General features: G+C 40.0%; 3 protein-coding genes across 6 annotated transcripts in view; 1 reads left to right on the top strand and 2 right to left on the bottom strand.

Moving 5' to 3' along the window:
• Positions 1-10,797, top strand: part of LOC123758469 (Ankyrin-repeat, SH3-domain, and Proline-rich-region containing Protein) — a 303,178-nt gene extending 292,381 nt beyond the window's left edge. For all 3 annotated transcript variants that reach the window (XM_069322576.1, XM_069322575.1, XM_069322577.1), the window contains 6 exons: positions 1,921-2,162; positions 2,354-2,883; positions 3,449-3,854; positions 5,788-5,954; positions 9,478-9,677; positions 9,907-10,797. In XM_069322576.1, coding sequence (XP_069178677.1) covers positions 1,921-2,162; positions 2,354-2,883; positions 3,449-3,854; positions 5,788-5,954; positions 9,478-9,677; positions 9,907-9,945 — 1,584 coding nt within the window. In that variant the 3' untranslated portion in view covers positions 9,946-10,797. The remainder of the gene's footprint in view (positions 1-1,920; positions 2,163-2,353; positions 2,884-3,448; positions 3,855-5,787; positions 5,955-9,477; positions 9,678-9,906) is intronic.
• Positions 10,798-12,402: 1,605 nt separating this feature from the next.
• Positions 12,403-26,197, bottom strand: mRpS30 (mitochondrial ribosomal protein S30). Its single transcript, XM_045742360.2, is given in 10 exon segments — positions 12,403-12,885; positions 13,546-13,730; positions 14,710-14,766; positions 14,768-14,858; positions 16,712-16,862; positions 18,251-18,418; positions 19,698-19,870; positions 22,585-22,709; positions 24,616-24,736; positions 25,711-26,197. Coding segments are annotated over 10 exon segments (1,659 nt in total). The 5' UTR covers positions 26,166-26,197; the 3' UTR covers positions 12,403-12,752.
• Positions 26,198-37,512: 11,315 nt separating this feature from the next.
• On the bottom strand, positions 37,513-67,753 carry LOC123758234 (hemocyte protein-glutamine gamma-glutamyltransferase). Of its 2 annotated transcripts, none has more exons than XM_045742359.2 (17): positions 67,588-67,753; positions 64,779-64,925; positions 57,036-57,242; positions 55,701-55,831; positions 54,918-55,059; positions 54,273-54,337; positions 52,315-52,476; positions 50,775-50,949; positions 49,450-49,564; positions 47,001-47,152; positions 45,705-45,873; positions 44,959-45,105; positions 44,007-44,130; positions 43,738-43,861; positions 43,440-43,600; positions 42,634-42,770; positions 37,513-39,141 (listed from the first exon to the last, which is right to left on the bottom strand). In XM_045742359.2, exons 2-17 carry the CDS (start codon positions 64,915-64,917, stop codon positions 38,991-38,993), a joined length of 2,301 nt encoding a protein of 766 aa, XP_045598315.1. In that variant the 5' UTR covers positions 64,918-64,925; positions 67,588-67,753; the 3' UTR covers positions 37,513-38,990. The 2 variants fall into 2 exon arrangements, with proteins under 2 accessions (XP_045598315.1, XP_069178674.1); XM_069322573.1 differs by having other exon boundaries at positions 67,567-67,641.
• Between the last annotated feature and the right edge of the window lie 4,336 nt (positions 67,754-72,089).

The raw sequence follows: 72,089 nt of genomic DNA, 5'->3' as shown, positions 1-72,089 counted from the left end.
CTAAAACTATTTCACCACAGCTCGGAAATATTTCTCTCGGCAGCATGTAGGACACTAAGTGGTGTAGACTAAGGGCTGTGAGAAGCACTTCCTTTTTCCCTTTGGAGAGTGCTGTGGTAATCTGAATCTGTGCAAGGGGGTCCTTAGTTCTTCTCTCTGCGTAAGATCCCTCCTTTTGTCAATGCAAGTGGTCAACTTTGACCCTTTCATGCTAACCCCTAGTCTCAATATTGTCAGGAAGATCACTGAACTTTGGCCAAAGATTTCTAAACCTGAAATGTCTTTATGGGATTTGCTTAAATTTTGTCCCCCTCTAACCTTCAAGACTTTTGTTGATCTCTGGTAACTGTTTTGTACTTCTCTCAATATGTTGTGCAAGGGGCAGGTTTGTATGACTCAATTTTTTCAGATGCATTTCCATCACACTCCCCAGGCTAAAATGATTCCATAAAAACGAGCATGAGCCCTTGATTAGTCATGGGTCAAGATTCATATCTCTTGCAGCTGTCTTTGGTTTGTTGTTTGTTGTTTTAGATTCAGCTACTGGGAACAAAAAGTTCCAGGTAGCACAGGCTATGGTGAGCCTGTAGTGGACTTACCTGGCACAGGAACGGGGCTGTAACTTGATGCGTTTCTTTGGCTTAAGTTCTAACTCCTGATTCTAAACTAGTTTCTCTCAATTTGTAGTTAAATATTTGCATTTCAGTTCATCTGGAGTTCAGGGACTTCTTAGGGCTTTGTGTTGAGAAGAGTTAGCACTTGTCGCTCCTCCCTTTGGGTTGAACCTGGCTGAGGCTTTGTGAACATAGATTTTGCATACATCTACAACTGGTTTATATGGGCACCCAATCCCTGCATGGATATATATGCTCATGTTCAACATTTCACAGGTGGACCTCATGTCTGCATTGACCTCACTCCTGATTGTATATTGTCAGGACCTTTCAAACACCACTCTGCATCATAGGGAACTTTTTTGCTTTTTTGAAGTCTCTCTTGTTTGTGTATTGAAGACGTTTACCAAGCAATAGGCTGTAACAAATCGAAAATAGGGCTCAAACCAATATGAAAAACAAATATCTGAACAGTATCATTTGGGTGTTCTTGGCATTTCTCAGTCTTCCATCTGTACAGAGTTGGTGTTTACATTCGGGAGTGTGTGAAGTGACTGGGGAACCCTGGGGCATGCATTGTGCTGCCATATGGTGAGGGGTTAATGCCATTGGCCAGGTAAATAACCCAGTAGTTAGTGAACTCTCCTTTGATGGTCACTTGTGATAATATCAAACTAGGGTTCAAAATTCTTTATTAATGTATCCCCAGTGGTCATTCTGGGTTGGATTAATTTTTTCTCCGGAGCCTTCCTAACATCTTCTCCAGATGTTAGGAGATCCAGATCCATTTTCTCCAGATCCTGAAAAGAAGATTGAAAACTTTCCAGAGTTCCCAGTGTCATTCTGCTGGATTGTACATCAATCTGGTTTATAGGCCCAAGTGTTTGCTTACCTGAAGGAGAAATTATATGATTCTACTCAAAAAGGTTTATTGAAACTGTGTTGTTGTGTTCATAAATCTTAACATTTGACTTTATATACATTATTTAATAGTTACAGTATAATAAAATTCTTGTATTTTTAGTAAATACAATGCAGTCCAATTTGACTTTGGGTCTCAAAGAGGATCCTTGATTAAAATTGGGATTTAGTGATATTGTTTCAATAAATACTGTACAGCATTAGTTCTCTGAAACTCTTACAGAATCGTAACAGAATTAAACTAAATGAGTTTGAGTAGTTATAAATTTATTTTGAACTTGGGTATAATTAATATAAAATTGCATTTTTATCCTATCACATAAAAATATTTAAGGTGTCATAATTGTCATTTCGTGATTCTCTACAAATATACTTGACTTTATAGGATGTGGAGAATCTACGAGCGATAGGAAGTAATGCTGGTACTGATGGAGGTGAAGATGGCACCTCGGGTATTGAGACCAGCCGCAGCAAACCTGCCTTGCCTCCCAAACCAGCCGTACCCTCTAAACCTCTTCCTCCCCCACGCCAGAAAGGAGACCCACTCGCTGCTAGTAATGAGTCACTTAATGCTTCTCAGTCTACAGGCAGGGCAAATGGTCAGGGACGACCGCCACAAGGATATAGGTGAAGATACATGGCTTTATTCATAATCTATCTTGGTGTTATACAACTAAAAAGAAAAAAAATTACCACCAGTTGGTGTTAAAATAATGATTTGTAAGTGCAGTTCTCAGCATCTTGTACACTTTAAATTAGTTGTCTATATAAAAATTTGTGTTCACATTCATCTATATTGATGCATTGCTATTTTTCAGGTATGCAAGTCAGAATGTGATAATGTCAACATATACTCAGCAAAACACTGGTCCAGAAAGCCAACAGGGTGATGGCAGTGAAGATAGCTCTCGACCCAAAATGGTGAATAATACTCTTAATAATAGCACCAGCAGCAATAGTATTGGCATAAAGGCAGATTCCGAGACTGGAGAGAAAATTCATGTTTCAATTAATCGAAGAATTGAAATGCCACCAGATTTTATGTTCCCTGAAGACGAAACTCCACCATCAGATCTTCTTGGTCGGTGTGTAGATGAAATAGAAAATGAAAATTCAGAGTCCCAAGTTAGTTCAAATAAAGAAAATGGAACAGATTCAGCTGATAATCTGACCGTGACACCCATAGTACCGATTAGTGAATTTGAAAAATTGAGAATTGATAATATAAAAGAAGACAGAAATAGCCAAGAAGATTCTACCACTATTATTGCTCACATACCTAGTGACGAGTCTCGACAACCAGATGGTGCAGACACAACTTCTACGCTAAGTGAAGAAGGTCGAACAGGTAAGACTTATCATTATCATTTATTGTTTGCTATTTTATGGAAGATGAAGTGGATACTGTTTAAGGTTAAGGCCTTTTGGTGCCAAGTTTCAAATGTGACTGTGTGTATTGAGATACAGTATACCAAAGTATTGTAATGTGCCAGTATACTGTAGATTCTTTTTATTAGTAGTAGTGGCATGAGGTGACAAAAGAAAACATTATTGATGCACCAAATTTGTTAATTCTTCACAAGATTAATTAATGATAAAATTGCATAGTAAGACCATAATCTAAATATCTTTACATTGAGCATATCTAAACTTTATTTTTTTATCCATACATTCTACTTGCATTATATTATTGATATATTTCCATGACATAACTCTTATACAAGTCACTCCTTAACCTATGATATGAACCTGTGTTGGGTGCTGGAAAATGAATACAGTAGTTGTGTAGGATTGGGAGTGATTGTTCTCAGAGTTAAGTGCTTTACTTTATAGAAATAAATGTATGATTCTTATTTTATTATGGCAGTCTTTCAAAAGTATACATCAATTTTAATCAAACTTTCTTTCAACAGAAGGTGAAGTCGAGAAGGGTAACGATACAGCAATTACGACCACGGTATCCAATTCCATCAACAATAATAATGTTAATAATAATAATAACAACAATAATAATCATAATAATAACTCAAGTGGCGGCGTTGTAGTCAGACGTATAAAAAAGGGTAACCTCAAGACAAAGAACTCGTCAAGAGTACCTCGTAGAGTAAGCTTTGATCCTCTGGCACTTCTCCTGGATGCATCTCTCGAAGGAGAACTTGAACTTGTGCGCCGTACTGCCATGGAAGTGACTAATCCTTCTGCAGCCAATGACGAAGGGATCACAGCACTTCATAATGCTATATGTGCTGGTCACCTTGACATTGTTACGTTTTTGGTAACATTTGGATGTGATGTTAATGCTCAAGACTCCGATGGATGGTAAGGATATTTTCCACCAGTACAGTACCAATGTATTTTTTAAATTTTATTTAAACTGTTTGGAAAAAAATAGTTTAAGTTAGGTTTATATTTGACAGAGCTCATATATTTTTCTTTAATCATTTTTAGCAGCTGGAAAAAATAGACAAAAATTTAGAAAGACGGGGTTAAGGATTCTCTTAAGGCACAATGGGCAGTGCAGAGGATAAAGGCAAAAGTGGAAGTCTTCTTGCAGAAAACTCCTATTTTTACTTGAAGTGCTGAACCAACTGGCCTACAGTAGATATGTGAGCCTGCGGCCACTCCAAGCTGCAGGTTCACATAGGGCCTGTTGGAGCAAGTGCTCAAAAGTTAAGCCTGGCTTGGGGGAGTAAAATAACTCCCAGGAAGCTCATCTAGGTACAAGGTGCTCAACAGATGATGCACGTATCACCTTAAGGCACTTTTAGGTATAGGGAATGATAGTACCTGTGTACTCACGCAGGTACACAAGGCTCATATCCTCTGCCTTAGAACTCCAGTAAATGGGTGCCATTTAAAAAAAAAAAAATGTCTACATCCCTTCTGGCTATGAGAGCCTCAGTATTGTGAGTGCTGCTAAGGCTGTGCATGCAGCAGGAGCTCACAGGCACTCCTGTGCAGCTAGGGACCACAAGACCACTTAATTGCAGTTTCTTATTTTATTAATTTTTGTTTTGCGATGCTAGTGTCATAATTATCCTGATTGTGATAGACTGTGTACAATGTTTGATTATAAAATGTCGTAAATTAGTCAAATAATACGGTTAAAAAACGAGAGAACCCTATTCAGAGACATTGAAGTAAGTAATTAATATTACAATATATTCACAGCAACTGATGCCCTAAGGGTTGCCGAGGCAAGTGTTGTCGAGTGCCTCCTCACTCTGTGCCCATAAATTGCTCAATTTCCCTGCCCCATCATGGCCAAAGTATGGCACATCCAATATATTTTTTAGTTTACCATATCTGGGAATGCATTTTAACAATACTGCTGTAGTAGAGAAAATTAATTGTTGAATAATTTTTGTTGGGTGCACTGGCAACATGTCAAATTTAATTACAGTGCAGTGGTTAATACAATTTTTATTAAGTGTTTTGCAAAATTATTTGGAGCCAAATATTTAGGCCATAATGAAAATATTGAAGGTCAATTGAAGATAGTTGTGCTTAGGCTTAGCACTTTGATAATTATGTCTAGGAGTAAAAAATGCTATGAAATTTTTTCCACTTGAAAATAATCAGTCAAAGATTTACTGTATATGTATTAAAATATATACTAATGCACATATGCCCATAAACATTCTCGTTTTTCAATAAATATATGCAGTGTTAATGTCCAGAAATTATGACAATTTGTAACAACATTGTTGATGTGCCTTTCTGGATTCTGAGTGTTTGTATATACAGTACTAGGATACCTAACAGAGTTGGTCGTCTAATGCAATGACCCTCTTATTGTCATGTCGGCTAGATGAAGGTTTCTTGTACTATTTTGCGTTGTTCAATTTGCTTATAATGAAGAATAGTTTCCTCACATCTCTGGTTCATCTGCAATTTTCTTATGTGCATATTCACTCATTATGTTACTACCCAACTTAACTGCTGCTAAGTCACCTTGGTCTATCTTGGTAGTTCAGTCCCCTCAGTTTCACAATGTGTACACTTAACTAATTCACCACACTACACTACATTAAAGCCACTAAACTAAACTAAAGTCACTAAAGCCTAAAGGAAACTAAAGCCCCGAAATCATCTCAAGATAACCAGTGTACACTTGAATATATCTGTACTGAAAATATAACTCTTAATAATGTAGCGTGTGTGTATAACAAATAGTAGTGTGACGTGTAAATAGCATTAACATTTTGACATTTGAAACATGACAATACATACTATTTCTATAAAATTCCAGGACCCCCCTGCATTGTGCTGCATCCTGTAACAATGTGGCCATGGTGAGATTCCTAGTGGAGCATGGGGCTTGTATCTTGGCCACTACCTTATCTGACCATGAGACTGCTGCTGAGAAGTGTGAGCAGGATGAGGAGGGGTACGATGGATGTTCGCAGTACCTTTATAGTAAGTTCCTTGTTGAAAATTCCTTTTAATACACGTTTTTCAAAATTGTATAATAATGGCAGCCTTCTTATGAAAATATCTAGGCACTGCTACACCTTTATGGCTTGCAAGTATTTTCCACTACTTCTCTATTTGTATGTAATAATTATCTTCAATAGGGTTATATTATGATTTTATCATTTATTACAATACTCGGTAAAGTAAGTATTTACAATTTTCTGTGTTGCCTTAAAATTGCTATTTGAACTGAAACTTGGTAAATACACAAAATTGTAAAGTGTAACCCCCCTTGGTAATCATTTTTAGACTTGGTTTAAATGCTAATTATTAGGAAAGGGAGGATGTAACAATGAACTATGTTGAGCACAGCTACACCAAACTTACTTTATATATCCTGAGGCCAGGGAGACTGAGACCAAGGGAAGGTAGGCAACTGGTGCAATGAGACAATGCAGGTTAGAGAAAAGAAGAAACTAGGAATAGATGAAGCCAATGTGTTGCATGAGCAGTAGTGTCGACTCTGTACAGCTCGAAGATGGTAGCTTGAAAGGTTTAAAATGAGAATTAAGCATTAGGAGTGGAGAATCTGAGGTGTGGTGTCATTTGAATCCAGTAAGGAATTGTCGAGTGTAGAAAGCTCATAAAACTGAAAGATTGAGAAAGCAAGGTAGTTTGAGCACGTAAACACAATGGAGAATGGTAGACTGGTGATGTGTGAATTTGAGATAAGTGGAGAAGATAGGTGAACATGATGTGTTAGAGGAAGAAATGATCGAGTGTGAACAAGCAGCTGGGGGAAAATGGTTCATGATAAACAGATGCTGCTATTAATAACTTGCTAGTGTTGTGGTTCTTGGTGTTGGGCTTAAGGCCAGGCTCAGAAGGGTTTAATAACTTTTTTTTTCCCTTCTGCAGTGTGAAAGTGTATATGTATAAATGTGTATATACATAAACATGAATGCATATGTGTAAGTATAAACACATGTATGCATATGTATAAACGTGTTGACATATGTATAAACTCATGTATACATATTAAATACAAAAAAAAAAGTATTAAAATACTGTTGGAAAATTATTAGTTAGAAACACCCCTTGTAGGGATACAGTAACTATCACTTATAAAATACAGCCAAACATTAGAAATTTCGAATATCATAGCATAAATTTTCTGTAAAAAATTGACGATTATCTAATGCTCTATTCATCTGAAATTTCTTGCCAAATTAATTGGAAGAGTTCTTCGATAACTAATTGTAAAATCATTTTTAAGTAGAAACATTATTGAATCTGCTTTAATACAAGTAACAAAAAAAAACAGTATTAACATTAGTAATGGTTTGTACAATTTGGATTCATTTTTAATTGATTAAAAAAACGAAACCAGTACAATCGTTAATACTTGGCTATCTCATTAGTATTGCTTGCTGGAACTCTCATGTATTGACTGTATTGACTAAACTAAATCATGTATTGACTTGTATTGGGCCTGCTGTAGCAGTCATTGTTTTTCTCCCTGCCTACATTTTACCATGACTGACTTGTGATATCCATCCTTCTTAAGGCGTATTAATATGAAAGTACTTGAGGAACGTCCACACACACACACACACACACACACTTTCCTTCATGGTCATACATTGTCACATTCATGTTGATTTTTGTGTGATTTATATATTTTTTTAATATAAAAATTTTTTTTTTTTTTTTTTTTTTTTTTAAATAATTATAAAAAAAATAATTTTTTAGTGTTCTTTACATTTTTGTAAAGTTACTAACACGTGTAGTGTTTTAGGCAGGTCCTTTATCCTAATTATTCCCGGAATACGGCCTGTCAAATAACAACCAGGTACCCATTCACTACTGGGTGAACAAAGGCTACAGTTTAGGATTGGTGCCCAGTCAATCCTCCCAGGCCAAAGTGCTCGCAAAGCACCATGCGAATGCTTTATCACTGCGCCACGGGACTGCTATTAAGAGCAGTCAAGTTAACAAATGTCCTGGTAAAGAAACCTCCAATTATTGAAAGATTTATTTTCTACAACGTTTCATTCCTCTCTGGAACACCTTCAGGTAAAGAATGAATACTATGTACAGTTTTTAGTTAAATACACATGAAAGAGGCGAAGTGGGTAGGGCCAATCAATGAGTAAAACTCAGGAGAGTGGGGAGACTTCATTACCCAGCGGTATTTGGCGAGATCTGGTACCAATGGTAAAAAAAATAATTATGTTATATATTTAAGGTGTTTTTTTTTCCTTGTGTGTCGTGTTATGTTCATTTTGCGTGATTTCTGGGGGCACCAGCTTGAAGGTGGCAAGTCAGTCAGTCTTCTCGAAAGCTTTGTGATCGTATACAATATAGGTAGATCAAGGGTGACGTCCTTCAATGGGGCTTACATGTCCCAAGATGGCATAGTATACTTATATACAAGTATACTTTGAGCATACTTAGTACAAAATTAGTATACTTCAAGAACATTTTGAGTATGCTTGAAGTATACCCCAAGTAAACTTGAATGTACAGCAGTATATACTTTGAGTATACTTAGAATATATAGAATATATTTCAAATATACTCCCAGAATACTCAAATTTAGTATACATCAAATTTAGCATATGCCAACTATACTTGAAAATACTTTAAAATATACTCAGTATATTTTAGTATACTATGAAGTATACTTGAAGACTACTTTGAGTATACTTTAAAGCATACCTTGAGTATACTTTGAAGTATACCTTGAGTGTACTTCAAAGTATACTCGTAGTGGGCTTCAAAGTTCTCAAACTAAGCTTCAACATATACTTTGAAGTTTATTCAGTATACTTTGAGTATACTACAATTACACTCACAGTATATGCCGAGTATACTCAGTTTACTTCAAGATACTCAAATTGTACTACAATATACATCCAGTATACGTGAATAGTATATATACAATGTAGCATACTGTATTGTACGATGTAGTATACATGCAGAGTGTACATACATATAAATGTAGTGCACACAGACAAATATATACTATGCATGTGTTTAAAATATATAAGACATGTGTATACTATACATACATATTGATACAAACATTTATGCATCTACATAGGTGTATGTATATATAATATACACATTAAATGTACACACATGTATAGAAAATAGTGTACAACTGTGAATTCAGTATCGTATATTTCACACATTATTGCACATGCACAAATATATATAACACAATATAAATGACAGTTTATATAAATGTGTGTAGTGTTCAGCGTTTACAGGAATTTTAAGCATGCATCATTGTGGTGGAATTTTGGTTGGAGGCCCAATACTAGACTTTCATTTGATTGCTTTAAGACGACTATGATACATGTTTATTTATTTATTTATTTATGCATATACAAGAAGGTACATTGGGAATGTGAGGATACATAATATGGTAATTAGTCTTGTAAAGTCACTAGTACGCACAGCGTTTCGGGCAGAAATCGGGAATTTCGGGAATTGTTTAATGTCGTATACTTTCACGCAGGTGTTCAAGAAAAGCTTGGCATAATGAATGGTGGTGTTGTGTACGGTGTATATGATTATGAGAGTCAAGCCAGTGATGAGCTCAGTTTCCATTGTGGCGATGCCGTCACAATACTACGCCGCGGAGACGAGTACGAACGTGAATGGTGGTGGGGACAACTTCAAGACATCCAGGGATACATTCCTAGGAATTTACTTGGGGTAAGAATAGGAATATCTACATTTTCTTTACAATTATTATTTAAAAAAAAAAAAAAAACTTCTCTGCTTAGCTGCATTGAGAATAATTATATTTTTAGGAATTGATGGTACAATACAAAAATTTATCAAAACCTATTTTAAGATTTTGGGATGAAAATTTTTTTTTAATCTTTAAATGTACTATTATTGCACTTATCTGCCATGATTAAATTTGTTGTTTTAATTACAGCTCTATCCGCGTGTGAAGAACCCTCTCCGTGATTCCTGAGAATTTGGAGCAATTATTACACATCCTATTTGTGCTACAATGTCGTAACAGTGTACTAAGCAGCTGCCTGAAAATACTGAATTTGTGCTATACAATTGACAGACTATAAAACTTCAAAGACAGTTTTGATATGGACATTGAAGCTGTACACCTTGACAATATATGGTAGACTTTGATCACTTTTGGTGGTAGAAATGTGGTCTGAATTAAAATAAAATGGTTTTTCACATTTTATATTACAATAGACTGAAAAATTGTAGCATCCAACACTTGTACTACCAAAAATGCCTTAAAATATATAAATTATATACATGTGTATATATACTGTATATAGATGACAAGTAGACCAGTGCCTTAACAAGACAACCAGCAGTTGCTAAGTGGTCTCTGTGATGGAGACTGAACCACAGCCATAATAATTAACACCAAATACATATCTATATACACACACACACATGTACAGTATATACATATATGTGTATATATTACATAAACACAAATGATGCATATTCTGTACGTTTTGACAGCTATTATTGTCAAAGAAATTTAACCTTTAGTGAAGAAAAAGGGTTCATTTACTAAAGGAATGCAAAGTTGGATAAGACTCGTACCAAACCATAAAAGCCAATGTTAAAAACCAAATTAATTGCCATCATCCTCATACCAGCATTAGTGTTACCGAGAAAAATTTGCAGTGATCAGGAAGTTGATACGAATGCCCTTTTTTTCAATGGATAAGGAGCCTTGAAACAAAGCTATTTTTCTAGCATGACGACAAACACAATATTGTTAATATTTTACTATTAATTGTACTGATATACACAATTGAAATAAAAAGTTGCCATACAAAAATATTTTTTCTCCTATTTATAAATGTACTTAAGAACTGATTTAGCTTAAAAAAAATTAAATTTATTCATAACCGAGTAATTATCAAAAGAAGGTGCCAAGACTAAGAGAGAGAGACTGTCACAGAACAGTCAATACATCCTAAATATCATTGACAATGACAATACGAGAGTAAAAATACGTACAAGTAACATCAAAAGTATAACATTCATGAATTATTTTCATTGAATCGTGGCAGAGACATTTGTTAAGCAAGACTTAACTATTCTGAAAACCATGATATTCTATGAAGTGCACAACAGCAAGTGGGACAATGCAGTTCAATTTTAATAATGAAAGAATTAACTGGGAAAAAATAAGCAGGGAATTTACACACATCCAATGCAAAACTATTTTTAAGTACTAAAACTCCCATGCTAGGAATAGAACAACTGACTTCTGAGATATTTAAAGTCTGTCTGAAACATGTTCCTTTGTGGATAGCTAGAAAGAGGACCAATGTTGAAAGAGAACACAGGAAGAACACTACAAAAGGTAAAAATGGAAATGCTTAAGCACACACAACTATCCCTACTGAGGAATAATAATTTAAACAGGGAGATTGAAGAAATTGAGCAGAAACAGAAGCAATCATATCGGATTGAGGAAATACAATTAGAACAGAAAGCAATACAAGAGAAAGAAAAATACAAAATATTTCTTCACATATGAGAAATCAAAATCAATAACCACTGTCAGTGGACCTATTCTTACAAGTGAAGGTTCATATACAGGATGACAAAGAAATTAGTGAAATCCTTAAAACAGTGTGAGAACATGTTTAGCACCCCAGTGAATAGCATGAAAGTGAAAGATCCTTGGCCATGCTTTGGTGGGATTCGGGGAGTTCTTCTACTTCCCAAGTTTGACTTGCGAGAGCTTAGTCCAACAGGTTGTTGCTCAGCGTAGCCTGGTTGGACCACATATCCACCACAGCCTGGTTGGCTCGGCACCACCTTTTCCTTGAAGTCAAAGGTTCATTTGACTATTGCATGGGTTTGGTTGAAATTTTGACTGCAGCTCCCACTTGTGCAACTTTCAATGACTGGTGGATTCTGACTCTTAGGTCCTACATATCCTACTTGCATGAGGAGTGAAGGCATGTTGCCGAGACCTATGAGCAGTGTAGGAGAAAGAGGCTAAAGGTAATACAACTTAACAACTACCACACACGGTTGCATCACAGAACCAGTGCTTCATAAATGTCAAACATTACATTTTTGTATCCAAAACTAAATCTAGTGTATTTATAACACAAACAACATCCTCAACCACTTTTTAGTTGCTGCCAGAAGGTTGCATGCAGTTCTTCCCCAATTACAATACAATACTTCAACTTTATATACTCTAGCTGTCATCGTGGGTTTAGAAATTATTTCCAAATTTATTTCTACGAGATTTTTTACATATATTTCTACGAGAAATAAACACTACACAACAGAACTGGTACACTATGTACCATAAAGAGTTCCACCTTCATCTTTACCTTGCATCTACGTACATTTTTTTAACCCTGATAAATTCAAATTTCTTAGATTTTAAAAATACAGGCAACACATAAAAAAAAAATCAGTTCAAAACATTTATTTACATACAAAAAATTAGTTTATATTACAAATTATCAAGGTTCAAATCAACATTTCAATTCTCGGCACATTTTAAAAGATACAAAAATGTGCCAGCTGATAATGAGCTATTTATATTTTCTTTCTAGAAAATGTCAAAAATTTGTTGAAAATGTTGCTTAATAGCAAATAAAACATACTCTATTGTGGTAATATATAACCCACACAGTACAAAAAAACTAACAGTGCTATTACCAATTCTAATACTGTACAGTGTCTACAGTAATTCGGCTGGACATTAGGCGTTAGCACAGCAGATCATGGAAACAATTCTAATGAAGATACTTACAACATTTAATCGTATGTATATAGATGTTCGGTATTTAGCTTGGGCTTATATCTATAAGACTTTTTCTCTCTCAGAGCTTTTGGAATATAAATTGGATCGTAGTCATCTAGCCGCCGACTGCCGGGATCTTTCTGGTTACTGTGAGCAAGAGGGGGGAAAATATTGCATTAATATTACAGTAATAATAAATTTATCCATTACAAAGATAATTTCGGCTGAAAAAATATACACAATTGTTTTCATATTGTTTTAGGTAAACTATTTTGGCCTTGACACTAACTATACAATATTATCCATGCTTATTACACCACCGACCCATTTCTTGAGGATAAAATAGTGACGACAGGTTGTTTGTATGTGTAAAACATCAAAAGAGGTAAGAGCTGTTTAGAGAGCTAAACATTAAACATTCTTGAAGTTATAAAATATCAGGAAGTGTATATCAGTACAAAGTGGTGGTGTAACCATATGTAATCTTATTAAAGAAATGTACAGCTTGGCCATTTGTAAACAGACCCATTCATCCTACCAATCAATAAATACATCTACTAATTAAATTCACCCTCGCTCAAAGAACATTTTATGTACTGTACTTTAATTCATTAAGGTGACTGAAGACTAATGAAAATACAGATAAAATATAGCAAGAAAGAAACTACTCAAAAGTGTCAACAAAATTAAGCTACTCGACCTGGTAGCATCCAAAAAAAATATAAAATGCTTTAAGTACTAAATTTCATCATTTGTATTGGAAACAAAAAGTGATCTCATTTAGTGATATGGACTAGAACAACTCACTAGTGGGGTTCAAAGAAGCGTCTTGGTGGGTGGAAGGGGCGCGTTTTGAAGTTAATTTTGTATATCTGTTCCCAAAGATATATCTCCGGCTTGAGAATGTGACGTGGACGACCAGAAAAGAGATGCTGGAGATATGTGTGGAACATCTCACGATATTCTTTACGGGCCGGGTGATCTGCCAATAGCTTTAAACAAAAAATGATTGTAGTACAGAACTGAAGCAAATTTATTCAAATTAGTCACAAACAGAATTAAAAAAAAACAGAATGATACAAGAGCATTTACACAGCATACTGAAAATGTGTAAACTAGAGTACCCTTAGATAACTTATAATTTGCAGGAAACTTAAAAAAACTCTTAAATCCAGATATATTCTAGTCATACAACTTACATTCATAATAGAATATTTATATGCATAAATATTTAATCAGAGAACCTATTATATTGATGAGATATGCATATATGGAATCTACAAGTTACAAAATGTTTAAACAAGCTGTATGTCACAAACATCCAAAACCCTACTTTCCTTCATGTCACAGCTGACAGAAGCAACTACAACCTCAAGAATACACTATTGTCTAATAATCTCGTAATGCTCAGTTATCTATCTCTTATACAATGGAACATCAGTGCTCAAACTTAATTGGTTCCTGACCAATTATAAAATGTATTTATAATCTTTCAAGTGTTCTGACATTAAGTTTAATGTTACATCTTTCATTTTTGGTACCAAATTATGCGCAATTTAAAGGCGCTCATTTTGAAACTATCCCAAGGCCGATCGGATAAAAAATGAATTTTCTACAAATATTTTATTGTTAGACTCAAATAGTGTCACGAGATAGGACTTGGGAAAAAATTGGCGACACATTAAGTGTTACGAGATAGGGAAAGTGTTAATACTAAATTTACCGAATAATCAGAGATAAAAGTATTCATGGAGACGAGAAAAGTTTGTACAGTTCTCTTATTTGTGTGTGAATGCTGCACTGAAGTGACTGAAATGCCTTCAGCAAAAATATTAATCTGGTAAGATTCCTCAAAATCTGTACAATATACAGTATTATATGACAATTAGTATTTAACCCAGCGCTTCCAACATCACTTTCTCATCATGTTTAATGAAATCAAGAAACCATAAATTATAATATGATCAGTACCTTATTTGATCCTAGATATGGTGTTGGATTCTCTCTTTTGATGCCTTTCTTGAGGTAATAAGGAAATCAAAGCAGTAAGTACTTCAGAATTAAAACCCTTAACACCACTGTCATCTACGGCCTCAAACAGGAACTGCTCTTCACCAAGCCTGAAAAAATATAAAAAAGCTTCAGCAAATTCATTGTATACCTGCCCAGCCACCACTAATCTTGGTATGAGGCAACATTTTAAAGTAAAAGGTTTCTATATCATAAAAAAAGAACTATAACTTGCAAGCTAATGGTCCAGTATCTTCGCCAAGTTTCATAAATCGTCTAATAGTTTTAACAATCTATTATCTTGACATGATTTCAGGGCTTACTGTCCCCGCGGCCCGGTCCTCGACCAGGCCTCCACCCCCAGGAAGCAGCCCGTGACAGCTGTCTAACTCCCAGGTACATATTTACTAGGTAACAGGGGCATCAGGGGTGAAAGAAACATTTTGCCCATTTGTCTCCGCCTCCCCCGGGGATTGAACCCGGAACCTCAGGACTACGAATCCGAAGCGCTGTCCACCCAGCTGTCAGGCGCCGTGTATTAACACAGAGGACCAAGAACAATCCCACACTTATACAGGTAGGGCAATAAAGTGGGTTGCATTTCAAAAAGTTGTTCATGAAGCAGTTGTTTGGAATGCAGAACCAGATGTCTCAAAAGTGCAATGCTATAAATAGGGGGCAAGTCCCCAAACCACCAAAAATCATTGCATAAAACCAATATTTTTGGAGATAAATGGTACAAGAAACACTGCATTTTATTTATCCGAAAGGCTATATTATCCAGTTTGTAAAAGTTGACTAAAAAAAGAGGGGGAATAGATACAAGGTGCAAATGGCTAGGAGGCAGGGCATAGAGCTAGATCTCATTTTCCTGTCATCACTGATGAGTAAGCATCACTTTTGCATTATCTCGGGATATTCAAAATATACAACATCTACTCTTGATGTCAAGATTATTAATCACATTAGAAAATACTGTAGTACAAGTGCAAAATAAAAAAGGACAATATATAAAAACTAATATTTGGTTACTTGGTAAAGTTACAACCGGTGAACAAATTTTACCATAGGTGAATGCACACTAGTTCATCGGGGTACCTTCTCCCCAAATTTTGGATTAAACCGTATAAAAAGCAGGAAAGAAAAAAGGAAAAGGTAATTATCATGAGGTAATGCTAACCAGTGTGATTATATAGCACTTAGGACACGAGGACGGAGTGAAGGAATGTTGCCCAACCACTTACACCACCAGGAATCAAACACTTCTGAAAGAAGTGAGGCTATCACTACCAACCAGTCCAAGCAAATGACAAAAGAGGGAGAGAGAGAGAACAAGGAAATGAGATCAAAGAAAAAAAACTCAGTCTGTTCCATTACTCTATCTCTAAATTATTCTTTCAATAATTCATTGGTATAGTATTGTCTTCCTTTTGTCCCTTACTTGTGCCTTCGCATCTTTTCAGTTTCCACACCTTATTTTCATACATGTCAATGACAATTTTCCCCCACATCTGGTTTCCCTGTGCAGACAAGAACTGGTACTCTCACTTCCAAGAGAATAAAAGCAGTATTTTGGAGAGAAGAAAGGTGAATATAATAATGTTATACAAGAATCTAAGGGGAATTTACACAGCAGCATTGTTAGAACTAGGAACAGCAGAACAAGGGGGCACTGATGGAAGTTGGAGACAAGTTGGAAAGATTTTTTTTCTCAGGAGTTAGAGACTCCTTTGACTAGAGACTCTGAGATTAAGTGGAATAAGTTATACCAAGAGGAGATTGAAGTTAACTTAATGAAAAAGATTAAATGTAAATCTGATAGAGTGGGAACCAAGTCATTGCATTAATCCAAAAATGTTCGGGAGGCGTAACTAGGAGCCGAGCTCTTCCCCGTAAGCACATCTTGGCAAGTACACCCACACAAAGCAGTTTTCAATTTTAAGTAAACAGAATAAATACTTACCAGAGAATATTATTATAGGGATTTTCCTCAGCACGATCACAATGTAATGTGCTAGTATTTAGCTGATACATGCTGAAGTGCCACTGCTGACCATTGGTAAGAACAGACTGCTGGACCAATGGGTATGTGAGCTCTGTTACTGGGCCAAACCCTGAAATGAATGTATTAGTCTTAATAAGAGCTATAAAACAGAAGCATGACAATTATGTGTGCTTATATTGTTAGTGAATCAAATTACTAAAAAATATTTCTTCCTTTAGGAGGTTTCTTTACTGGAAAATTGCTTAACTTTTCAAGAACCTGAAGTATTAAAAAACTTTATGCTGATTGGAATATCACACAAGTAAAGCAGTGTGCTTGGCTTACAATAAGAAGCATGGAGAATTAGACAGTAAGTCATGTTAGAAAATGGAGGAGGAAAATAGCAAATCATAAAGTAATGAACAGTGCAAGTTTGCACGGCAGAAATTTTGCAAGGGAAACTGAACCCAGAGAGAGGGAAGGAGGGAATAATCAGGGGGAAGCACCAATCCATTACGACTATATAGCACTTGGAAGGGGTTAGGGTAAGGATTTGGGAGGGGAATGGAGAAAGGAATGGTGCCCAACCACTTGGACGGTCGGAGATTGAACTCGGACGTGCACGAAGCAAGAGCGTCACTCTACTGTCCAGCCCAAGTGGTTGCACCCAAAGAAAGAACAAAAGAACATTTCCAATGAGCTTCCAAGGAAAGCAAGAGTGACCTGGAAAAGCAACTCAAAGAGGAAGCAAGCAGGCAAGACTTGACTAGGGGACATACAAGAAAGTCAAAGAGAAGGGAGGACACCTCTAGGGTGTGAGCAAACTCCAAAAGAAAAAAAAAAAAGTCCACAAAAGTCATTGACCTAATTTCATGGTGCCCATAAAGACAAACCCTGGTCAAGCACTAGCTAGAGAAGAAAAAGGCAAGGTACGGCCTGCAAATCAAAACAATCCCAGAAAGAAAGCTACAAACCTGCCAACAACTCAGCATGCACGATGAAAGTTCAAGGGAACCTAAAGTAAGTACCAGAAACTCAAAGCGCAGAAAATAAAAATCAGAAGTACTGTACAAGAAAGCCCACTACCAAGGTCCAGAAGACTGAAGGTCCAGTGACCCACCAAGACCAGGATGTACACAAAGGAACAGCCTACACCAGATGTCAGGAAAATGAGAGACTAGGGATCTACACATGAACGCAGGTCTTGGAAATCAGCGAGAAGAATGCAGCTCACATCCAAGAAGACCGAGGAGCATTCTGAAAACACGTGTCTCAAACAAGGAAAGACACAGGCCTCTTGGGTGGGGGAGGGATGTACAAATCCAAGGACCCAGACAAAACTTGAAATCAAAACAGAAAAATGAAAGAGTATGATACGAGTAATTATTAGCGAATTACATGATGGGGAAAATGATATATGCAATGATGTAATGTGGTTAATTAAGGGTAAAGACGGATATATAGCATCTAGCATGACTAAAAGCAGATCACAAAAAAAAAAAGTTAGTGAACACTAACCAAGGTAGCTAGCATGTGCTAGAGCCTGGGTGAAGGACGATATGACCACTTTCTGAATTAAAGCTGTATTGAAATTGTGCGCACCAAATTCCTGTACAAATTTGGGAAGTATCTCCCGAGTATGCATCCAAAGCTGACTGTGTTCCTTGGCTTCCCCCGGCCAAAATCCTGTCAAAGAATTAACAAATGGTTACCAACACTAAATTATTAACAATTTAGTGTTCCACTGAAAATTGCTCTGCTTGTGAGTGTTTATTATACTTAGCAAATTATCCTACAGAAAACTATGTTTGTTTCTTCTTACAGAAACACTGACCGATAATGTGCACACATTTCTGTATCTTTCATTATTAATTATGTTGAACAAAAATGAGGACTGTTGAAAAAATATATGTGGAATGTAAAAAATATTAATAAAAAATGGTTAATTCAACAGTCATGCAAATTCTATTATCAATTTATTTTGCATCCATACTCCTAGCAAATTCATATGTGAACATTTTTACATCAAATTTATAGTAATAATCAAAAAACTAACAGACAACATTAAGAGTGTGAACATTTTAGGTGTCGCTGAACAGGATCCCGAAATGACTGCCCCATTTACAGTTGGGAACACACCAGTGGGCCCGAATGTTGAAGTACAGTGGCACCTCGATTATCGAGCGGCTCTATATACAAGCATTTCAAGTAACGAGCGAGCCACTTGCAGAACATGTCTACTAACGAGCTTTTCCTCGATTAACGAGCGTTTCCACTGGTTCTCGGACACCTCTTACGACAGTTTTGTTGTTGTTTCGCAAGATGAGTTTCCACATGACGAGCTCGGTGCCAGAATGGATTAAACTCGTTAATCAAGGTGCCACTGTATTAACAAAATCTTACTGAAGCCAATGCCCATTTTTCAATTAAATGCTAAAAAAACACATACTACATAAAACATTACCACCACATGGCAGCTCAGTATACACATTAAAATCTTAATATATTTGGCACATCCTGTGTGTCTACCTATTGTATTTGTCAGTGTATAAAACACACCTAATTTTCAAGGCTACTGCAGACTTTCTTTTTTATTATGTTTCATCATAGATATATTTGAAAGTGATTTTAAACTGATTTTGCAAGGTAATACATATGATTTTGTGCAAGTATAAAAAAATTAATTATATATATTTACCTATATACAGTATATTCCATTGGTTGTGACCCCCCCCCAAAAAAAAATATATCTGGCAATAAATACTGTACATTAAAATTATGTTACTTCTTACATCACTTGCTCTAATTCTTCAAATTGAATAAAATAACTAGGACTAGATTATGTTAATGCATTTTGCATATAGACCACAAGGCAAGGCAAGTCACAATTGGACAATTTTTAAGAGACCATTGCAGTGCTGCCCTGTAAAATACCTGGGAGTTGTGAACGGAGAAATCAACTTGCCTGTCACTGTGATAGCATGCTTGTGCTTGAAGTGAAACCCATAAGAACGAGGATCACTGGAACTGTTGGACACTAGACCCGACTTGGACAACGGATCATCTCGACTGACTACTTCTGGGAGAAAATCGGCCACGCGTACTCCCAGGCACGGCGTGCTTGTTCCTTGCACAGGCCTGCATCATGTGAAATACAGAAAGTGGCATAAATATGAAATGAAAACAATTCAGTTACATAAATGTAAACAAAGGGGGACACAGTCTGAAGTTCCGAGACCATTCAGGTATCAATACATCCAGGAGCACGAATTAATAATGTTTTAATATAGGAGCCGCCCTGAAATGCATGCTAGTGGCTTTACAAGAATGTAAAACTTAAAGGCTCTGTACTCTAATAAACCCAATGTACCTTTTTTTTTGTATATAAATAAATAAATAAAATAAAATAAAAGGAGAGTACTCGGTTTCTCATTTATCATTGTGTGGTTACTTGCCCATATACATCATATATTATTGTGCAAACAATGCCCTAGATATTAATTTTATGAACAAGATTGCTCACTAGATGTTAGAAACAGAAAACAAAACATTAAATTTAATCAATTTGAATAAGGGTGCATAGCCCCATTATATCCTCACCATGATTATCAGAGTTACAGAGCAATCAAGAGTTTAAAATTTCAAGGTGAAAATTTTTAATTGGCAATTTTACATATTAAACTTCAGATTATAATTCAATAGAAATAGGAAGGGTTAAAGCGATATTAAAATAGAGAAAATTTATTTTATAACAACATGCTACTGATATGATGACCAGACCACACTAGAAATTGAAGAGACGACGACGTTTCGGTCCGTCCTGGACCATTCTCAAGTCGATTGTCTTGAGAAGACAATCGACTTGAGAATGGTCCAGGACGGACCGAAACGTCGTCGTCTCTTCAATTTCTAGTGTGTGGTCTGGTCTGGTCATCATACTTCAGCCACGTTATTGTGACTCATCGCCTGCATGCTACTGATATAAAAAGTAATTTACTAGTACATGTCACCACACCTGGTGGTGTGGCTCACCAGACTGTCACCACACTGTACCATGCATCAATTTGTTTTTAATTTCAGGAAATACAGTAACTTTCAAATTATGGGAGTATCTCTTCGTTCACCCGAGACACGTTCACTTTCCTCTTATAACATTCTAAATTACATAACTTCATTGATCAAAACATTCAGATAATTTGCACAATTTGGTCAAATTAAACCTGTCCCCTTTGATTTTAGTGTGTTGTTTCTTCCTTAACTCGAGACATTGGGTGTTAACGCACCTCGGTACTGTTTTCCCTGAATTACTCTTCATGATGTGTCTTTTTCCCAGCTATGCATGTCTTGCATTTGTCTGGCTTCATTCTCGATAGTCTGGCTCTTGTGTGCCTATTGTGCGAGTAATTTTGGCCTCCTGGTCTCTCGCCTAGATCCTTTCCTTGCTTTAATCACAGATGGTGTCCAAGGTCCTTTAATGGTATCCATCTTACTTTTAGTGGCTAGGTCTCATTCCTAGTACAGTACACTGGTACCTTTGCACTCTAACAGCTCCCAATTATAACAACTTGGCATTCGAACCCTTTATTCAAGAAGAAAAATGCTCGGTAGTCAACCACTAGCTTGGCACCCAAATGATTGGTCAATAAATCACAGAACTATATATAACAGACCTCCAACCCTGTCCATGAAGGACTAGAAAATGTATATATGCTGGTTAGTATTGTAAATGTGTGGCCACATCTGTGGTAGGGAAACAAAAAATCTCAAATGTCCATGCGTGTAATAAAAAAAAGAGTCAATTTCCTAGCGGTGTCATTCAGTGCACCAACCCCCACCAAACTTCTCTATAAACTTTGTTTTCTTGGATATTTTTTATATTCACAGCATAAATATAAGTCACAGTGCCACCTAAGGAGGTTAGTAATAAGAGCCAAACAGAAGTAAAATTAGTTAGAACCATAATAGAGATGAAAAAAGAACTAAAATATGGAAGTGGTGCCCATGTGTGTTTTTGTTAAGAGTTTAGTTTACCTAAATTTACAATCTTTACAATACTTGAAAATAAAAAGGTCAAAGGAGCAGCTGCAAGTAAGTAATTATCAAAAGGAAGGCACCAGACTGGGAAGAGCAGATGCAAAAGGGGTAAAGGAGTGAAAAGTGATTACAAAACATAGATCGTAGATTACTGAAGTGACTACAAAATTTTTGCTGATTTGGATAAATGAACAACAGTTGGCTGGTGATAGTATATCTGAGGTAATCATTTGTGAAAAAGGCAAAATACCTGCATCATTTCTTACAAAAAAAAAAAAAAAATCTGATGCTGTTATGAGAGAATCTTACAGTGTAGTTTCACTTCTCCAGAACAATGTGTGCTATGCAATCTCCAATTAATAATACAAGTTTGCCATTTTAAGGCTTGCATAGAACACTGATGAAAACACTAACTTATTGTATTAAATTCTTATAATTTTTTTTCACTTTGCAATATAAAACATTAAATACTGCTTATTACCTGTTTTAGTGTGTGTTACCAAGGAATTAGACCTGCAATCATTTATTATGAAAATTTATCTAGTTGTAGGAATGTAAGAAAAAATGAGGTTTGTACATTCAAGTTTGCCAAGGAAAGAAAAATGGAGAAAAATGGAAAAGCAGTAGAGTGCTCATTTGAAACATAGTTGTTATAGCGCCAGGACCAGCACGAAAAGGACCAGCAATGGGAAAAATGGTGAAAATTCAACATGACTACTTTCACCATTGATCTTTGTAATGACTGAACTGTGCATATACACTATCAAATATCAAATGAAGTTTAACAGAAATTATTAGCAATTCTGAAAAAATTATACCTGTTAATTAAATCATTCTCAAACTCTTTCAGAAATTTGTTATTTCTCCGTGACTTCTTCAACATGACATCTGGTTCGATGCCCCCAAGAAGCCAGAAAGCTTCAACACGAGGTTGTATATCTACCTGTAAAGAAAAGGATAATGTTAAAATTCACAGAATGCTCATTCAACAGTATAGGTTGTGAGTAGCGAGTGTCAGGGTAATAAAGTGGCTGGTACAATGAAAATAGAAAATATGAAGTTAGGAAGTGCTGCAAATAGAGGGATGCTTGAAGGAATGTTAATACTTGCCCTTACTTATGCAAGAAAGATGTTTATTTGGCAAGACCATCTTAAGAAAAAAAAAAAAAAAAAAAGCAGAAATAGATGATCAGAGATGAATGTATGTTAGAAACTTTAATATCAAACAGATGATGGTACTACTAATGAAGAAACTTTAAAAGTGAATTTAAGAGAGGCAAGGAAAGCCAAGATTGGGAACCATGGTCAATGTATAAAGAAGTGTGGATCAAGCGAGACCGCTCAACCCATGTGGTACAAGTTTGTGAAGAATAGTTATTACACACCAAAATCACAATAGCATGATGCATCAAATGAACAAATCCACAAGGGCGGTAATGACGATTCTAACCTACGTCCGAGAGGATCCCAGACATGCTTTAATCGACTGTTCCACAACACTGAAAAGAATTGCAACCGGGCGTTCATCTGCCCTCACCTGCCCTGTGTCTGAGAGACTGCAGGATACGGATCCTGCAGTCTCTCAGACACAAACCAGGGTTTTACACAATTTCCCCATGCACCTGGGCTCTGTCAATAAGCTGTTCGACCTCTTTGCCCTTACTTCATTACACACAAATCTCAAGGTGATTAAGGCACGTCTGGGATCCTCTCTGACGTAGGTTCGAACCCTCATCACGGCCCTTGTGGATTTGTTCATAGGAATAGTTATATTTGTACATGACAACTGACAAGAAGCATTTTACAGTTAGCCTTATGTAGTAGTGGAGTTATGACATGGATGCTTTACTTTAGTGTGATGGTGCTGGTTCTCCAAAAGGTGTGCAAAATATGGGGAATGGATGTGTATAATTTGCGAATACTTAATGATAGAAGGTGAAGGTAAGGAAAACCACTACCAAGCCAATAGGCATAAAATCCATGCTTCTGATAAGAGTATGAAGCTGCTCAACCCAACAAGAAGAAAAAAGAATTGAAAATGAGAATCCTTAAATGAGGTAAGAAATCCAAAAGCAAGCAGTAATAAACATATCTCCCCCATAATAATATGTAATAATAATAATTATATAACTAAGAAATATTTCAAAGACTTCCATTGCTCTATTTCAGATTAGATCAAATTGACAAGACATTCCTACACCTTCATCTCTACCTATAAAATAGAACAGTGCATATCTGTCCAAAGAAGGTCAGATGCTTAGCCTTGCTCAACTTTCCATGATGATATATATATATGGGGATACATGTTATAGGCCAGTAGTGGGCCCCTGTGCCATCCTTCAAAAAATATTGGCATATATAGTAGCAACTTGCAATTTCCAAGCAGTCTGAAATTAGTGATGTGTTTTCCTTACAATTAGCTATTAATTTTTCGGCGATTCATAACATTAAATTTCCTGGAAGGGAGGATAAGAGTCAGGGAGAGAGGAGAGACCCAGGTGCAACCGGATACTGCAAGGACTAATCTCATCAAGCACATTACATCAATAGTGTTGTATGAAAATATCCATTGCTCAAGTATTAATTTCCAGCCAATTTTATACTTCAGGTGATTAATAAATTAATTAAAATTCCAGTAATGAAGTACAAGAAACTGAAGAGATAATGTAAATTACTTCTTGATAGTTTCGTTTACGTCATATAAAATAATTTATACTAGAACAGCCACTGGGGAAAAAATAAAACCTGACAACCTGAATTAAAAATCTAAATTTTTCCCCTTTCCCTTAAGCAGCTGGAACTTAAGTACAGTATTAACCAAAATGCAAGAACCACTTTTATATTCTTACCATAGATTCTTTGATGTGTTGCACAGTAGATGGCAATGATGACACTATAATTCTATGCAAGCCGAGCAGGAAGTTCTTAGTGTGGTGCAGTTCATTAGCACGGCTAGTGATCTCCATCTTCCTAAGTGAAACACCAAACACAAATCGGTAAAATAAACTGCATAAATTCATTATATAACGGAGAATTTATGCTGTAGTCATCCACTGTGCACTACAGCATTTAATCACGGAATAAGCTAATCTCTAGATTTTAAACAATTCATAATTGATAAACACCTCCAAAGGGATACCTAACCAACTGGGCCGTGAGATTTGTATGTTAAGACTGAGTAGCAGCATCTAACAACCTGATTAATCAGACACCAACAATGCCTGGATAGAGGCCAGGCTGTGGCGATATTGCTTCCCAGAAACAACAACGAGTAAAGACACATTCGAGTTGAGAATGGTCCAGGACGGACCAAAACGTCGTCGTCCCTTCACCTTCTAGTGTGTGGTCTGGTCAACAGGTAAGCAATTATTTCATGTATTTTCACATATCCTAAATGTTAAGTTGAATAGAGCAGGACACATCACGCTGTAAATGTGCAGAACTGAAACATTAATAACTTTGAATTAGTATGAGAAGACAAGATATGATAAATGTAATGTGATCCATCTGAGAAAAATAATTTTGACACCTATCATGTTCCTTAAAGTACTAAATTCACTCAATATTTTGGTCCATCAAAATGCAGTATTATTGAGATGGATGAGAAATGGGGGCAATAAAAAAAAACGATGTCAGAGGTAATGAGTAAAATTTTCTACCCGTACAGTTCAGTTCGTTCGACTAACATGGTAATTCCGAGATCGAATGTCAGACGAGACAGAAATACCGTAGGTGCGAGTATTTCCTATTACCTAATGCTCCTATTCACCTAGCAGTAAATAGCTTTCCAGGAGTTATAATCAACTTATTGTTGCATCGCGGGGAAGGTCAGTAATTTGACCCTAGGGGTTGAAGATCATCTGTTTTAGATTTAGCTACTCAAAACGAAATGTACATGTAGCACGGGCTACGGCGAGCCCCATAACTGAAGATCCGACACTAACCTATTGATACGGCCATTAAAATGCAGATCAATGAGATGATGGACCTGATCTGTAATGAGCGCCCCTAGCCTCTGGGCCTCTAGGGTCAGGTCACTGTGGTAGTGGTGAGGGAGGCGCCGCACCACATGAGTCCTGGTGGCGTACTGCACGAACTCCTCCCCCAGCAGCCTCGGGTGGTTGTCGTGCAGGCGACACGACCAGTAACCGTAGTATTTGGGCATGTTCATCTCCATCATCTTCTGCTCGACGGTGGGCAGGCGGGTGATCTTGTCGTGCCACTCCGTCGCCTCCCGCAGCTTGCGGGCCTTGCGGGACGTGTCCAGGATGGGAGGGTACTCCGGGGTCTCCGTGTATTCACTCTGGGCCGCGGCATGTTGGTAGTGGCGGCCTGGACACAGTGTTAAGCGAGTAAACTTCAGCAGGCCGGGACCTGCACTCTGCCTCACTGCCTGCATGGCGGCCCACTGCGGCTTCTCGCGGCCTCGCTACATACAAATTGCGGAAAGTAGCGAAGAAATTGCGAAAAGTAGCGAACAAATTGCGGAAAGTAGCGAGCTGACGGTCTAAAAGTAGCGAATTTGTTATATGTGTAGCCCAATTTTTTGTTTTTGTGACTGATATGGGTTTCAGAGTAATATATTTTAGTATATAGCATACACTACACGATGTTAATTGTTTTATTAATATTTCTGCACACTAAAATCATTGTAAGTGGATGCCCGAAACGCTGTGCTTATCAGAGGCTTTTGGCATACGTATGTACTAACTTTATCTACAAATTCAACATTCTGCGTGTAACTTTTTGAATGTATTTACTTTTACCTGAATAAACTATTATTATTATTATTATTATTATATAGATATTAAATGTGAGCTGAGGTGCTTAGCGCACTGCTTATACTGTTGTATACCTTAATATTATCTATTAGTAAGGACTTTGTCTCTTATTACAGAACGAATAGACTCAAGATGGTGCAAACAATACAACTGCAATAATCCACTGGATTATTTGCAATGTTTGCAACTAGACCGCAGTTGCACACTTCATTGATTTTTTGCTGCCTGAGGTGGATAGTTCATTAAGCATATCCCTTATTCAACCAGTGAGTGGTGGTTATTTATGCACCCCAAAGCACGACCAGTTGTGTAACCAGACCCCAACCAGTTGTATAACCGAAGCCCGACCAGTTGTGTAACTGCAAACCTAGCATGAACGAACAAAACAACCTCTGGAGCACAACTATGCACGAATCGAAGCCCGACTATGCACAACCCGAAGCTTAAATGACACATCCGGAGCCCGACCAGTTATTTAACCGGAGCCCGACCAGTTGTGTAACCGAAGCCCGACCAGTTGTGTAACCGGAGCCCGACCAGTTGTGTAACTGCAAGCCTAGCATGAACGAATCAAACAACCTCTGGAGCACAACTATGCACGAATCGAAACCCAACTATGCACAACCCGAAGCTTAAATGACACATCCGGAGCCCGACCAGTTATTTAACCGGAGCCCGACCAGTTGTGTAACCGAAGCCCGACCAGTTGTGTAACCGGAGCCCGACCAGTTGTGCAACTGCAAGCCTAGCATGAACGAATCAAACAACCTCTGGAGCACAACTATGCACGAATCGAAGCCCGACTATGCACAACCCGAAGCTTAAATGACACATCCGGAGCCCGACCAGTTATTTAACCGGAGCCCGACCAGTTGTGTAACCGAAGCCCGACCAGTTGTGTAACCGGAGCCCGACCAGTTGTGCAACTGCAAGCCTAGCATGAACGAATCAAACAACCTCTGGAGCACAACTATGCACGAATCGAAGCCCGACTATGCACAACCCGAAGCTTAAATGACACATCCGGAGCCCGACCAGTTATTTAACCGGAGCCCGACCAGTTGTGTAACCGAAGCCCGACCAGTTGTGTAACCGGAGCCCGACCAGTTGTGTAACCGAAGCCCGACCAGTTGTGTAACCGGAGCCCGACCAGTTGTGTAACCGGAGCCCGACCAGTTGTGCAACTGCAAGCCTAGCATGAACGAATCAAACAACCTCTGGAGCACAACTATGCACGAATCGAAGCCCGACTATGCACAACCCGAAGCTTAAATGACACATCCGGAGCCCGACCAGTTATTTAACCGGAGCCCGACCAGTTATGTAACCGAAGCCCGACCAGTTGTGTAACCGGAGCCCGACCAGTTGTGCAACTGCAAGCCTAGCATGAACAAATCAAGCTACCTCTGGAGCACAACTATGCACGAATCGAAGCCCGACTATGCACAACCCGAAGCTTAAATGACACATCCGGAGCCCGACCAGTTATTTAACCGGAGCCCGACCAGTTGTGTAACCGAAGCCCGACCAGTTGTGTAACCGGAGCCCGACCAGTTGTGCAACTGCAAGCCTAGCATGAACGAATCAAACAACCTCTGGAGCACAACTATGCACGAATCGAAGCCCGACTATGCACAACCCGAAGCTTAAATGACACATCCGGAGCCCGACCAGTTATTTAACCGGAGCCCGACCAGTTGTGTAACCGAAGCCCGACCAGTTGTGTAACCGGAGCCCGACCAGTTGTGCAACTGCAAGCCTAGCATGAACAAATCAAGCTACCTCTGGAGCACAACTATGCACGAATCGAAGCCCGACTATGCACAACCCGAAGCTTAAATGACACATCCGGAGCCCGACCAGTTATTTAACCGGAGCCCGACCAGTTGTGTAACCGAAGCCCGACCAGTTGTGTAACCGGAGCCCGACCAGTTGTGCAACTACAAGCCTAGCATGAACGAATCAAACAACTTCTGGAGCACAACTATGCACGAATCGAAGCCCGACTATGCACAACCCGAAGCTTAAATGACACATCTGGAGCCCGACCAGTTATTTAACCGGAGCCCGACCAGTTGTGTAACCGAAGCCCGACCAGTTGTGTAACCGGAGCCCGACCAGTTGTGTAACCGGAGCCCGACCAGTTGTGCAACTGCAAGCCTAGCATGAACAAATCAAGCTACCTCTGGAGCACAACTATGCACGAATCGAAGCCCGACTATGCACAACCCGAAGCTTAAATGACACATCCGGAGCCCGACCAGTTATTTAACCGGAGCCCGACCAGTTGTGCAACTGCAAGCCTAGCATGAACGAATCAAACAACCTCTGGAGCACAACTATGCACGAATCGAAGCCCGACTATGCACAACCCGAAGCTTAAATGACACATCCGGAGCCCGACCAGTTATTTAACCGGAGCCCGACCAGTTGTGTAACCGAAGCCCGACCAGTTGTGTAACCGGAGCCCGACCAGTTGTGCAACTGCAAGCCTAGCATGAACGAATCAAACAACCTCTGGAGCACAACTATGCACGAATCGAAGCCCGACTATGCACAACCCGAAGCTTAAATGACACATCCGGAGCCCGACCAGTTATTTAACCGGAGCCCGACCAGTTGTGTAACCGAAGCCCGACCAGTTGTGTAACCGGAGCCCGACCAGTTGTGTAACCGGAGCCCGACCAGTTGTGTAACCGGAGCCCGACCAGTTGTGCAACTGCAAGCCTAGCATGAACAAATCAAGCTACCACTGGAGCACAACTATGCACGAATCGAAGCCCGACTATGCACAACCCGAAGCTTAAATGACACATCCGGAGCCCGACCAGTTATTTAACCGGAGCCCGACCAGTTGTGTAACCGAAGCCCGACCAGTTGTGTAACCGAAGCCCGACCAGTTGTGCAACTGCAAGCCTAGCATGAACGAATCAAACAACTTCTGGAGCACAACTATGCACGAATCGAAGCCCGACTATGCACAACCCGAAGCTTAAATGACACATCCGGAGCCCGACCAGTTATTTAACCGGAGCCCGACCAGTTGTGTAACCGAAGCCCGACCAGTTGTGTAACCGGAACCCGACCAGTTGTCTAACCGCAAGCCTAGCATGAACGAATCAAACAACCTCTGGAGCACAACTATGCACGAATCGAAGCCCGACTATGCACAACCCGAAGCTTAAATGACACATCCGGAGCCCGACCAGTTATTTAACCTGAGCCCGACCAGTTGTGTAACCGAAGCCCGACCAGTTGTGTAACCGGAGCCCGACCAGTTGTGCAACTGCAAGCCTAGCATGAACGAATCAAACAACTTCTGGAGCACAACTATGCACGAATCGAAGCCCGACTATGCACAACCCGAAGCTTAAATGACACATCCGGAGCCCGACCAGTTGTGTAACCGGAGCCCGACCAGTTGTGTAACCGAAGCCCGACCAGTTGTGTAACCGAAGCCCGACCAGTTGTGTAACCGGAGCCCGACCAGTTGTGCAACTGCAAGCCTAGCATGAACGAATCAAACAACCTCTGGAGCACAACTATGCACGAATCGAAGCCCGACTATGCACAACCCGAAGCTTAAATGACACATCCGGAGCCCGACCAGTTATTTAACCGGAGCCCGACCAGTTGTGTAACCGAAGCCCGACCAGTTGTGTAACCGAAGCCCGACCAGTTGTGTAACCAGAGCCCGACCAGTTGTGTAACCAGAGCCCGACCAGTTGTGTAACCAGAGCCCGACCAGTTGTGTAACCAGAGCCCGACCAGTTGTGTAACCAGAGCCCGACCAGTTGTGTAACCAGAGCCCGACCAGTTGTGTAACCAGAGCCCGACCAGTTGTGTAACCAGAGCCCGACCAGTTGTGTAACCAGAGCCCGACCAGTTGTGTAACCAGAGCCCGACCAGTTGTGTAACCAGAGCCCGACCAGTTGTGTAACCAGAGCCCGACCAGTTGTGTAACCAGAGCCCGACCAGTTGTGTAACCAGAGCCCGACCGGTTGTGTAACCAGAGCCCGACCAGTTGTGTAACCAGAGCCCGACCAGTTGTGTAACCAGAGCCCGACCAGTTGTGTAACCAGAGCCCGACCAGTTGTGTAACCAGAGCCCGACCAGTTGTGTAACCAGAGCCCGACCAGTTGTGTAACCAGAGCCCGACCAGTTGTGTAACCAGAGCCCGACCAGTTGTGTAACCAGAGCCCGACCAGTTGTGTAACCGAAGCCCGACCAGTTGTGTAAACGAAGCCCGACCAGTTGTGTAACCGAAGCCCGACCAGTTGTGTAACCGGAGCCCGACCAGTTGTGTAACTGCAAACGTAGCATGAACGAATCAAACAACCTCTGGAGCACAACTATGCACGAATCGAAGCCCGACTATGCACAACCCGAAGCTTAAATGACACATCCGGAGCCCGACCAGTTATTTAACCGGAGCCCGACCAGTTGTGTAACCGAAGCCCGACCAGTTGTGTAACCGGAGCCCGACCAGTTGTGTAACCGCAAGCCTAGCATGAACGAATCAAACAACCTCTGGAGCACAACTATGCACGAATCGAAGCCCGACTATGCACAACCCGAAGCTTAAATGACACATCCGGAGCCCGACCAGTTATTTAACCGGAGCCCGACCAGTTGTGTAACCGAAGCCCGACCAGTTGTGTAACCGGAGCCCGACCAGTTGTGTAACCGAAGCCCGACCAGTTGTGTAACCGGAGCCCGACCAGTTGTGTAACCGGAGCCCGACCAGTTGTGTAACCGGAGCCCGACCAGTTGTGTAACCGAAACCCGACCAGTTGTGTAACCGGAGCCCGACCAGTTGTGTAACCGAAGCCCGACCAGTTGTGTAACCGGAGCCCGACCAGTTGTGTAACCGCAAGCCTAGCATGAACGAATCAAACAACCTCTGGAGCACAACTATGCACGAATCGAAGCCCGACTATGCACAACCCGAAGCTTAAGTGACACATCCGGAGCCCGACCAGTTATTTAACCGGAGCCCGACCAGTTGTGTAACCGAAACCCGACCAGTTGTGTAACCGGAGCCCGACCAGTTGTGTAACCGGAGCCCGACCAGTTGTGTAACCGCAAGCCTAGCATGAACGAACCGAACAAACATCTGAAGCACAACTATGCACGAACCGAAGCCCAAGTGACACGAACATAGCCCGAACAGTTATGTAACCGGAGCTCGACCAGTTGTGTAACCGCAAGCCTAACAAATATACATCTCATGCAACCCCCACCAAGCTAAACAAACATCCCCAGAGCCCAACCAAACTCCATTCCTAGCTCTACCAAGCAAACACTTCCTTAGCCCTACCTAAAACCCTCTACTTACCCTAGAAACCAACTATGGAGCCATAGCAAACAAAAGTTGAGCTCTGTACGAAAAAAAAAAACGGATTTCTAGCAAATATACAACCATGGAGGCTTAGCAAACACACCTGGAGCACTAGTACACAATCAACCATGTGCACAACCATGTGTGTTCAGCACAACCATGTGTGTTCTTGCACAACCATGCACGAACCGGAGCCCGACTATGTACAACTAGAAGCCCAACAAGTCACACCCCCGGAGTCCGACCAGTTATGTAATCGCAAGCATATCTCATCTAACCCCCCTACCAATGTGCTAAATGTGGTGCCAAAGGGTCCATTTTGGGGCCAACCCTTTTTGTCAAACATCAATGACATCGATGAGACTATTACAAACCACATCAAATTTGCAGATGACACTAAGATCTATGGCAAAGTGGGGGGTGAAAGCCACATTGAAACCTTACAAAGAGAGCTTCATGAACTCCACAAATGGTCAGATGACTTGTTAATATCGATAAATGGAAGACCTTGCATGTGGGGCATAACAATTCACGTCACAACTACTAAATTGACAGCACTACCTGTCAACAGATGAAGAAAAGGACCTCGGAGTCAGAATCAATCACGTGAGGCATAACAATACACAACTACCAAATCATCAACATTATCTTGGAGTCAGAATCCACCAATCACTGACAGTTGTACAACAAAGTGGGAGCGGCAGTAAAAAAGCAAACCAAACCCTGGGAATAATCATGCGTACCTTTACCTTCAAGGAAAATAAAGTAGACCTTCAATTGTTTAAGTTTCTGGTGCGCCCCCACATGAATTATTGCACCCAGGCATGGAGGCCTCATCTTCAGAAAGACATAGCTGCTCTGGAGCCATGTCTTACCAGAGCTATAGTTATGTCTTACGACAAAAATCATACGAAAGCTTAGTCAACTCTCGTATCAGGAACGGTTGAGGGCCACAGGGCTAACAACACCACAAAACAGGCATGACAGGGCGGACGTCATATAAACTTTTAAAATACTAAACAATTTGGAGGACGTCGATCAAGACAATGTCTTCAAAAGGTCAGATGTTACACGAACAAGGAGCAACGGGTTCAAACTCAACAAGCCAGAATGTTGGACAGGAAACAGGAGATGCATTTTTACCCATAGGGTTGTAAACCAGTGGAACTGCCTACCCGCCGAAGCCGTAAACACCGAAACTCTTCTGGGTTTTTTAAAATACAGCTGGAAAATATCAGGGCAAATGGGGGGGGGACCTTTGACAAGTCGCCGGCTTACTATCCTCATCGAGGCCACTAGTGTTAGTGGCCCTCAGGTAAATTCAGTTCCGGGAGGGGTGTCCCCGCTCCTTCCGGTTGGGAAGTTGTTCAACTATTGCTGTGTACACAAGACTGTCGCTCGTCACTAAACTTACTATTAACTTGAAATAATATTATCGTATACGCGAGAATAATTCTGAATACGCAGTGCGAAAAACTGACGAACGCGGGTCGGGCGGCGGCGTAGGCGAGCCTGGCCTGAGGACAGGCAAGTGTAAATGCTTCACCCTCCACATATACTTCAAGTGCGAATAATTGCCAACAGAACCTAACTACCGAACCTACTATATGTCTAATTAAACATAGAATATAAAATTTATACACGATAAAAACTATTTTTAATACACAGTACATGAAAGTTGATAATAAATGCGTCTTGGGAGGTGGGGGTGGGGTGGGGGGGTGTCGACCGCCGCGTTAACGAGCCTAGCCTGACGACGTGGTGGTTTAACACTAAGGGGGGGGGGGGGGGGGAGTGTATTCCACATAATACCCATATAATGTTGGCAAATCATGATCAACAAAATCTTCCACAATATCCGAGAGAGGACAGACTATTTAGCATTAGTGGAATACAAACATTTGAATACTACAGAACCCGGATGAAAAAAATACGGAAATAATAACCCACGGAGAGATTACAAAAACCCAATGTTATAATAGCGAACAAATGTATAAAGCATTAAGCATTGTAGGTGGAGGTAGACTATATATTCATGCATACCTCCCAAATGCTCACGTAGAAAAAAAATATATCAGCCTTACCTACACGTGAACGACGCACCGCACACCGCCGCTGCTTCCTGACGACTGATGGGGTCGGCGTCGATGACCCGTAGCCGTCCAACCGACCCAGAGACCCCCTGCCTAAAATTATTTGAACGCCATATTTAAATTCCTAGCGTATAGCGCCAATAGTGTGTAAATTAATATTTATATATACATTATAGGCCCTTTCTAAAGTAATTAATAGATCTGAATATTATGTATATTGTCTAACAAACGAATTATTTCATATTTTAATTATGCCAGATACGAGTCTCATCGCACGCATGAAGATTCGTCAGCGTATTTTTTTTTATTTTTTATTATTTATATATAAAAAGAGTTCTTAAACTCTTGTAAAGCCACTAACATACATAGCGTTTCGGGCAGGTCCTTAATGCTATTTTTCCCCCTGAGTACCACCCGCCAAATTAGCCAAACAACCTATTCTCTGCTGGGCGAACAGTTAAGGATTGTCGCCCGGCCAGCAGGTCAAAGCGTTGGCGAGGATGTTGTTTTTGTTATAGATTCAGCTACTCGGAACACGTTCCAAGTAGCATGCGCCCGCAACTTACCTGGCACAGGAGCGGGGCAAGTAGCACGGGCTATGGGGCCAGATTCACGAAGCAGTTACGCAAGTACTTACGAACGTGTACATCTTTTCTCAATTTTTGGCGGCTTTGTTTACAATTATTAAACAGTTAATGAGCTCCGAAGCACCAGGAGGCTGTTTATAACAATAACAACAGTTGATTGGGTAGTTTTCATTTATGTAAACTGTTTAATAAACGTAACCAAAGCCGTCAAAGATTGAGGAAAGATGTACACGTTCGTAAGTGCCTGCGTAAGTGCTTTCGTGAATCTTGCCCATGATGAGCCCGTAGTGGACTTACCTGGCACAGGAGCGGGGCAAGTAGCACGGGCTATGGTGAGCCCGTAGTGGACTTACCTGGCACAGGAGCGGTGCTCCGCTTATTTGTGATTGATTGATGAAGATTAAGCCATCCCAGAGGTGGCACGGGCATGAATAGCCCGTAAGTGGAAGATGTTTTGGGGGAGTGAATATGATCTTTGGTCGTGAAAGGATATACTGCGTGTTGTGCTCGCTTTTAAATCGTCAGTCTGTGGCTGCTATCGCGGGGGGCTTGTCTGTGTTGCATCTGACCATAAATAATCATCATTGAGTTTCCTAATATTAATAGCCCAAATTAGCCCAAAAAGTAGCAAGTAGCGAAATTAAAAATTTGCGAGCACGGGGCTTTCAAAAGTAGCCCAATTCGCTACTTGTAGCCCAATCTGGCAACCCTGACTGGGGCTTCGCGCCACATCTGCTGTCCGTTTCTCTTCTCCCGACTTAAAGTATTCTCTTATATCTTTACAATGTAAATTCTAATTCAGAATGTCACGTTTTTATCAAATATTTTAGTATCAATTATCTTTCTCATTACTGATGTAATATATTTACCGTCCAAAGACTATATCTATAAATATATAGTAAGCCAAGTCTTTAGTCAGCGTGACCTCCGAACTCCCCTTCTTTAAGAGTAAACATGGGTCACTTATTTATTTATTTATTTATTCATTTATTTATTTATTTATTTATTTATTTATTTATTTATTTATTTATTTATTTATTTATATATATACAAGAAGGTACATTGGGATTGGGATTGTGAGTATACATAGCATAGTAATTACATTCTTGTAAAGCCACTAGTACGCGCAGCGTTTCGGGCAGGTCCTTAATCTAAGAAAATTTTAAGTAGGTAAATACTAGCAAAATATATAAAAATGATAACAGGTACATAGCTAGAAAAAAAGAGAGAGAAAATTGTAGGTATATTAAAAGACATATAGGTAGCTCAGAGTGATTGCAATGACAGCTTGAATGGTAGTTTAACAAAAATTAGTAGGCACAATACAGCATATGGCTAGCAATGAAGACAATGAAGACAGCAATGAACACAATGATAGAGTTGTTTGGATTAAGTACATAGAGATTGGGAGATTGGGTAACACTAGATACAGAGCAAATTTAAAGCTCAGTGTAGGAAACTACGAAGATGAAATTAGGTACTTTTTGTTTTTGTTTTTAAATGAGGCAAAAGTTTGACAGCTTTTCAATTCACTAGTGAGTGAGTTCCATAGACTAGGTCCCTTAATTTGCATAGAGTGTTTACACAGATTAAGTTTGACCCTGGGGATATCAAAGAGATATTTATTTCTGGTGTGGTGATAATGGGTCCTATTACATCTGTCCAGGGAGAGTTTCAGAGCATGGAAATACGCAAGATCCGATATACCTAACAGACAGAATGATTTTCGTTATTTTCAAATATTTCTTTCCAGCAAATATAAGACAGTCGAGTTTTGTTGGGTTGTTAGCAATGTCATGGCGTCCCCCTGCCTTCGCAAACGCCTCTGCTAAACTCCTTTCTCCCAAAAAACTTTCTTAGTTGGAGTCATACCCTGTCAACCCTAATGCAATCCGCAGCCTTTGGAGAGATAAATTCTACCCGAATTTACCTGAGGAACCACCTTTACCAATGGCGTCAATGGGACAGGAAGCTGACGGCTTGTCAAAGCTCCTCCCATTATTGGGTATTATTAAATGTGACTTATCTTCGTGAACGTCCTTCTGTCACTTTAACAAGAAAAATAGGGAAAACCTTTGACTAGCCGCCGGCCTCCTGTTATCGTCGAAGTCACTGGAAATGGTGGCTTTCAGGTAAATTCGGGTACACTTCTCTGACTAGGCTACGTATTGCCACACGCGGTTAACTTATGAACACAAAAGTGTGGGCACAGGACAGCTGAGTAGACAGCGCTTTAGATTCGTAGTCCTGAAGTTCCGGGTTCAATCCCTGGTGGAGGCGGAGACAAATGGGTAAAATGATTTCCTGCGGCGTCACATTGCCTGAAACTGCATCACCTTGTTCAAAGTTGCACAGCTGCTTGTAGAATGTCCAGATTTTCAGGATGATGGGAAGTTACGATTTTCCATTTAGGGACAAATGACAAATGACAAATATGTTCCGCAATGCAAAATCTATGAGGTTGTGTTTTTTTTTATAAGTACTCATAAAACCTAAATGGTATACATCGCTACAAACATTTATTTTATGCTAAGGAAACTGTAAATTAAGAGCTCTAATGCGGGTCCATACTTAAAAATAAGAAATGCTAAAATACGCCTAACCTTAATTTAAGTGAAACTGCTCTTAATAACACACACGTATATGAAATTAACAGTTGTCTTAGTTAATCTGAAACTCAAATCTTCGGCGAATCTGACACCCTTAATGTCGCCTTTTTTGTATGTCATTTTGCTCTCGTATTGGCCTCAACGATATGTAGGAATTTGTTGATTCTTCTGTGATAAAGACGGTGCTGAATTTTCCGGATTTGATAACTACTTTCTTACTAAGTGACTAGGAAGTATATCCTCACACTAGGTGACTAAGATAAGAACATTTTCACACTAGGTGACTAAGAACACTCACACTAGATGACTACAGGGTCTTTAAAAGCGAAATTCAGTTCAATGGGTAAATCTTTATTTAAAAATATGAGGCTACCTTCAATTTGGCGCCTAAAATAGTGCTTATTTTTAGTGGCGAGTTAAGCTTTGAACTCTTGCCTCTGTACTGGGCTTCTCATGGATAGTTCACTGCTTTGGGTAAAGAATCTGGTGAGAATTACATATGAATGTCGTTCCTGATGCGCAGAATCCATGAGAAGTATTGATAGGATGGTGTAAAAAGCATATATCAAAATCAAAACACTTAAAATACAATACACCTCATAAAAAATTCAACTCCCCTCCCCAAAAACCACTCATTTTTTAAATACTTTAAAAAAGAGGGACGTTCTATTATTATAAAACAAATATGTTCCGCAATGCAAAATCTATGAGGTTGTGTTTTTTTTTATAAGTACTCATAAAACCTAAATGGTATACATCGCTACAAACATTTATTTTATGCTAAGGAAACTGTAAATTAAGAGCTCTAATGCGGGTCCATACTTAAAAATAAGAAATGCTAAAATACGCCTAACCTTAATTTAAGTGAAACTGCTCTTAATAACACACACGTATATGAAATTAACAGTTGTCTTAGTTAATCTGATGCACAAGGATCTTACAAAATTAACTGGGTGCATAAAGGATCACGTCTTGATCTAAGAATATTAGTAAACTTCAAGTAAACTTCAGAGTCCAAGTTTACCCCCTAATGTAGTTCTAAAATGCTGCAATCATACAACATATGATTTATCTTGACCCTGAAACATATGGGACCCAAAACGTCGTTACTAACTCTGTGCTGAAACCTTTCATTATATTGTACTGAAAGCCTGATAACGCTCTAAGACTAGGTATTCACTGAGGCTGCTTCAGGTAGAATTATCCGCATCTTCCCGGAACACTCTATAACCGCTCCAACGGGTTTTTTTATTTCTGTAAATATTCCTAACGCTAAGAAATTGTCTCCATCGTTAAGGTGTTTACTTCAATGGCCTACATCTTTAATTCTAGGATGAATTTTAGTTTATTGAAAGATGACATAAATAGTTATATAATGAGCTATAACTCCATTGAGCGGCTTTGTATATAGTAATATATACGACTCCTAAAACTAGTTCCGACACAAAACTTTTGTTGAAATTATAGCACTTGACTTAATATTAATGCTAAGGGTAACAGAGAAAAAAACATGTAAATACTATCTCTCTAAAAGGGGCTGTGTATATAAAAAACAAAGGCTGTATAATTCTGTAAATTACCAGCGAATATTATCTCTACAAGTCAACAGCAGCGCGTTACAATATCATCAATCAGGACCAGATGCCACCTTTCCAAACAAGCATTTACACAATACTGTGTCACAAGTGTTAAGAGCTTCATACCAAGTTCAAGTATGTTTATTGAGACAAGAAAGAAATACATCTCAAAGGGATAGAGTAGCTTAGGCTATTTCTACCACCCCCATCCCTTGCTGGCTTCACATCATACTTGATTAGCTCTCGGCCGGAGCGATCTCCACCGGGGCTGAACCAGACAGGTTGAGCAGTTCAGTGGAGTTGAAGGTGGCTACCAAGGTGCAGTTAGCCTCCGTCAAGGGGTACACCTTCAGCTCGTACACCATTTCCGCCTTGGCACCAACATCACTGCAAATACAACAATTAATAAGCATTCTTTTATATATATATATATATATATATATATATATATATATACAAGAGTTTTTACATTCTTGTACAGCCATTAGCACGCATAGCGTTTCGGGAAAGTCCATAATCTTAATATTCCCCGGAATACGACCCCGCCAAATCTTTTAACAACCAGATATCCATTTTACTGTTGGGTAAATAGAGGTTACAGTTAAGGATTTGTGCCCAGTAAATCCTCCCCGGCTAGGATACGAACCCAGGCCAAATCGCTTGCGAAACGCCAGGGGGAGCGTCTTACCACTACACCACGGGGACTAGAAAACTTAGTCCGGGGACTTATTTTATTTTATTTTATTTTTTTTGAGATATATACAAGAGTTGTTACATTCTTGTAGAGCCACTAGTACGCGTAGCGTTTCGGGCAGGTCCCTGGAATACGATCCCTGCCGCGAAGAATCGTTTTTTCATCCAAGTACACATTTTACTGTCGCGTTAAACAGAGGCTACAGTTAAGGAATTGCGCCCAGTAAATCCTCCCCGGCCAGGATACGAACCCATGACATAGCGCTCGCGGAACGCCAGGCGAGTGTCTTACCACTACACCACGAATTGACTTATGGGGTGGCACTGGCTAGTGTTTACGTTGGGTGATCGCTTGTTTGCCCTGCTGGTGGTGGTTTGCCACTGACGGGGTGACGTTTGCTTCGCCATGGGGACGTTTCGCCCTCCATTGCAGAGGACGCTGTCAGCTGGTCTGGCGTTTACGGTGCCGGTGGACCATCCATTGGTTGGTGTCGCCCTAGTAGACGTGCTGCATGTGCAGCTGTCTGACCTGGTGGGCATCCAGCTGCTTCAGGGCCACCGTGCTGTGGTCAAGTTCCGCCTCCAGGCTGCCTTTCAGGCGTTTCTCGAACGGTGTGAGGGGCGTGTTTACCCTCTCCCTGATTCAGCTGGCTCAGTTAAGGTAGTGAATCTTAGTGTCACCTTGACGTCTGTGACGGTGCATGGTGCCCCCTTCGAATTTCAGGACGACTTTTTAACCTCCTGTTTCGAACGGTTTGGGACAGTGTTGAGTGTTCGTTGGAACAAGGTCGTTGCCGGGCACTGTGTTGGTATGCTTGACGGCTCCCGCACCCTGACGATGTCGCTGAAGGGTAGTGTACCGTCGTCGATGTCCGTGTTGGGATACACGCTCCGCTGCCAGTACCGGGGTCAACCGCGCACCTGTTATCGGTGTGGTCACGAGGGTCATCTGGCTGCTGCGTGCGACGTGGGAGCGACTGGTCGTGTGCATGTTCTTCGTGCGGAGGATTTTCCGCCCCTGTTGCGTTCGGGCGGTGTTGGTGCTGTGCCTGAGGCGCCTGCCTGCCTGTCTGCTGCTCCGCCTGTTGAGGAGAGCTCTCCAGCCTGTGCGCCACGTCTAGTGCCAGCTGTGGCCCCTGGGGTTGTTCAGCCGGTGTGTGAGGGTGTCGGGCTGTCGCCTGAGCTGTGTGTAGTGAAAGGTGTCCCGGTGGAGGTTCATGTTCCGCCCCCGCCTGTGGATGTGTTACCGGCTCCCGGGGACGCGGGTTCTGCCGTTTTGGAGGGGGTGCTTCGTGGTGAGGTGCCTGCCGTGCCTGAGTGTGTTGCCTCCTGTAGTTCTGCTCTTCCCATTCCTTTGCAGAAGCGCGCGCGTCGGTGTTCTGAGGCTGTTTCCGTGGATGATGTAGACAGTGTGGGTGATGTGGCCTCTGTGGACTCTTCGGACGGTGCGGGTGTGGCCTGTGTGGATATGACGGTGGAGGCTGTGCCTGCGGCGGGGCCTGCTGGGCGTGGTGTGGTGCGGCCTGTCTCGAAGCGTTCGCGGCGGGCTCGGAGTGTCTCCCCCCTTCGTGGTGTGCCTTGGGAGGAGGTGGGGGAGTATGGTGCTCAGCTGGCGTCCCCCGCCGAGGATGATGGTGCTGTGAGGGGCTCCGACGTTGCTCCCTGTGCCCCCCTTCCTGTGTCACCTGCTGTTGGGTCCCCACAGTGGGGGGTTGTCCCTGATGGTCGGGACCTCGTTGTGAAGTTGCGGAAAGATGTGCGCCAGGGAGCCTCGGCTCCTGTGCCCTGTGGTGGGGTCGCTGCCGCGCCTGCAGTTCCCCCTCCTTCCTTGCCCCGGTCTGGGGGTTGCCTAGTCCCGTCTGCTGGGGTCGTGCCCTGTGAGGGTCCGGAGTTGGGCCCTTATCGGGATGCCCGGGTGCTTCCGATCCCGTGGTGCTCGTCAACCATCTGGGTGTCGTCAAAGAAGGAGTTTGTTTATAGGGTGCCGGATAGGATGTCTCAGCCGAGGGTCCAGCCTGATGGCAGGCTGCCCGCCGACCTGTGGGTGGTTTGGGAGGCGTACCGCTTGCGCTTTCCGTACCGTAAGTTTCCGGAGAAATATTAGTTCCCGTCTTGCGCGCACCGCTACGCCGTGCCTGGATCAGCTGTCACCGTGACCATGACGCCCCGCCCCCCGGTGCGGGGAGTCTCCCTCTGACGTTCGCCTCTGTTTTCGTCGCCGCTCCTCTCTCTACGGCCCATCACGTCTACCGCTTTTGACTTTCTTCTCCTCTTTACCATCAACGCGTCTCCTTACATCTGTTCTGGTGCAGTCATCGGGAGGGTTACCCCTTCATGCAAACTGCACCTATTCTCAAGAAGAAGAAGACTTATGGGGTATGGTCAAAGTGTACACAAACAGCCCGTCCTCCTAGGATATTGAGACAAGAAAGAAATACATCTCAAAGGGATAGAGTAACTTAGGCTATTTCTACCCTTCTTTCCCAACGTCAAGAAAGTGTTGTACATTCTGCTAGGCGGTATGTTCACTCACAAGATGAGTGGCGCTGCCCAATACTGTCACTATGGCGGTATGTTCACTCACAAGATGAGTGGCGCTGCCCAATAAACTCGCCCCTCGGGGCAAAATTAAAAAAAAAAATTTAGAGCACCCAACACAGAAAACGGGACAGTATGTAAATTTTGCGAGCAGCGACCATTTTCTACTACGACAATTTTTGGCGTTAGGTAGAGTATATATGTCAAATTGCGTAGGTACAGATCCATTACACAACACTGCCCAATAGAATACATTGAAGAATTCCGTAAACTATGCTTAGAGAGAATAATGTAAGAATGAATAAAATTAAATTGGAACCCAGACATAAACATAATCAACCTAAAATCAACGACAAAATGCCCAATTTCACAGGACAGAAACGAAACCTACACACAATAGTTAGGAAGAAAAACACAATTTTACAAGGCTGATTGACCGGAAACAAAAAAATTACCAATTGGGGCAAGCTTTGCTACAAGTAATGAATCTTACAGCATTAACCACAAGTACATTACAAGTCAATAACAATTCCAGCCTCATTCTCCTGCTAATAAAGCACTCTTCCCCCCCTACTATAACAGCCCACCACCCTCCCCCCTCAGATGTTAGTGCAACATCGTCAGCCACCTACGAGCCCCAGTACCCACCTGATGGGGATCTTCTTCGGGCGTGTGAGTCCTGGTCCGTCAATCACCAGAACGCAGCTGGTGAGGGCGATGGGCAGCGGGTTGGTGAAGGAGAACTTGCAGGGCAGCGGCTTCCCGGCCACACCCGGCGCCAGTATCTGACAACATTATCAAGTGGTTAACAACGGGGGCCAGATTCACGAAGCAGTTACGCAAGCACTTACGAACCTATACATCTTTTCTTAATCTTTGACGGCTTTGTTTACAATTACTAAACAGTTAATGAGCTCAGAAGCACCAGGAGGCTGGTTTATAACAATAATAACAGTTGATTGGCAAGTTTTCATGCTTGTAAACTGTTTATTAAATGTAACCAAAGCCACCAAAGATTGAGGAAAGATGTACACGTTCGTAAGTATATGCGTAACTGCTTCGTGAATCTGGCTGGTGCCAGCTACCCGTAACCAACTCATCCTTCCCCCCATAATACGTCGCATTTGAAACGGCATCAATCAATCCGTTTAAAAATACGACCTACTGTATTTTGCATCGGCCTCGAAAGATTAGGCGGGATGTTCGGGTTTATACATTACAGGTTAGGGGGACAACTGTTGCATTTCATAGTGGTAAATTGAGACGGTCTGGGCTACGTAACATTTGGGTAGGATTACTATTATTAAACACTTTTAGTTGATTAATGCTGTTCACCTGGACACACACACACACACACACACACACACACACACACACACACACACACACACACACACACACACACACACACACACACACACACACACACACACACACACAGTGTGTGTACCCACCTGGACATTGATGCGAGGCTTGAGAACTTCGAACCTGTCGTCACCAAACCAAGCATACGAAGTCTCCTCCACAGTGCAGATAGCCACCAGCTTGATCATGGCGTGTTCTACCAGCTTGTGGTAGTACTGCTTATAGGTGACAGGTAGCGCCAGGGTCTTGTCTGATGGGTAGCGAGAGGTCACGCGCGGTGGGATGAGATAAGAGATTAGCACATGTTATAGCGAGGGAGTGATAAAACAAATTATGTTGGCAGTAACTCACAATCAACTAACTCGCACCGATGATCAGCGAACTCACTTTCCTTGGGTTGCAGGACGAAGGTGCCTTCGGCGCGAGCGATGTCGTGTGCCTTGGCGCCAGTGTAGTAGTGGCTGGCGGCTGTCATCACGATGGTGACTGTACGCTTCGCTTCGCTCGTGTTCTGCAAGATGGTCTCGCATTATCTTCTACGCATAAAAAGAATACTCACAACTATATATTCTGCAATATTCTTGTGATTTAAGAAGCCACCCGGGTCAGCTTCGAGGTGACTGCATCTGCGTGACCTCCCCGCTGACTCGTCTTACCAAAGCCTTGACGGTGATGGCGAAGTCGTCGCCGATGGGAACTCGCTCAACGTCTTGGATGCTGAACTCCACGTCCTCAATGGCCTCTGACGGGAATCTGAAGGCGTGGCGAGCGGCTCGAGTCCTGCAGAAAGTGCATAAACTATAGGATCTACACACATGTGAAGGTATTAAAGGCTTTACAGAATGGATATGATTACTAGATGGGGTACCCGTCGATGCCCGGGTCTCTGGCCTCTCTGTCCCTCCCTCTCTCTCTCTCTCTCTCTCTCTCTCTCTCTCTCTCTCTCTCTCTCTCTCCATTCAGTCTCCCCTCTCTCATCTCTCTTCTACTATCTCCCATCCTCTACCGTCTCCCCCTCTCCCCTCATTTTCTCTCCTCCCTCTCTCCCAATCACACCAATCCTTCCCCCCCTTTCTCATCTCCCCCTATTCTCTTCCTTCTTTCTCCTTCTCTTTCCTTCCCTCTCCCCCAATTCGAACGAATTGATGTTTATAATAAGTTACGAGTAAACCATGAAAATCTCGATATCTACAAACAACACACATTGGATTTGATTTCAGACTTCATGAAAATAACTGGGTAGGTTGAGAGAGGAATTACGATGCTGATATTTCGTAAATAATGACATTTTAGCGGACTCCAACTGGCCTATGACAGTCCCATACCCCACATGTTTCGTGTGTGAAAGTTGGGTGAGACTATCCCTAAATATCTGACATTCAACCCTCACATGAATACCCCCCCCCCCTATCCCCACTACCCCATGGCGGGGTATCTTGACCTATATTTAATTCATTCATTCATCCCCACGGCATCGCTCCTGTGCCAGGTAAGTCCACTACGGGCTCACCATAGCTCGTGCTACTTGGAACGTGTTCCGAGTAGCTGACTCTATTACAACAACATCCTTACCGTCTGGCAGCGACGGATTAGCGACGAGCGACTTACCGTCTGGCAGCGGAGTGAAGCGTGACTCTCTCCTCCCTGGACCCTTCCTGGGGCTTGTAGTCCACGGTACACTCCTCCTTGTCTTTCTCGTAGAACCTCCCGCTGTCTACTGGGCCGGGCTTCTTCGTCAGCACTTGGCGACCCACGCTACAACACAACAAGTTTGTTTACAGTGTGTGTGACACGTGTGTGTGTGTGTGTGTGTGTGTGTGTGTGTGTGTGTGTGTGTGTGTGTGTGTGTGTGTGTGTGTGTGTGTGTGTGTGTGTGTGTGTGTGTGTGTGTGTGTGTCTGTGTGCTGCTCTTGGTAAACATGCAACGCAAGCACATAGCTTTTAATGTTGAATATTAAACATTACGCGTACGTTATCTATAATTTTAATGTTATAACTTTTTTTTAACGTTGTTACAACTTTTTTAAAACGTTCTTACATCGTTGTATCAACGTAAAATACTGTAGTAAAATAAACTGTTAAAGTGTTGAATCAACATAAGTTGAAAAGTATATTGTTAAAACGTTGTACTAATGTAAGACTTAGTAAAGTACCTTGCTATCAACGTAAAATAAGTAAAATACGTTATTAGAATGTTTATCAACATAAAAATAGCAAAATAACGTTATTATGGAGTACATGTTGGGATATATCTAGTAAAAAAAAAGAGGCAGCAGAAGCCTTTGTGATGATACGCTGCTAGAGCATTCAACTCCATTTCTAGAAGAGCGAGAACTACTAGAGGCTCTACATACTGGGCTTTGTCGGCGAAGAGCTTCTTGAATCCATCTTGAGAGTCCTTATCCTCCTTCCAGCGCACCACATCGGCATTGACCTCGGCCAGGACGAAGGGCACATCGTACTTCAGCTCCATCTGGCCGCGGCGGACGGCTTCCAGAGACGCCGGCCCACACTGGTACATTCCTGTTCAAGTACGTTTATTGAGACATTCAAATTTTTATTGAGGAAAAGTATATACATAGATGAGGAGTTACAGATATAATGTTGGATTTATAGATAGAGCTAGTACATACAATACCTAAAGCCACTAATACGCATTTTCTGGCAATCAAATGCATTTCAAAGGGATAGAGTAGCTTAGGCTATTTCTATACCCTCCTTATATTCCTGTAACACCGTCCCTATCAAAGTACTCTTTGTGGAAATGAACAATTATGTGGAACACAATAAAAACACAAAGTTACTTTTTGTTGGACGTTGTGCGTTTGCTGGGTATAAAAAGATTGCAAAGTTTATCGTTACTTTACGGGCTATTCATGCCCGTGCCACCTCTTGGGTGGCTTAATCTTTATCAATCAATCTATCGTAACTAGCAGAAATACCAAGCAACCACTAGTAGTCAAATAGCTGTACTAGCTAATTGTTAAATCAACCTATTATCATGGTTAGATTGTAAAGCAGATTAGCACACAGTACTAGCGGCGATCTACTGTTGCACATTAGTTGCCAATTTTAGGTCAAGTAAAAAAAATTATCGTACATCAATTCTACTGTAAGGCCTTAACATTCATTTATAGTTATTTGGTTTTTGTAGCTTCATAATTATCGTAGACCTTCTACGTCATTATCGTACACTTGACACACCACTCTTGTAATAATCTTACTCATAACTAGCTTTATGTTAGTAATAATGGGTACTGTACTCACTGTACTCATCTCCTGTGGGTACTGTACTCACCGGTACTCGTCTCCTGTGGGAACTGTGCTCACCGTCACTCGTCTTCTGTGGGTACTGTACTCACCGTCACTCGTCTCCTGTGGGTGCTGTACTCACCGTCACTCGTCTCCTGTAGGTACTGTACTCACCATCACTCGTCTTCAGTGGGTACTGTACTCACCGCCACTCGTCTCCTGTGGGAACTGTACTCACCGTCACTCGTCTTTTGTGGAAACTGTACTCACCGTCACCCGTCTCCTGTGGGAACTGTACTCACCGTCACTCGTCTCCTGTGGGTACTGTACTCACCGTCACTCGTCTCCTGTGGGAACTGTACTCACCGTCACCCGTCTCCTGTGGGTACTGTACTCACCGTCACTCGTCTCCTGTGGGGTGGCGTCGATGGCCTGCCAGCCGCCATAGCCGTCAGGAAGGTCTGGACGGGCCATCCACACGTCATTCCAAACGTGGAAGTTCCAAATAGAGTCGTTCAAGCCACCCGGGTTGATAATATCCGACCGGTACCTGTGTGGGGGTCCGAGAGGTAAGACTATGACTGTATATATATATATATATATATATATATATATATATATATATATATATATATCTATCTATATATATATATATATATATATATATATATATATATATATATATATATATATATATATATATATATCTATCTATATATATATATATATATATATATATATATATATATATATATATATATATATATATATATATATATATATATATATATATATAGAAAGAAAGGTTTATTTTTTAAAACTTATTACAGTATACAGAAATTAGGGCATACATATATATATATATATATGCGAACAAGCCTGAATGGTCCCCAGGACAATATGCAACTGAAAACTCACACCCCAGAAGTGACTCGAGAATGAGGTGATTTGGTAAAATGCTATGCCCAAGATTACTATCCGAGTGCCGGCGGTGGGGTGGTTCAAATAGCCTCGGCTATCACCTCATTATGTCCGGTCGTGATGGTCAAGTGGATTAAGGCGTCTTGTACATACCAGTTGTGTTGCTCCTGGGAGTATGGGTTCGAGTCACTTCTGGGGTGTGAGTTTTCAGTTGCATATTGTCCTGGGGACCATTCAGGCTTGTTCGCATTTGTGTTCCTCACGTGTGCCCCAAAGAATGAGGTGATTTGGTAAAATGCTATGCCCAAGATTACTATCCGAGTGCCGGCGGTGGGGTGGTTCAAATAGCCTCGGCTATCACCTCATTATGTCCGGTCGTGATGGTCAAGTGGATTAAGGCGTCTTGTACATACCAGTTGCGTTGCTCCTGGGAGTATGGGTTCGAGTCACTTCTGGGGTGTGAGTTTTCAGTTGCATATTGTCCTGGGGACCATTCAGGCTTGTTCGCATTTGTGTTCCTCACGTGTGCCCCAAAGAATGAGGTGATTTGGTAAAATGCTATGCCCAAGATTACTATCCGAGTGCCGGCGGTGGGGTGGTTCAAATAGCCTCGGCTATCACCTCATTATGTCCGGTCGTGATGGTCAAGTGGATTAAGGCGTCTTGTACATACCAGTTGCGTTGCTCCTGGGAGTATGGGTTCGAGTCACTTCTGGGGTGTGAGTTTTCAGTTATATATATATATATATATATATATATATATATATATATATATATATATATATATATATATATATATATATATATATATATATATATATATATATATATATATATATATATATGTCGTACCTAGTAGCCAGAACGCACTTGTCAGCCTACTACGCAAGGCCCGATTTGCCTAATAACCCAAGTTTTCATGAATTAATTGTTTTTCGACTACCTAACCTACCTAACCTAACCTAACCTAACTTTTTCGGGTACTTAACCTAACCTAACCTATAAAGATAGGTTAGGTTAGGTAGGGTTGGTTAGGTTCGGTCATATATCTACGTTAATTTTAACTCCAATAAAAAAAAATTGACCTCATACATAATGAAATCGGTAGCTTTATCATTTCATAAGAAAACAATTTGAGAAAATATATTATTTCAGGAAAACTTGGCTTATTAGGCAAATCGGGCCTTGCATAGTAGGCTGACAAGTGCGTTCTGGCTACTAGGTACGACATATATATATATATATATATATATATATATATATATATATATATATATATATATATATATATATATATATATATATATATATATATGTCGTACCTAGCAGCCAGAACTCACTTTTTGGCCTACTATTCAAGGCCCGATTTGCCTAATAAGCCAAGTTTTCCTGAATTAATATTTTTTTTCTAATTTTTTTCTTATGAAATGATAAAGCTACCCATTTCATTATGTATGAGGTCAATTTTTTTTTATTGGAGTTAAAATTAACGTAGATATATGACCGAACCTAACCACCCCTACCTAACCTAACCTAACCTATCTTTATAGGTTAGGTTTGGTTAGGTAGCCGAAAAAGTTAGGTTAGGTTAGGTTAGGTAGGTTAGGTAGTCGAAAAACAATTAATTCATGAAAACTTGGCTTATTAGGCAAATTGGGCCTTGCATAGTAGGCTCAGAAGTGAGTTCTGGCTACTAGGTACGACATATATATATATATATATATATATATATATATATATATATATATATATATATATATATATATATATATATATATATATATATATGTAAGTGCTTATATAATTTAAACTTATATATAACTCCTATTTTTATAATTAAGGTACAAAGTTGATTATCATATATTCAATCGCCCTTAGCTTTCTCCAGCTTAATTATTTTTTAGACGTAATCACTTTCAGACTTACTTGATCTCATTGCCTTCGGTGTCAAAGTACTCGTCGATGGTGAGGGAGACGTTGGTGTCGTGGGCTGAGTTGAGGTTGGTCACCACTCGCGCAGGCAGGCCTAAGGCTCGGCACACTGTCATACACACACACACACACACGTCAACATGTTGTCAATCATTAGAGACAAGTGGAGGAACATCAGGATTTCAACACGCAAGGTTATCAGTCAATAGGGGTCGATTCCCGAAGCAGTTACGCAAGTACTTACGAAAGTGTACATCTTTCGTCGGTCTTTGAGGGCTTTGGTTACATTTATTATACGGTTTATAAGCATAAAAATTTGCCAATCAGCTGTTGTTATTGTTATAAACAGCCTCCTGGTGCTTCAGAGCCCATTTAACTGTTTAATAATTGTAAACAAAGCCGCAAAAGATTGAGAAAAGATGTACAGGTTCGTAAGTTCTTGCGTAACTGCTTTGTGAATCTGGCCCCAGGATTGAACAAGCATATCGGCAACCACTTACGAAACCCCTACATCTTTCCTCAATTATGATGGTTAAGTTTACTTTTATTCAACAGTTTACGAATTTCAAAACATCACAGCTCAAGACTATTGTTGTTATAGACAACCACGCGGTGCTTCAGAGCTCATAAACTCTTTTACTAAATCTCAACAAGCCGCCATAATTGAGGAAAGATATACAGGCTTCGTAAGTGGTTGCGTAAATGGTTGGTAAATCAGGTGGTTACCATGTGAATAGTCAGACCAACGGTGTGACACACACACAGCCAGACTATCCTTAGTCACCCCTATGCGGTCTGTCTAATTACTACAAGCTACCACAAGCTTCCTGGCAATACGTTAGTAATGAATAAATATGATATATTTACTCATTATAATGTTGGTGCTGAATGTACACCACGAAAAAAACCATAATTTTAATCTGAAAAAGTATCTTTTTATAAAGAAATTAGACAAAAAATAAAGACGCCAAATCAAGTCGACGATCCAAGCGTCGGTTAGGTTAGGTTAGGTCAACCTAACCTAACATATCATATTTATTCATTACTAACGTATTGCCAGGAAGCTTTGTGAAGCTTGTGGTAGCTTGTGGTAATTAGACGGACCATCCCTATGCATATAAACATTACAGCAATGCTCCGTAAGCAAATAAACATTATAATCATGGTCCCTAAGTACGTAAACATTACAACAATGGTCCCTAAATAAGTGGTATATGATAAAGGCACAATAAGTAAACATTACAAGAATGGTCCCTATATACGTATACATTACAACAATGGTCCCTAGGTACGTAAACATTATTATAATGCTCCCTTACCAGTGTTGACAACCCCGGCAAAGACCCAACACTGTCCATACTTGACGGGTTTGTTCTTGCGCACGTACTCCTCTAGGATCTTGATGGAACCCGTCCAACCACTGGGCGATGTTCCGTCGTCATAAGTCCCGTCCCACCTGCCCACAACTACGCCCTTGTCATCGTTGCTGTTTACCTGTTAAAAGGTAAACATCAAACACATTTATTGAACAATTCACAACAAAAAAATAACAACCCGTTCTCGCACTTTCTTATAGTCAATATTGACTTATTAAATACGTGTATATGTGACATACTAATTTATTGTGAATATTTTAGTTTACCTTGAAAAGCTTCATAGAAAACACCGACCTTACCTAACCTTCTTAGTATGTTAAGATAAACATCTTATTGCTTCATAATTACAATTATTACTTAACCTATACCTATAATAGGTTAAGTAATAATTGTAATTACGAAGCAATAAGATGCTTATCTTAACATACTAAGAAAGTTAGGTAAGGTCGGTGTTTTCTATGAAGCTTTTCAAGGTAAACTAAAATATTTACAATCAATTAGTATGTCACATATGCACTTATTTAATAAGTCAATATTGACTTAGAGGAAGTGCGAGAACGGGTTGCTCTTCATCGAGTGTCCCGAGTGGCCGACACGTTTACTTTGAAAAAATTAGAGTGCTCAGAGCAGGCTACTTTAATGGCCTGAATGAATATAGCACACACACACACACCACATCTAGGAGTTGATATCACACCAAACCTGTCTCCTGAAGCCCACATAAAGAGAATAACGTCTGCGGCATATGCGAGGCTGGCTAACATCAGAACAGCGTTCAGGAACCTGTGTAAGGAATCATTCAGAATCTTGTACACCACATATGTAAGACCAATCCTGGAGTATGCGGCCCCAGCATGGAGCCCGTACCTTGTCAAGCACAAGACGAAGCTGGAAAAAGTCCAAAGGTATGCCACTAGACTAGTCCCAGAACTAAGAAGCATGAGTTATGAGGAAAGGCTGCGGGAAATGCACCTTACGACACTGGAAGACAGAAGAGTAAGGGGAGACATGATCACAACCTACAAAATCCTCAGAGGAATCGACCGGGTAAACAAGGATAAACTATTCAACACTGGTGGGACACGAACAAGGGGACACAGGTGGAAACTGAGTACCCACATGAGCCACAGAGACGTTAGAAGGAACTTTTTCAGTGTCAGAGTAGTTAACGGATGGAATGCATTAGGCAGTGATGTGGTGGAGGCTGACTCCATACACAGTTTTAAATGTAGATATGATAGAGCCCAGTAGGCTCAGGAATCTGTACACCAGTTGATTGACAGTTGAGAGGCGGGACCAAACAGCCAAAGCTCAACCCCCGCAAGCACAAATAGGTGAGTACAAATAGGTGAGTACCACGCTGCTTGACTTATCACTTTGTTACCCCTTAATACACAGAGACAAACCCACAACAAGTACTCACTATTCTGGAGCAAAGGTTCACTAGTATAAGGTTAAAAAAATAAGATTCACTAGTACTCACTATCCTGGAGATGGCCCTGGAGACACGGATAGGGTCACCTCTGGCCTCGGGTCTCAGGCCCGACCTCTCCAGCAGCAGGACACAGGCGGGAAGAACCACGTCGTCGAACTGGCCGAAGACCCACAGCCGCCCCTTGGCTGTAGGGTAGCTTCCCTGCCAGATCTGGAGGAGATGGTGAGGTTAGTCTAAGTCTGGTGAAGTTGTTCCAAGTCTGGGGAAGTTATTTCAAGTCTGGTGAAGTTATTCCAAGTCTGGTGAAGTTGTTCCAAGTCTGGGGAAGTTGTTCCAAGTCCGGTGAAGTTGTTCCAAGTCTGGTGAAGTTATTCCAAGTTTGGTGAGGTTAGTCTAGGTCTGGTGAAGTTATTCCAAGTCTGGTGAAGTTATTCCAAGTTTGGTGAGGTTAGTCTAGGTCTGGTGAAGTTATTCCAAGTCTGGTGAGGTTAGTCTAAGTCTGGTGAAGTTATTCCAAGTCTGGTGAAGTTATTCCAAGTCTGGTGAAGTTATTCCAAGTCTGGTGAAGTTATTCCAAGTCTGGGGAAGTTATTCCAAGTCGGGTGAGGTTACTGGAGCCGACGTGAAGTGAGTCTGATGAAGTTTAGGTAATGGCTCTACTGATAGAGCTAAGAAGATGCCTCAACTGAGATTATATAGAGCTAAGAGGATGGAAATAGAGTCAAGATGATGAACCTACTGAGCCTAGAGGGTTAAGATGACGGACCTGCTGACAGCTAGGCTCCAGGGCGGCTATCTTGAGATGATTTCGAGGCTTAGTGTCCCCGCGGCCCGGTCCTCGACCAGGCCTCCACCCCCCAGGAAGCAGCCCGTAGCAGCTGTCTAACTCCCAGGTACCTCTTTTACTGCTAGATAACAGGGGGGGGGGGGGGCAGGGTGAAAGAAACATTTTGCCCATTTTTGCCTCCACCGGGGATCGAACCCGGAACCTCAGGACTACAAATCCGAAGCGCTGTCCACCCAGCTGTCAGGCGCCCTAAGGCTAAGATGATCCTATCACAGGTTATGGGAACCAGTACACGAAACAATAGATATTAAGTAACTATGAATATAGTTCACCTCATCCTGAGGCCGGGGACAGGAAGCCTGTTGGGCTTGTCGAGGATGCCCCCTTCCCTCCCTAGGCCAGCTACTACGTCCCCCCATCCCCCCCAGAGTGCAACCCACAACACTCGCTTAACTCCCGGGTACCCATTTACTACTAAGGGGGAACAGAAAGGAAACGTGCCTAAACGTTTACGGGGATCTAACCCGGGACCCCATGGTTCACAAATCCAGCACGAAGCCCACTGCGCTGCATGGAAAGGACAAAAAAAAAAAAACTTAAAAAATAAAACACCAGAATATAAAAAAAGATAAGTAATTTACTCTGTCAAGTACATCATCAACTTGGACATCTTTCCTAACTTCCCATGACATTACATGCCCCAACTTTGAAGCCAGATTCGACAAAGAACTCGAACGTCAGAATAATTTTTGTTTTAATTGCCAAAGGCAAGACGTGCAACAGGAGCTTGCAGGCGGGGGGGGGGGGGGGGGGGGGGGGTTGCATAAAGTGCCAGACCTCACACACTCTCTCTCTCTCTCTCTCTCTCTCTCTCTCTCTCTCTCTCTCTCTCTCTCTCTCTCTCTCTCTCTCTCTCTCTCTCTCTCTCTCTCTCCCTCCTCTCTCTCTCTCTCTCTCTCTCTCTCTCTCTCTCTCTCTCTCTCTCTCTCTCTCTCTCTCTCTCTCTCTCTCTCTCTCTCTCTCTCTCTCCCTCCTCTCTCTCTCTCTCTCTCTCTCTCTCTCTCTCTCTCTCTCTCTCTCTCTCTCTCTCTCTCTCTCTCTCTCTCTCTCTCTCTCTCTCTCTCTCTCTCTCCCAGTAGTCACTGTGAGGTAATTACTCTTAATGAGACATAGAGGTGACATTAAATTGTCTTAAGTGAGAAGAAGAGTAATTAGTTACCTTGCCAACATCAGCCAAGATATATTCCTCTAGCTTCTCCTTGTCTTCCATGTAAGTGCTGTCATCTGCCAAAAATCAGACAAAAATTAGTAGGGTAGTTGATCTTACGGGGGGATATTCATGCCCGTGCCACCTCTCGGGTGGCTTAAATGTTAATCAATCAATCAATCGGTAGTTGATGACTCAATAGTATTGGTGTTGATGACTGAACTGCATTGTTGGTGGTGACTAAATAACATGATAATTGATGATTACATACCATAGTAGATGATAACTGAACAGCCTGGTCCTTGATAACTAAATTGCATGTTAGTTGATGATTCAATAACATGTTAAATGATTTCTAAAGTTGGCTCCCATACCGTAAAAAACGCGACCTATATGTCGAGAAGACTCAATGACATCAATACTGTATTCTTTATATATATATATATATATATATATATATATATATATATATATATATATATATATATATATATATATATATATATATATATATATATATATATATATATATGCGTTTTTAACACATTTTTAACACAAAAGACAAACATTCTTGATAACAGTATAACGATACAAGTCCTTCCGTCGATCAACGTGACATAAGAATTGATTGATTCAACAGATTGACAGACAGCTTACTTTCGTTCCAAGGGTTGAAGAGGACGTAGAGCAGAGTGTCGAGGCGGAGGAGGTGTCTGTGGGAGGGGTCGGGGTCGTCCTTGGGTTTGACCTCCATCGCGCACGTCCATACTCCTACAGGAGCCTCAGACGACACTTGGATCTGTAGGACAGCCCAGGAGGTGTCAATCATAAGGATGACACAGATATGAAACGATACGAAACGCTATGCGTACTAGTGGCTTTAGGTATTGTATGTACTACCTGTATCTTTAAATCTAACGGAATGTTTGCACTGTAATGCTGCAACTATGTATGTACATTCCTAAATAAATTATTATTATTATTATTATTATTATTATTATTATTATTATTATACGCAGATTTACGAAGCAGTTACGCAAGCACTTACGAACCTGTACATCTTTTCTCTATCTTTGGCGGCTTTGTTTACAATTATTAAACAGTTAATGAGCTTCGAAGCACCAGGAGGCTGTTTATAATAATAACAAACAGTTGATTGGGAGGTTTTCGCTGTTTGTAAACGGTTAAATAATTGTAACCAAAGCCGTCAAAGATTGAGGAAAGATGTACACGTTCGTAAGTACTTGCATCACTGCTTCGTGAATCTGGCCCCCCGAAGGGAGGGAAAACATCAGAAGGAAGGAATTATATAAACATCATTCCCCATCAGCGATCATTCATATACGGAAAATCAAATCATTTAACCATATATATAAAGGCTTTCACACACACAGTTGGAACATCCATTCTATTACTATTGAAACGTTGAATCTTCCTTACCTGTAAGGTGGCCTTGGTTCCTGCCTGTTTTTCCAGACGGACGTCCCAGTTCTCATGGTGCTTGTCGAACAGCTTCTTCCCCGTCACCACAAGAACGACCAGAGTCCCCGCCTGGGCGTTGGGGCCAGCACCTGCAGACACGAGCAATAGATGGCGCTGGGAGCTGCTTCCCACAGGAGGATTTCACACAGGAGCTCAAGGCATTAATAGGGACAAGAGGGATTTTACGGCGAAACTGAGGGCAGCTTTAGGGTGGGAGGCATTTCACGGGATGTTGAAAGTTACATGAAGATAAAGATAAGTGTTGCCGGAAGCGCTGTGAATATTAGTGGCTCTAGGCCTAGTATATGCTACGATCTATCGACAAATCCAACATTGTGCTTGTAACTCATTTAACTAACTACATGTAACTCGTATGTACCTTTACATGAATACACTATTAGTATTATTATTATAACATTTGGGAAGGATATTCCTGTGACTGAGCAGCGTCACGGGAAAGGATGCTGTCTGGCGGCACTTTACAGCACTGGTGATAAATGATATATCTTCACACCTGCTCAACTACCCAACTAAAAAATATATATAAAAATAAAACATTCCTTTACGTCTTCATTGAGTCGATACGGCTACGTTCTCACCGCACAATGGGGGGAGGGATCCCGGGTTCGATTCACAGGCGGGATAAAAATGGTTAGGCATGTTTCCCTATATCTAATGGCCCCTGTTCACCCAGCAGTAAATAGGTATCTGATATAAATAGGTAAATTGCTTGTGGGTAGCAACCTCCAACATCCCGCTGTTCGTTGCGGCCTACGTCAGTAGTCTGACCTTCGGGGGCAGCGATGCTAGCCTAGCGTTTGCATTTACAAAGGCTTCATTCCCACGACAAATCGAATTAAATTGTGATTTGAGAATATTTTGATATATTTCAGGATATATTGACAACTGCGCGACGTCATGTTTCATTTTCTATCTCATAACAAGTTGGGTTAATATTCCTTACTGACAAGAGTGACATGAAAACTGTTATTACATAACGTGTAATATAGTACATTTCGTATTACAAAAATTTTGGTCAAATAATGCATTTTGTAAAATATATGTATAATACAGAGTAAAAAAAATGTATGTTGATAAAGATAGCATGGAAAGCCTATGTACATTGGCGTAGACACTTAAGAGAGCCTACTTCAGCCAGTCTTGGACTACGTTCGGGATTTAAATATACTTGTTGCTTGGTCTGAAGGCTATTGTGGGTATTATGTAATATGTAATTATGTAATAATATACTATTATTATGGTGACCCACTAACGCCTGCACTGCGGACTTACCGAAAGAGAAGTAGAGAGTAAGCTGGTGCTGCTTCTTAAGGTCGATATCTTGGTTGAACTCGACGACGATGGAGAAGGAGCCGCTCCTGCGGATGATGGGGGTGCCTTCCTTGATGCTCACCAGCTTGTACTTGTCACAGTGATGCTTCTCAGCGTTGAGCTGGGCCTGGAAGTCCACGGACACTATCTTCACCTGTTTGACGGCATCTGCGGGTCAAGAGGGGGTTGTATACTCGCTTTTCACTATCCACCATGTTAGGGATTTGCAGAAAAGACATGATCACTACTTACAAAATACTCAGAAAACCCAAATAAGGTCAATAACGGACATTGGAAGGACAAGAAGGAGGTAATGTTGATGGAAGCAAATTAACAAAATAACTTCAACTCTGTATACTTTTCTTTATTTCCTAAATGTCAAACTGTTTTGCTATTATGGAACATTACTTAGTAAACCCTGTAATGCTGCTGATATCTGTCGTGTATAATTGTATTAAAAATATTGTATTCCTACGGTTTATTCTGTGAAAAGTCCTGTCTGTTGTTCTATTGCAATTTCTGCTCTACCAATCACCATGTAATAATTGTGTTTTTATTTCTTTTTCTATACTTTAATTTTATATTGTTTTAAACTACACAAGTTTTAAGTTTATATTTTTTAAGTTTATGTTTTAAGTTTAAATTGATTTTAAGTTTAAATTTTTAAGTAAAATTAGTTTTTTAGTTTTAAGTATTTTTGTCCACATGAAAAATGCTTCGCGTAGGCTTCATTAGTAAGTATAACGCCTGCCCCGACCATTGTCAATTCGTCGTATGTTATAAATAAATAAATAAATGTTTATTTAGGTAAGGTACATACATACAAGAGATTTTACAAAGACTGATGGATTTATAGATAGAGCTAATACATACAATGCCTAAAGCCACTATTATGCAAAGCGTTTCGGGCAGTTCTTTGTACACACATTCTTGTGAGCAAAACTTATTATTATTGTCACTTAAACAAACGTTTCAAGTAAACGTAACAGTAATACAAACAAGCAAGAGATAACTACAAGGCAGAGAGAAGAGGGGCAGGAGGAAATTTTTTGAGGAAAGAATACCAGACAGAAGTAAAACAGAACCAGGTCAGTTCTATAAAGTCATTCGTAGGTACAGGACAAAATCTAGAGATTGAAAATGGGGGAAACAGATTCACAGAGAAGAAATTGACTTGAGAATGGTCCAGGACGGACCGAAACGTCGTCGTCCCTTCACCTTCTAGTGTGTGGTCTGGTCAACATTCTTCAGCCACGTTATTGTGACTCATCGCCTGCACACAGAGAAGGAAAGGAAATGCGTAATAACACTAAACGAACAGTTCCAAAGTGTGTATGAGATTTTCAGAGTACCAGACACAATACGAGTTTTAGTGCATAGAGGTGTTTCCAGACGAGGTGGTAAAAATACTCAGAGAGGTAGGTAGAAACAGCAGTTGACCTAGAAGGAGCTTCCCTTTGATTGCTGCGCATCTGAGCTCAGCATTCCACTCAACTGATTTTCCAGGCAACTTTATGTTCAGGGAATCTTAGCAGATAGGTAGATAAGATACCTATCTCTTAGTTTATATGGTAGAGCCACCGATTTGACAAAGAGATGGTTAAGTTGACTGTATTTATTTGGACTTAAAAAAAAAAGCTTCTGACAGAGTCCCACATAAGAGATTATTTTGGAAACTGGAACATACAGCTAATATGGATGAATTTCATCAAGGCAAATGGGGGAGGGGGGCCTTCGACAAGCCGCCGGGTTCCTGTCCTCGTCAAGGCCACTAGGGTTATTGGTGGCCTTCAGGCAAAAAGAAAAAAATCAAACATAAAAAAAAGACAGCGGTTATCAGAGGGAAAGTGTGAGACTGGAGGAATGTTACTTGAGATTTGTTAAATGTTACATGTTAATATTTTTTAAATGTTAAATGTTACAATTTCAATTTCAATTGGCAGAGTTCAATTCCAGCACCAGTAATAATCACTGTCTATATGAACAACCTACCACAAGGAATACAGATTTATATGAACATATTTGCTAATGATGCCAAGCTACTAGAGAAGACAAGAAACTTAGATGATTATCATGCCCTTCAAGAAGACCTGGACAAAATAAGTGTATGGGAGTACCACTTGGCAGCTGAAATTCAATGTGAATAAATGCCACTATAAGGAATCTGGAATAGGAGAAACAAGTCACACATAACCTACAAATTATGTGAAAATGCTATAAAGAACAAATCCACAAGGGCCGTGACGAGGATTCGAACCTGCATCCAAGAGCATCCCAGACGCTGCCTTAATCGACTGAGCTATGACATGGTCAAAAAAAGAGTTGAAACCGAAGTTCTACTGAAGTTACTGGATCCTGCAGCCTCTCTGAGACACAAATCAGGGTTTTACACAACTTCCCCCATGCACTCGAGCTATGTCAATAGGCTGTTCTCCCTCTTCGCCCTTACATCATTACGCATCACGCATTTAATACATCACGTTACTGTTATTTCTGTGTGCAATGCTTTAAAGAACTTTGATATCAAAAGATCTAGGCGTGGTTCTGAATAGTAAACTGTCGCCAGATGACCACATCAAGAACATTGTATGAGGAGTCTCTGTTAGGCTTTCTAACTTTAGAATAGCTTTTAAATACATCGACATATAAATATGAAATAAATTGGTCACGACTTTAGTGGGGCTAAAATTGGAATATACAGAAGTTGTATGGTGGCCATATCTCAACAATCACACCAATGAACTGGAAAAGATGCAACTAAAATTTGCAACTAAATGACTTTCGAGACAGAAAGCAAGACTAACGAAGGGAGGCTAAAGGTATTAAATATGGGCAAGTTGGAAGAAAGATGCAAAAAAGAAGTGATATGATCACTACATACAAAATAGTCAAAGAAATCGACAAATTTAACAGAGGAATTCTTGAAACATGCATTTACAAGAATTAGAGGCCATAGATTCAAGCTAAAAAAAAATATTTTATTATTTCATTAACACATTTAGATACATCTGCATTTGTGCAGCTAACCTAGAGTATATGAAGGGGAGTACAGCGTGTCAAAAATCTAGCTACGTGACGATAAAAATCCTCATCACACAGGATGGTGTGTGTGTGTGCGCTCACGCGCGTGCGTAAGCCAGATATTTAGTGTGATACAGGTGTTGAACATTGAGGGCGGAGGTTGCAGGGGCTTCCCGTAGTGATTATGTTGCCGGATGCTGGAGGTGTCCCCTGAGGCATCACCACCCTACACCTCTCACATTCCACCTTCTTATTTCATCTAATTGATTATACTAAGCCCTATGCTCTTCAATATACTTATGCACAAATTTATCCATGACATACCTGTACAGTCTACTGAAACTGTTATATGTTATGCTGATGATATGATGATATTTATATTATGGCACACAGTAAACCAAGGCTACAAGTGTTACTTAATGCATTCTCCAAGTAGTAGAATGTGGCCTCATAATCTCTGTTGGTAAAACAAGGGTTCTTGTTCCCCATTCTTTTCATGTTAACTATACTATTAATTGAGTGCCCGTGGAGACTTGTGAGTCTTATAAATATCTTGGAGTCGAGGTTAATGATACAAATCTCATCAGCAACCTGGGCAAAAAATTTGTTGAGCGTCTTAAACCTCTCAAAACTCTTGTGGGCAAAGGATTTGGCATTAACATTAAATATGCTCGTAGTTTTTATATTGCCTTTATACGATCTGTTGTTGATTATTATGCCTTGCATCTTCTTAATTTTTCTCCTAAACAATTACAAGGCCTAGATGTAGTACAGAATGATGCCATGCGCATCATCCTGGGTTGTCCTAGAACTGTCAGAATTGTAAATTTGAGAAAGCAACTAAAATTACCTTCCATTTGCGAAAGAATAGTTCTACTTAGTACTATGTTTTGCGCCAAAATTTTGAAAAATAATGATCCCCCCCAGCTTTATTCAAATTAAATTGAGACCCATTCTAAACAATTCTGACTGTTCCTTCAATCCGCTGCAAAAAGCTCCTTACAGTGTATGGCTCAGTTGGGTTGTGCCTGTTATAGGATTATAGGTTGTGTCTATAATCTTCTGAAACTGAATGTGTCTCTTAATCCTGATAAAACTGTTCACTATATTTCCCCTTGGTAAGATGTGCAGGTCTCTTTACATTATACCCCCATCAGTGTAAAACAAATGTAAAACACTGAAATTTTGAGATGTATAAAATTAGAAGCTATTGACAGTCATCTTCAAATTCTCAAACCGACTGAATCCTATGCCTTTACTGATGGCTCTGTGCAGTTAGGCACTGGTAGAACAGGTTGTGCATGTGCAGTATATAAAAGGAATGAAATGATCATGTCTAGTACACAGAGATTGAACAACTGGGCAAGCACGACACAGACCGAGCTATTGGGCATTTATCTAGCCATTGAATACCTTAAGCTCAATGGTGGTGGAGTGATATTCTGTGACTCTAAAAGTGCTCTGCAGTCCTTAAATAACCCATCACAATGTATGTCTGAAGTAGCTTGTAATATTAAATGGAATGGAATTTTTGCCAATGATAATAACTCTTGTATAAAATTTGTGTGGATCCCATCCCATGTTGGAGTTTGGAAAACATGACTTTGTAGATCGATTGGCCAATGAGGCTTGCAGGAAAGAAAACATTGATTATGACTTTGGACTATCTAATGTAGTTATTAGAAACATACAAATTAAAGAAATTAATTCAGATTTAGAAGAACTAAGAAATGCCCAGAGACCTGAAAGCTGCAGTATTAAAAGTTATGACAAGTTTTGTAATAATAGGTGTATTATGACATGTTTGTATGGTCAGCACAGTAACCGGACCAGGCAATGTGATGTAGTCATTGTGGTAGTTCGCCTTGGCTATAGACACATCTGGCAGGTTAGTGAGGCTGAGCCACTACCAGAATACTCAGATTGCAAACTCTGTGATAAACCTCACTCAGGTTTATCACTCAGAACAATATAGTGTTCTAGTGAGTGCACTTTAGTGCACTCACTAGAACACTATATTGTTGAATGTGAAACCGTAAAGGACTTTTAAGACCTCCTGGCCTCTTGTACCACCAACTGTGTAACTATTTCATTGACTCAGGTGTTCTGGATGACATCCTAACAATTTATCCAAAATTTGCTTGTCCATTTTAAAGAATGAAGAACAATTTTGATCTATATTACTTCTAAGCTGCATCACTTATGAACCCATCCCTGCCCTTGTGTGGCAGTGCACAATAGAAAGTTGTCTTCACATTTCCATACATTAAAACATTGATTGTAACCATGATATATATGTGCTTCCGCCTACAGTTTAGACCTATTGTCTTGTGTATGACCCTCTGTCCTGCGTGACAGTGAATACCAGCATTATCCTTACTTTAATAAGACTTAATCGAAATCCTCACATTAGGCAAAATTGCAATTAATTTTGTCAGTATAGATGTTAATAATAAAATAATTATTTCATCTCTGGTTGGGCAACATTCTTTCCCTAAGTCCCATCCCAAATTCCTATCCTGACCCCTTCCCAGGGCTATGTAGTCGTAATGGCTTGGCGCTTTCCCCCTGATAGTTTCCTCCCTTCCCTTCCCACCCTGCTATGCTCACCCCTTTTTTTTATTCATTTACCCCTCTTCTACTCCATATTTCCATATTATTAGTGTCTCTGTTTAGATTATATTATTTAATATAAATATAAAATATTATTTTCCTAGGGTTGTTCTAATATACTTTTGGAGAAAGCAGACTGTATTTACAGTTAAAAACTCTTGCCTCAGTATTTCTAATATTTGCATGCTTATTTGTCCAGTTAATTTAGTTAAATTTAAATCACCTATTATGCCTACTTTCTATTTTGTCCAGGTTTGTTGGCTTATCTATAACGCCTATTATTAGCCTATCGTTATCTTCATTCAGTTAAATCCTAACTGCCTCTGAATATGCCTCTTGATTTAATTTCATGCTGACACTATGTTAATTATACTCTGACAAACATGGGACCAGATTCACGAAGCAGTTACGCAAACACTTACGAATCTGTCCATCTTTTCTCAATCTTTGGCGGCATTGTTTACAATTATTAAACAGTTAATGAGCTCCGAAGCACCAGGAGGCTGTTTATAACAACTACCATAGTTGATTGGGAAGTTTTCATGCTTGTAAACTGTTTAGTAAATATAACCAAAGCCGTGAAAGATTGAGGAAAGATGTACACGTTCGTAAGTGTTTGCGTAACTGCTTCGTGAATCTGGACCATGGCTACTCCCCCACCTTTTCTAATTTATCTATTAGTGTGAAGCAATCGTTACCCCTTATTTAATATTCTGCTAATAGTTCCCTGCTTTCAGAATTCATACAATTTTTGTGATTACAATATCATGTACTTTTTATGTGCATTTAAGTCTTCTATTTTATTTCAGATAGATATGATATTTGTGTAGTACATCATTTAGCTCTTTTGTAAATGATTACATCTAATAAATCCTTAATGTTTTCATATTTTCACCCCATTATTTATCTACAATCCTAGCTCGGTTAATTGGTTATAACTTTTCCCAACCTAGCACTTACCAAGACCACTTTATGTAGCAGCTTAAACTTCTAATATATTGAAAAAAACTCCATTGACCCTGATCATGCTTCCAATTCTGCTTTATACAAATATACTCCATCTCTAGTACGTCAAATTTACTATAGACTATGCCCGAGTTAGTACATTATATTTGCAATACTCCCATCCAGCAGGTGATACCATTTGCTCAAATAAACATTCATTCCAAATTCCTTTTCTAGCTAACATGTCACCTATATATCACTCAATTGTTGTCCAAAATTTGACTAACGATGCTTCATTCGAACATTTCCCTATGTCATTAACAACAGTGTCAAGAAAAATTATGTAATTTATTCTATAACTCAACAATCGTATTTCCAAACCAGTATTTACCCAGATCTTTCTTGAATATAAACTTCTTCAAATTATATCCAATGCTTCGAGTTCCATTCTGTGTGAATGTCTAAAACCCCCACTCATGCTCTCCCACCCCCTCTCCCCACTTTCGCTGCACCTGTTCACCCATACACACTCCAAGCTTGGCTCCTTTGTTGATCTTCTTAATTGTACTGACTTCGTCCTTACCCACTATCTCCTCTCTCTCTCTCTCTCTCTACTACTCTGGAAGAACACCCGAGTTTTCATGTTCAAATGCAACATGAACAGGTTTCTTCACTTTGTGGTTAGTCCTCTACTGGTTATATATATATATATATATATATATATATATATATATATATATATATATATATATATATATATATATATATATATATATATATATATATATATATATATATATATATATATATATATATACAATACCTGGATGAGTCTCCTTACTCCTCGCCTCCGGATAATCACCTTCCCAAACACAACAGCAAATGCTTCCTCTCTCTCGAAAACCTAATTATTCTACTCCTTCCAAAACTTTAAAGAGATCAAATAAGGTCGGAGACAACTCTCCATTGTTAACTGGGAACAGTCGACAAATGTTCAAAGGTGACATGAGTTGATCCTGGACCAATCCTGTATAAATCGAATATCCAATCATGGATCAGCTTTCAGAATAGTGTGTAAAACAGTGTCCAATCATGGATCACATTCCAACGCACTAAGTGACTTACTTGTTTCACTGGTCTCAGCATGGGTAGCCTCGATCTCGTCCTCTAGAATCTTTTCATCCCTGCGATTCTCCTCAAATTCTCTTCGAAACCGGTCAGCGAGGTTATCTAAGAAGTTCTCTATACGGGTTAAGGTAGACATGTCTGAAACTAAAAAGAGATAGTTAGTTATCTGAAGTAAGAGCATAAGCCACGAAATTACGGGCATAAGACCACCAAACTGCCCTCCAGCCCAAGCTATAAAGTAAAATACTGACTTGGATTTTTGTTTATTATTATTATTTTCTACCACAGACGTGGCCACACATTTACAATGCTAACTAACATATATACATTTTCTTCTGTCCTCCATGGACAGGGTAAAAGATTTGTAATACAGTTCAGAGATTTATTGAACAACCACAGAAGGTGATCGTAGTGCTTTTAAAATATTAGGCTAAGCTACATACGTAAATACATAGATACACAGATTTATGAATGCTTTTAATGAGAGACTTGTACAGCAGAAAATCAACTGACAGGATGAATATTAAATACAGTATAAGCGAATTTTCTTATATATGAAACAATATTATCTATTACGGGTTTAGACAAGGTCTCTTTTTTTACGATATTTTACGAATATTTGATTCCCCAAATCAAAGCAAACGAAGCACGTTTCAAGTCATAGTTTCGAACATGGTCAAGTGGGCTATAAGCATCCCGCTGTTTGTGCATCTCGTCTTCGCATACAAAGCTCCAAGCTTGTTAATCCAATCCCCAAACCCTTTGTTTATGAATTAAAAGCGGTTTACACACACAACTCAACTGATGACGTCCGAACACTTCTGGAACAAGTGCTTCGCTGACGACATTTGTTCGGACCACAACGCTGTAAATGCTTCACCCACGTACTACAAATACAAATAATCGGCAACAGAACCTAAACACCTAACCTAACCAGTGCCTAAATATGCACAATATGCTAATATATATTAATAGTAATTTATATTTGAGAAAATTCTGTTTTGAATGAACAGCATGTTAAAACTGAAGAATGCGTCTTTGGGGTCGACCGCTGGATGGAATGGACTTGGTTTTAGGACGGGTTGCTAGAAATGCTTCACCCACGTACTTCAAATACAAATAATTGCCAACAGAACCTAAACGCCTAACCAAACCTACACCTAAATATGCACAACAGTAATACTACTAATTGATGAAAGCATTTCTTGAGATCGGCCGCTAGATAGAATGAACATCTGAGGAATGAACACCCCGCCTGAGGGCGAGTTGCTATGAGTCAAATGCTGACTTAGAACACAAAAAGCGTGGAATTTTTGCCGGAAATGACGCCATGAAGTGTGGGAATTACTGCTCTGAACTGATGCATAAAATTGAGAATCTGAACGTTTTGAGAACTAAATGGCAGCATTACGAGGCTATATTGTATATGTTGTCATGAAGAAATATTCAGTACAGCTGGTTAGAGTAAATCCTTAAAATGTTCCCGGAAAAAAGAATGCGTAAAACTTATTATTTCAAGAGGCTATAGCTCTCAAGAGATGCATTTTATTATATATATATATATATATATATATATATATATATATATATATATATATATATATATATATATATATATATATATATATATATATATATATATATATATATGTCAAGTATTAGGCTAAGATATAAGTTTAACATGATACTAAAGTCAACAGTATTTTTTTTTAGATTAATACAAATTCTGACAATTTTCTGCCTGTCTTAAGATTTAGGAAATGAAGGCTTGTCCAAATTTCAGACGCGCAGCATCTATTACTAATAATTATTTTTCCAAATTAAATCTTTTTAACTGACCAATTAGATACAAGGAACACGGCCTAAGTAGGCCTACTAAGTGAGTCACCTGGTTACAAGCCATCACACGATACTGCAAAACTTTGTAGAAAAGTTTCCAATCCACTATGCACTCAAAATGAAATAATATTTGAACATGATTTACATTGTTTCAACAATGTCTGAATATAATGAACTAATGAATCTCATTTACTGAATGTCGCCAAGTAGTTAGGAAAAGGTATTTTGTTCTTAACTTGTAATTCTTGTAAATTATGGATTACTCAACACGTAATCCTTAAATCTACAAAATATCTTTTGGTTTATACCGAAACAGTAATCTTGAACCTACAAAATGCGAGTAAAGTGAATAAGAAAAACATTGATTGTAACACCAAAGAATCTTAAATTTTAATGTAAAAACATAAGCATCTCTCCTGTTTCTGCTGGAATTCTGTTTCTTTTTTATGAGTATAATATTTGACTGTTAATGATCGTAATTTAATTTTTTTTTTAATTATTACCAGAGACGAAAACAATTAATTTTGTTAATAAATATTAAAGAATAGTTTTAAGACTGATATCATTATATATTTGTATTGATTCCGATTACTGAAAAATTCTCGCTTCTCAATAGCGATTAATCGTCCCATCACATGTCGTTACCTACAGACATAAGATAGTTTGGCTGGGTGTCGAGCCTAAGGTCTAGCAACGCAGGACGGTTATCAAGTCCACCACAATAGATTACTGACCAACCACCAAGTTTACTTTAATCCAGGACTAAGGTTTAGGTTCAACTACTCGGAACAAAAAGTTCCAAGTAGCACGTGCTATGGTGAACCCGTAACTTACCTGGCACAGGGAGCGGGGCTGTAACTCTGTCACTAAGAGTTACTAAGGACTAAGGTAAACTCTGAATGTATATACACAGAGAAACGTGATACACAGACAATAGAATACGTACAGCAGACGGGGTTATACTCACCAGAGAGCAGCCAAGACACCAGACTGAAGCTCGGACACACACTGGCGCACCTGCTCGCCGGAAGTTAATATATATATACCGAGCCATATATGGCCAGATAAACGTAATTCCCTACGCAAGCCGGTCGCCAATTGCTGCTTATTGTTGTGTTCAAACTACCTAACTTAACTCATCCTGACGTTATCTAGCCTCGGCAAAGATATCTTAACGATACATGCATTTATAATCTACAATCTATCGCCGATTTGACCTTAGCCTCGCCTGTCGTAATTGCAGATTTAACCATCTGGTTAAATTTCCACTATTTAATCTGGTTTAAAATTCCACTATTAAAAGGTTATTTTATTTATGAACAACTTTTTATCATGTAAAATATATATATATATTTACGTGATACTATCTTTCTGTATTCACTCCAGAAGGGACCATTCGGTTCGCTGATATATTAAAGTTCATCTTCACAAGCGGATGTTCTAATATTCTCTAATACAGTGGAGAACTGATAACTTACCGGTGAGTAAAATGCAGTCATTTATTAATTATATTTTGTATTAGTTTTTATCGTATGTCTGATCTGATATCCATGAATTTTACATACGGTCAGTGCAGGTATTTTTCCACTAACGATAATGTTCAGTTATGACAACTTTCTGATTTATTACTGTCACTGAATGACCATAACGACTGTACTCTGTGACCTTCAACTGACAGTGGGGAAATACTTGGGGCTCCAAGCGACAGAAAACTGTAGGTAAAAATATAAACACAACTAATCAAAAACACTTTCACAGCCTACAGTTGACTTTAGTCACAATCATTTAAAAAATTCACTCATAACGAAGCCTCTCTATTCTCGGATTGTGAGTATATATATTTCCGAGTTTGCCATGTATGGATGGTAATGGAGGGCAGATATCTGGCGTGATTGGCCTATCCTGCCAAAATGAACACCTCGCAGCTATTTTTTTTCAGTTTGCGAATGATACAGTAAACTTTCCAAACTTGAGCATATAAATCAATAACTGATTTGATAACAGTAATGTTTTATTTTGTCTTCTGTTCCAGTAATATATATATATATATATATATATATATATATATATATATATATATATATATATATATATATATATATATATATATATATATATATATATACAAATGAATAGGGGTGGAAGGAGAAGAAAATATCAAAGTGTTCAGTGAGGATCCACAAGGTCTTCTCTGAGTACTCTTTATTTTCTTCTCCGAGGCTATATATATATATATATATATATATATATATATATATATATATATATATATATATATATATATATATCTATATATATGCGAACAAGCCTGAATGGTCCCCAGGCATACATGCAACTGAAAACTCACACCCCAGAAGTGACTCGAACCCATACTGTCAGGAGCACTTTGCAACTGGCGTACAGGGCACCTAATCCTTAAGTGCGAATCTTAGCTCAAGTGCTAATCAACGAACATGATTAGGTGCCCTGTACGCCAGTTGCAAAGTGCTCCTGACAGTATGGGTTCCTGTCACTTCTGGGGTGTGAGTTTTCATTTACATATATATATATATATATATATATATATATATATATATATATATATATATATATATATATATATATATATATATATTTAAACCTAAAAGGGGTACCACCTCTGGTGCAAGTGTAGGGACCCATAGCCTCGGCGAAGAAAATAAAGAGTACTCAGAGAAGACCTTGCGGATCCTCACTGAACACTGATATTTTCTTCTCCTACCACCCCTATTCTTTTGGAATGTGTCTATATATATATATCTAACTTTATTTGAAAATTTTATTACACAAAAAGGGTTGCAACATTGGTTACATGCAGGGTACAAGGCTACTTGTCACAAGTTGTACAGCTCCTTCAGCTCCTCAGATGGCGGGCAGGAACCATGGATGCAGTGAGCATTTCTTCTCTAGATCGCCACACTAAGGCGCTGAAAGAAAAAAAACTGGCAGCTCTAGGGTCTCTAGTAGTTTCAATTAGCTTGGATCCCAGCTGCTTCAAAAAACTAGCAGCACTTTTACCCCATGCACCAAGTGTCTCTGAGGCAATGGGGACAAAATTGTAGTGGTGCTCAAGGTCTCTTTATTTATGTGACTTGGCTGCTTGCCGGTGATTGGCAGCACTTCCTGCTTGTGTAGCACTGAAGTCAACATAGGTGTTGGCTAAAGTTGAAACGCAAGTGTAGTCCCACACCAACTGTCTACCATTCTTCCAGGGGTTCACCGTGATTCCGTCTGAGCGACCGACAGGCTCATCAGAGTTGCGGGACATTAGGTAACGGGGCTCTCTCTCTGCTGGACAACCGGCTGTGATAAGGCTTCTCTTAATAATGTCGTTAACCTCGCCGTGTCTTGCATGCCATCCTCCTGTCCTTTGGCAGAGAAGGCCATGCCGTCCGTACCTGTCGGCCTCTGCCTCGCGCAAATACACATGTATTCGGTGTGGATTGGGGCAGCGAGGCGGAGAGCCACGGCAATTCGGATGGCCTGCGGTGTGAGACTGGTGCCGGTTGCTGACATTGGGGTTGCCAATAGGAAGTCACCTGCATGGGGAGCTGCTACAGCTCTAAGTCGGGCAGTGTCATGTGGTGTCGCAGCTTCTAGCAAAGTCGCCACATCTTGGTCGGCAATGGGGCGACCCCAGCTGGATTGCTTATGGGCTTCAGAAGGCGGTGGTTGGGGTGCTGGTCCTGCGAGAGAGATCCAGTTGGTTGTGCAGTCTGTGAAGCTGGGATCATGTATCCCTGCCCGTTGAACTAGGTGCTCAGGTAGGATTTCCTTCACCAAGTTGTTAGACGCCACTGAAGAGGACAGGAACGCTGGTACATCAATTTGTGTTACTGTGCGCACGCCGAGGCCCCCGAGTCTAACAGGAAGGGAGGCCTGTTTCCACTGTGAGTCGCTGAGAGAAAGGTTGAGGGTTTTTTCTAGCATTGATTTCAGCAAGCTGTCGTACTCTTCTAATTTAATATTGTTGAAAGATGGCGAACATCTTAGCAAGTAGGTCAGCCTGGGGAGGGACAAGCATCTGGTGATGAGGTAAAGTGCATCATGAGCATCGATGTCTTCAATCCTCTCGTTCATCCTCTTCAGGTCAGTGATCTTCTTACCAAGGACCTCGTCGATGGCATTCCCTCCAAGAGGAACATTATATATATATATATATATATATATATATATATATATATATATACATAAATATATATATATAATATGTATTTATATATTTTATATATATATATATATATATATATATATATATATATATATATATATATATATATATATATATATATATCTGCTGCAGGAGATGTAGACGCTCAGTTTTCAAATTTTTATCTGCAGGAAATGGTTATGGCGTCGTGCGTAAATTTCTTATCTCATAACACTGTCAGAGCGCAAAATAGTGTTTTTTTCAATTCAGTAGCAATGAACTGCTTAATTGATTAAAACAATTCTATTACTGGCTAATTTAAGGTCGTGCGGCATTAATTGTTTTTTGATCTATATAAACTATTAGGCAACTACTACTTCTATCTTTTCTCAGTTTTGTGCTATAAACAACATACATTTATTCCATCTACTGCTAATCAAAAATGCAAATCCCCCGAGACAAAATAGCTATCTAAAAACTGCACTAAATTAGGCTATCCCTTCTGTGAAAAACAATCAATTGTTCCCCCAGCTGTCACGATTGAGCTGTATTTATTTAATGGATTACGACGTCATTTGTTATCGCAGAAGCTCAAAAAACACGAACAGGTGCGGGCCAAAGAGGTCACCTAAGGATCGCAGATAAAACCTTATTAAGTAATATGCTCGTGTCAGTCATCCGGATATGTCCTATCGCATCCTACAGCTTCGAACACGTGGTTGATGTCGGTTGGCTGGACGGAGTACAAGATAATACTCTTTAGTATTATAATACTAGTATTATAATAGGGGAATATTATAATACTAGGGGGATAGGGGAATTTAGTATTATAATAGGGGAATATCTTCCTGCCCGAAACGCTTTGCGTAATAGTGGCTTTAGGCATTGTATGTATTAGCTCTATCTATAAATCCATCAATTTTTGTATCTTACCTTGTATATATGTACCTTACCTGAATAAAAATTTATTTATTTATTATAATAATTCGTATTGTTGTTAATGGTGACAGCGATTGTAATGTTATTGGGGGGGTAATAGTGGGAGTGTTGGTAAGGTGTTCTATGATAATAAAGCTGGTTTTTGCTTATGTATCATAATTGGGATCATTTTGACTTACATATGACGACACATAATGTAGGTAAACATTGCAGTTTCTGAAGGGGGTGATTACGACGCTGGTTCAGGTGTGAGTACCGAGCTGTGTCGGTGGTTCTAGATTAAAATGACAATTCTTGACTATGTTGCATCGCAGCTAGGCTAGTTATTTTTTTTGAATTACCAGTGCATAGATGTATTCCTC

Source organism: Procambarus clarkii, chromosome 11 (assembly GCF_040958095.1).
Source record: "Procambarus clarkii isolate CNS0578487 chromosome 11, FALCON_Pclarkii_2.0, whole genome shotgun sequence".
Classification (NCBI taxonomy): domain Eukaryota; kingdom Metazoa; phylum Arthropoda; class Malacostraca; order Decapoda; family Cambaridae; genus Procambarus; species Procambarus clarkii.
Note: the sequence above shows the minus strand (reverse complement) of the source record. Positions and strands in the feature narration are given on the sequence as shown.

What these genes read in the sequence shown, in the direction of transcription:
- LOC123758234 (XM_045742359.2), bottom strand. Translation starts at nt 64,917, where the DNA reads ATGTCTACCTTAACCCGTATAGAGAACTTCTTAGATAACCTCGCTGAC. An exon ending in TACTCTCTACTTCTCTTTCG is followed by an intron (nt 55,832 to 57,035) that starts GTAAGTCCGCAG and finishes TCGTGTCTGCAG; the next exon opens with GTGCTGGCCCCAACGCCCAG. An exon ending in TCTTGGCTGATGTTGGCAAG is followed by an intron (nt 52,477 to 54,272) that starts GTAACTAATTAC and finishes CATCTCCTCCAG; the next exon opens with ATCTGGCAGGGAAGCTACCC.